Here is a 55599-nt window from a genome sequence, read left to right on the forward strand (position 1 = left end):
TAATAAATTCTTGTGATGTACACCAACAATGAAGGTAGGCTTGTCCCATGAAGTGTCTAAACATGGCATAAAAACCTTTTTTGTTACAAAGTTATGCCACAGCTTAAGTCTTATGGTTTCTAACATAGTCATTATGAAGCACAAGTTAGAATTTTTTTCTCTTTAGTCATCTTACAAATCATTTACTGTTTTCTGCTTTTATTTAAGAATGCTAAAATTTGCAAAATTAGATAACAAGCTGTTATATCTGCAATATCTTTATTTTTCTTCTTGTTTCTATGTATCGCACAGCTTAAAGTGGGGAGTTTGCACATCTTTGTCTTGTACCCCATCCTGTCATTTCCCAGTATGAATAGGTTCCGAAGGATCAGTTTGAGCTATATGATAAAGAGAACCCATTTTTGGCAAGACTTTTGCCTTATTGTAGGATAGAAAGGTTTGTATTTGTTAGGCTGAGGTATATAAGGAAAAAGATTATCTTACAGATGTTACACCGGTGTGCTTCCTTAGAAATGGAATAATTGCTAGGTACGTGACTTCTCTGCAGTGTAAAGTCACTTGAACTTCTCACAGAAGGGTCTTTACGTTCTATGTTTCTTGGATGGCTGAGATAGCACAGATTTATGTACTCTACTAGTTCAGTAGTTGTGCTGAGCAGACAGCAGTCTAGTTAATGGTGGAATTCACAGTTTATGCCCAACACCAAAGATAAGGAACTGGAGTCTACAAGTGGATGAATGGAAATGTTCTGCTTATTACTCAAGCTTGTTTGTTTGTACCTTCCTACTCTTCTAGGACCCGTGCTTTGCTCATTATTAGCGGCAGGGCAAATGGCAGTGACTGCCTTTGAATTGTCCTTGCTTAAATATCCAAGATTTGATTAAAAGCAGTGAACCTTACTTTGTGCAATGAACCTTACTTTATCCACCTTGACTTTAGGAAGACATTCGACACTGCTGCCCCCAGCATTCTCCTAGAGAAATTGACTGCTCTTGGCTTGGATGGGCTTATGCTTTGCTGGGTGAAAAACTGGTTAAATGGCCAAGTCCCAAGAGTCATGGTCAACGGAGTTAAATCCAGTTGGCGACCAGTCAGGAGTGATGTCCCCCAGGGCTTAGTACTGGGGCCACTGATGTTTAACGTTTTTATCAATGATTTGGACAAGGGGATAGAGTGCACCCTCAGTAAGTTTGCAGACAACACAAAGCTGGGTGGAAGCGTCAATCTGCCTGAGGGTAGGGAGGCTCTGCAGTGGGATCTGGATAGGCTGGATCACCGGGCCAAGGCCAATCACATGAGTTTCAGTGAGGCCAAATGCATTTATGGCAGCTTGATAGTTGTAACTGTTGTAATGCAGGTAGACAGTATCTCAAAAACCTGTTGTGGACCGAGGATTTGATCTAGCCTTTCACATAAAAACAGCAAAAAAGCTACTTCAGCTCCAAAAGTGTGATCATAAACCAAAAGGTGGATGCAGAGAAGCAGGTGTGGAAGTGCAGCAGGCTAGCAGGAAAAGTTGACCTGTTGCTGTCATGATATTTATTGTAATGTTACAGAAAAATTAATCTTTATTTGGAAGCTTCTGAATTAAGTAGATAATTAATCTTCTTTGAATGTGATAATCAGTTTTCAAAGATACACTCTGGATGGAGCTACTGCATTCACGTAACACTGAAAACATCTAAAAAAATCAATGAAGTTATATGAGTTTAACAAACCATGCAGATTTAGATTTCAATCTAACTTTGTTTGCTTTCCAGACTTAGTTCTGAGTCTCTTACTGCACTTGAGATACCCAATGATATGCTACAGATCATCCAGGATCTTATTTTGGACCTTCGTGTACGTTGCATCATAGTGACCTTACAACACACAGCTGAAGGTAACAGAAGGATGCACATCTCTTGGCTTACTCTCGTATTTTTTTTGCCTCTGATTAAAGCCAAACCATGTTCCGGAAGATAACCCTGCTTGTTCCAGGTATTGTAGTGACAGTGGATTCCTCCAAGTTCTAGAATATCTCACCGGAGTTACTCAAATATTTCACTTTTCTGACAGAAATGTGTGCTATGAGTCTTTTCATCCCGTATTCTAATGAAAACAGTAGTTTAGATCTGTTTCTGCAGGGTTTTACAATGCAAGTGATTTATCTTATGATGCAGCTTTTCCCTATTAGAAATATTGTTTATTTTCTGCATTCTTCAGTAAAGTGAAGAATTAAATAAGCAATGTCCTCCCTCAAAAAAAAAAAAAAAATTCACAGCACTTTATGAAGTATTTTAGTTGTGTGTTTTCCAAGGTCTTTTTCTAACATTAGAACCCTAGACCTCCTGCTGCACAACTTTTGCAATACATGTCCGGATCGTCGAGGCCATTAACACGCTCTCTGAATCTCGTGTGAATCTGTGTGTATCAGAGGCCATTCGTCTTACCGCCTTGTATTCAACTCTGAAACTTAAATGTGAATGAAGTCAACCTTCCAGGAATAAATGCCTCTCTTAAAATCAGGGCAGACTGATCTACTCATTCACTTAGTAGTTTGGTTTGGGTTTCTTTTCAAAAGAATAATTACCCTCAACTTAAAAAAAAAAAATATGTCTTTTGCATGATTTAATCCATTTTAATCTTTAACATATGATTCATTGTTTGTAGGCTGACATTAAGCTGTTTTACTAAAGCCTTAAGTGTGCTAAGCACAGGTGACTGTATTAAGCAAATTTTTAAACATTTGATGTCAACAAATCATCAGACCTCTATGGTTTACTTGATACAATGTTGATATGAATTGTATTCTTGGCTTTTAATTCTTTCATTAAATCCAATTTCTACATTAGCTTTTTTTTTTTGTTTGCTTTAATATCAAGCTAGTTGGCCATACCGAGTACATAATTTGTCACTTTAAAACTCTGTATGGAATGAATTACTACTGTTTCAGATTTCACTGAGTGTGAGGCAGTATCATTAGTTTTTCCTCCTGCTGCACAGTCTTCCTTGCAGCTTCCATCCCTTATCACTGAAGGGGTTCTACGTATTGACTGTAGCATCAAACAGGAAAAGTGAAAACGTGCCTGCTCGTATGATGCCTCTTGTTCCATGTTGTTGCACTGTTTGCCTTAACTATGAGGCCCTCTTTTTTGTTCCTTACCAGCTAAAGCAAAATTGCCTGTGAATGTGTTTAGATAGTTTTTATGGATAGGAGCAGGTTAATTGGGCCCTTGGAGAAACTGTTATTTCTAGGGAACCAGTGTAATAACTATAAATGTACCTCCAGTGTATTTATATTTGTAATATGCAGGTGAAGAAGGTTCCTTTTAGACTTGAACCTCACCTCTGTAATCTCTGAAATAGGAGCTGCATAAACTGCTGATGTAAAGTTCAGTCTCATCTCTTGCTCTGTCTTGTAAGTTGATAAAGGCATTCAGATCAGTTAAAATTTTTAATAGAGCACTCTACCATTAGCTATTTAAATAGGACAAATCTGCCCACACACAGGGTTTTCTTGTCTTACTATAAACATCATGTACTCATGCTGGCCGTGAGAAGCAATCTGTGTTCTTTCCCTGTCATACATGATCAGTGGTCATAAAGGTCATCAAAGCCAAATTATGTGAATGCCAGATGAGATGGGGTTTACATGAATGTGTGTGACTGGAATTTGGTGAGCAGCAAAATACGAGAAAGAAATTAGTGCCTTTTCTATTTATGTTATCTCGGAACAGAACACAAAAGCGAGCAGCCACAAAAACATGTAAAGGTTGATCAGTGCAATCTAAAGCCTTGCAAGAATACTGGTGGAATTAAGAAGTTTATTAAATAGTGAACAGAGTCATTACTGTGCACAATCCCTTAATACTTTTTATCCCTACTAAGCCTATACTTCCAGGACATACAGAATGACACCATAACCAAGCTTTTTAATTTAGCTAATTAAAGGACCCAGATAGCAAAGATACCTTTCAGCATGCGTTAGTTACCTTCTTTTCTTGGATTTTCAGGAGAGGTGGTAATCCACTGAAATTTATTCTCAGTTAGAAAGAAGTTTCTTAATGGCAGTCAGGTCTGATGAGCAATTTGTGTGTGAAAAACTGTATGTCAAAGCCCCCACAAACTGCATATGGATCATCTTTGTTCTGTTTTCAAGTCAATTAAGCCCCCCCCCAAAAAGGATGATGCAGAATGCGTGCATCTGTACAGGAATTTTCTTTACAGCTTTGGATTCACATCCTGACGTAGATCCTGTTAGCTTCAGTACGCCTGTGGAAGTTGGCACCTCCTGGGTAGCAGAAGAGAGTGCTTTTTGCATATGCCTGCATGTATTTTTGAATAAATCTAGCACCATAGATCCTTGACCCTGAGTGGGGACACTAGGCCCCTTTTATAGTTATTAAATATGAATTATATGCTGTCCTTTCTGTCTTTGCTATAAAGCTAGGCAGTTGTTCTTTCATTTTTAATTAACAGCTGGAATGTAGTAGACTAGAGACTTGGGCTCTTAAATGCAGTATTTTCTGTTGTGATTAAAAATTTACAAAATAAAAACAAACCCAAAAGGTTCCCAGTTTTCCTTTAAAATTAAACTTTCCAGAAAAAGATGTGCTTCATGCTACCCTTGCCATGGATCACAGATATGCTTCTCTGTGTGGTGTCCCCAGCATACCAAGTACGAGTTCCACTCTTAGTCATTTAAGAATGCTGAAAGCTTTGAAGCTTTTAGTGCTAGCTGCTTGTCTGCCTAGTCATTGCAGTCCCAATGTCTGTGGTTTATCTTTCAAGTTCAAGGAGTTTTTAATAATGAAAATCAATACCTTCTCCCTTCCCCCTAACCCCATCCCCCTTGCTTTCTTGCTCTGTCTTGCAGATATAAAGAGGTTGACTGAAAAGGAAGACTGGGTTGTTGACAATGAAGGTTTAACATCGTTGGTGGGTATATTTGTGCATCTTGTAGATGCACGCTTTCTTTGCTGGATTTGTGGTACTGGGTTTTGTTTGTTGATTTTTTTTTTGCAAGTGTAATGAAACTAGTTTTTATATGTTCCAAAAATTAAATTATTTGAGACTTTTTCTGTATGTGTACATACTGCTGTCTATGGTTTTATTACAATACAAAAGTATAGAAGGATTTAAAATACAATTTTTTTTGTTTGGATGGTTACTTATTTACAGAACTCTTAGCAGATCTCATCACCAAACACCAAGTTCTTTTTCTTCCTTTTCCAAAATTCTTATTTTACTTCTTAAACTGTTATGTCTGAAGTAATTTCAAGTAGCAATGGTACTGCTAAACAGCGACGTACTTTTGAAGGTGCTAAACAGGAAAAAAGAAGAAGCACAAATAAAAGCTTTGCAGATTTGTGCCATGTATTGAGAGAATAAATAAGAATTGGGCATCAGGAGAGCTGGCATGACTTTCTGCCTTAAGCGGCGTTATTTAAACACATCAGTGTAATTACAGCTGACCTCTTGCATGATTTTGCTGAGAAAAACAATAATAACTTTCATCATTTAGCATCTTATTCTAGGGGTGGTTTACTGAAATAAAAAATTACTTTTGAGGTCACAACAAGTTCAGTTCACACCAAAATGCTTCATAACTTAGTAGGCACACTACCATGGAATTGGTCTGTATCTAAATAAATAGGTCACTTACATGTTATAATGAGAAATTGAACTGAAAAGCGACTAATTTAGGAGATTGCCTACACACAGACAACAAGTGACTTGAAACCAAATTCAGATAAATTAGTGAGATGCTTTCTGGAAATAAACAGTAATGAGTAATGCCTAAAACACAGCAAGCACGTTGTAGGTGTCACTCAAAAACAATCTGCGAAAGCAGAAAGGGCCTGTGGGAGGGAGAGTTGCTTTATATATATTACCTAAGAGAATGCTCCACAGACTTTTTTAGTTTTTCTTATTTGCTTCTATCAATACGTGTTTGAAGTTGAGTAGGAGGGATTAAGCAATCGCAATATACACATTGCAGGAAGGAGTGTTATTGGGCAATTGTACTATTATAACCAGATTTACAGCTTCTGGTCCTGGTTTCAGTTGCTGCTGACTTGGGCAAGTCCCTTAACTTCTCTGGTTTCCACTCTGTTCATCTGTAAATTGGAGAGAGGAGGAAGGATCATCCACACAACTTTCGCTACTTTATGCTTTTGCTGTATCCTAACCCATGTTTGTTTTAAAAACTGCTGGAAACTTCTTTGTATTTAGAAATCATCCCTGAGTTCCCTGTATGCAGCACTTCCATAAATATCTTTTGAAGCTGTGGTTGAGATATGCCAAATTTTAATGGTAGCAGTTGCCTATGTTTTGTCATAGCAGGGTTATTTATCTACTAAGTTAGAGTTCATTGTGGTAGTATTATAGCAAAAAATAACCAATATAAGCAGGCCAAGCAGTCTCTTCAGAGATTTTTATGCTTAAGATAGAAACTGTATTTTAAGTTTGTGGGAAATACTGGTTGATAACCCCTTTAGCATTTATATTCCAGGCAAAAGATACAGTAAGACATAGAAGCAACTTTCCTTAGTTTCATAATATCAAACAAATAATATATCTGAACAGCTTTCTTCTCCTGAGGTGTGGTGATTTATTATGTGGAAACAAACGAACAAAAAAGAGCAGCACTTTACTGCTGCTCTTTTTCTTTTAAGTAGGTCCAAAAATAATAAACATAGATTGTCATAGTGGCTTTTTTCATGATTTTGAGATTGTCATGCAGGCATCACTTTCACTGAAAGGCTGCCCAGGGCATCGGTGGAGTCACCATCCCTGGAGATGCTCAGTGACATGGATTAATGGTGGACCTGTCATTGCTAGGTTAATTGTTGGACTCTTAAAAGGATCTTAAAGGTCTTTTCCAACCAAAATTATTCTATAATTCTATGATCCACCTCCTCCCCCAGCATTTACAGTAATAAAAGTTACTCCTAAGCATCAAGTTGGTGATGTGCCATAAACTGTGTGCTGGACGAAAAGCAGGTTTACATGGCTTAGAAGCACTTTTTTGTCCACCCCTTTGACACAAATCCAATAGAATGACATCCCTCTTTTCTAAAGCAGTGAGACTTCTCTGCTTCATGTTGCTTCCTGTCTAGTAAAAGCAGGCAGCCTCAACTTAAAAAAAAAAAAAAAAAAAAAAGAAAAAAATAGGTGTGACTTGGCAGGGAAGAGAGAAAGACGAGGAAAAACTGACTAATGACTGATGCTGTGAACTCGTTTGCACTTCAGGTGAAATTGATATATGCATCATGGCATTGGTACTGGAAACCTGAAGGAAAAAAAGCCTCCCAGACCAGTGTGGCTTTTTTTTTTCCTCCATGTGCAAGGAATTTCAATCTGTTTTTCTTAGAAACCCTTTGCTGAAATTAAATGCAGAAATGTCACATATCCCAGGTGAAATTCTGTCCCATCTTAGATCGAGGAGGGAGGTGTCACAGGCATCTTTAAGATAATTGTCAATTGGACCTGTTGGAACAGATCTAGAGGAGGCCCACAAAAATGATCAGAGGACTGGAGCCCCTCTCCTGCAAGGCCAGGCTGAGCGAGTTGGGGTTGTTCAGCCTGGAGAAGAGAAGGCCTTGGGGAGACCTTACAGCGGCCTCCCAGTACCTGAAGGGGATGCAGGAAAGCTGAGAAGGGACGTGTAGCAACAGGACAAGAGGCAATAGTTTTAAACTGGAGTGGGGTAGATTTAGGTGAGGTGTTAGGAAGTTCTTTACTATGAGGTTGGTGAGACCTTGGCACAGGTTGCCCAGAGAACTTGTGGATGTCCCCTCCCTGGAAGTGTCAAGGCCAGGCTGGACGGGACTTTGACCAACCTGGTCTAGTGGGAGGTGTCCTTGCCCATGGCAGGGGCTTGGAACTAACTGAACTTTAAGGTCCCTTCCAACTCAAACCGTTCTATGATTTTATGTGCCACGACAAGCAAGCTATAAAAATATTTCATTACCATTTTAGAGGAGGCTGTTTGGTGTAGAAGTCTTTCATTCAGATAGAAAAATGTGCATTGATCTATGGTAATAATTCTGTAGATAGCTTAAGTACAAAAGAATCCTCTGGTAATATAGGAATCATGGTTGTTTGAGTTTTTTTCTTTACTTAGGATATTTTGGACATAAAGAGCTTGTCATATGGCATGGAAGTTTTTATATATTTGTGTAGTAAACATTTGACAGCCTTATCTAAAGCTAATGAGTTATTTGTCTTTCAGCCATCCCAGTTTGAACAGTGCATTATTCATTCCTTGCAATCTCTTAAAACTGTGCTGGACTGCAAACCTGGAGAGGCCAGTGTAAGTTTTGATTTATTCTTTTATTTTTGCTGGTTTTATGTGAATTACTATTGGGTTTCAGGACAAGAACTTTCAGATAGTGATACAGGGGTATTACCTTTCTCTTTGTTTTTTTCCATATACACCCTTTTCACTGCTGCTAGCTTTTAGAGTTCTGTTTGTGCTTCCTTTATTAGGGATAATAGGCAGATTGGACCTATATTTAAATTTTTAAAGCTCTTCTTTTGAAAAAATGCTGCTAATGTTATTTCCAGATACAGTACATGTAAGTTCATGTGCGGGAAAGAAAGACGAAGACAGGAGACATTCCTAGGAATTACTCTTCACTCAGGGTTGCATCCAAACTACTAGCAGAACTTGAATTCAGCTTTTTACTCTCGTCAACTTTATTCTAAATCAGGAGTTCTGACTGTCTCCACCAACTTAGTACCTTAAGGCTCTAATAGATTGTGATCTTTTCTTTCGGATTTCACAGATCTAAGGAGGTTTAACGCTTTTCCAGATTCCCTCGGGCCCCTTTTATGGGTATTGTTTCTCTCTCCTCCCTTATTTTCATTTTGATGGCTAACTTGTCTAGTTTCTTAACAAACATTCAAAAGAATCTGCAGCGCGTGGTGAAGGTGCAAAGATCTTCGAATACAGTGGGAGCTTTTGCTGCAATTCCATTAGCCAGCAATGATACCTATCATGTACTAGGTACACATGATAGACTGGTTTCCTTTTAATGTGTAATCTCCTCATGCCTGTCAAACTGTTTCTTTGGGAGTTCTATTCTCTCTCACCATTTTTAGTGTGGGGAAAAATTGAAATTGATCCATGAGAGAACACTGTGTCCCAGCAGCCATTCCTGTAATTGTGTCATCTCTTTAGGGATCGGTTACTCAGGCCTTCCTTGAGAATAAGGCCACATGAAGTTATTCTGTTGAAACAATATGCTTGCATCTTCAGGTTTTCCAGCACCAGAAAACACAGGAGGATGTGTGCCAGCTAAGCATTGGGATCATGCAGGTAACTTGAGCACTTTTAAGCATGAAATTGTGAACACAAGCGATCCACAAAACCATGTGCTTTGTACCCTGCCCACCTCCCAAAAGGTACCCTAAATTGATGACTCTGTTATTCTTCTGATACACTCTGGGATACTGAGAAATGGTTGATTTTCAGGTAGTAAGCTCTACATCCTTTTAATCTGATTATATCAATTCCTCAGAGGGTAGCACATTTAAGTATTTTATTTATTGTGGCAGTTAAGGTTTTACTGATGATTGAGACACTTGCTGAGCTGATGTCGTCTCATGTCAATATACTGCAGTAAAAGGAGCAATGCTAATTTTCATGAGCTGAGGATCTAGCTTTTGATTTTTGTATCAGAAACTAATATTCTTAGTAACAAATGTCTGGTATTTTTTAAAAAATATATTATAAATTAGGTAATAGCACTCTTTAGGCTTTTGAACCATTTTGTGTTCTTCTCAAGTAAGAAATCATGAGCCAAAGCAAAAAATGGGTTTTAGTAATTCTGTAGTGTTCACTTGGGATCAGCTGTTCACACTGAACACTTACAAAATTGAAAATATGCACTCAAAAGGTGTAACTAGAATATTACTGTATTTATGTCAGGTTTAAAACAAAGGTGGTGATTGTTCTGCTTCTGTCGACTGTAGTGAAAGTGATCTTAAGATATTTTTCTTGTTGTTCTGACAGAAGATGTAAATCTTGCTTTATTGTTTCCTAGGTCTTTATAGACTGTTTGGAACAACTGAGCACCAAACCTGATGGTGACATAGATACAGCACAGTAAGTAAAATAAAAGTGGCTTAGCTGTAGTATTCTGAAATTGTGGGTGCAAGTGTCGAATTTCTGTGGTGGTGTGGTTTTATCCCCTCTGGTATTTCATGTTTCTTGTGAATACTTTTGCATTTGGTTAGTGGTGCTTTGAAATTACACTTTTCATGCCAAATAATTGAGTGGCATCATGTAATAAATATTGTACAAGATAATGAAGATGATATTACTTACCCCATTTTGTTCAGTGCCAGGAGCTGTGTGCCGTAGAAGCAGGTGTGTCGGTTTTGACATCACCTTCCATGGAATTGAGTTGTCCTTGTCACTAAGTAGCGCCCAGTCATGGAGAGACAGCCCCTGCCTTTCTTGTCTTCCCTTCTATTTTGGCTGGTTCTACTGGTATTTCTGTGAAATTCTTGAAAACTTGTTTCTTTGATAATTGCTGATGAGCCACCTGTATTAGAGACCAAAACAAGGCAGAATTAGCCTGAATTTCCAAGAGTACCTGTCATCTCTCTGTGAAAAGCCAGAGACTTGGCAAATATTGGTGCCTGCAGTATGCCTTAGAAAAAAGCAAATTAACTCTGTTTCTAATGCCACTCTTTTGCTATTTGGATTACTCTGTTGGCTGGATAGGTGTAAAAATTAAATGGAATCTGTGGCAAACCAGAGGAATTATAGGAAATTAAAATGCTTTAAGTAGGAAATATCTGTAGCTAGAATAGTATTGTCTGTCCACAAAGCTCCTAAAGGCTTTATAGACACCTTAGGAAAAACTGAGCAACGTGAACTGCTTTATTAGCTGGCCTGAGGGGGGCTTAAAACAAGTTTCCAATGTTCTGTTTCAACTATTCATTTAAATCCACAATGTATCAGATAATCAAAAGCATGATACTACTCACTTTTTAATCAATATTTATAGTCTTTCAGTTGATGTTTCATCTCCAGATTTGTTTGGAAGCATTCATGAAGAAGCAAGTCTGTCTTCGGTAAGTTTAGCCTCCGTTTCTAAAAGCCGATGTGAAACTTATTATTTCTCAAAGTTACAGGAATTTGGCCCTTTTTATTAAGCTGTTTGTTTATGATATCTTGGTATACCATTTTAAGGTAAGTAATGAAGACACGTCTTGAAACCAGGTCCTCTTGAGAAACCAAAAGTGGCATCACTGAAATTGGAAAAAAGGTTTTCAATATTCTTGACACTTTGACTTTAATGTACTTTCTTCCAGTCCAGTGACTGATGAAAAAATAAAATTATTCCCTGCAAGAAACCTAATGAGAACCTCTTGTTGAATTTAATATTCAGGTTTTTAATGTTGTCAGAAGCCCAGCTTTGCCGCATTTACAAGAGTATAAGCGTTTCTGCTACAATAAAGAATCGCAGATTGCTAAATCAGGCCAAGTTTCTGAATTGCAGGCTATAGTAGTTAGTTCTCTGTATCATTTTAGTCTTGAAAAACATAGATTTTGATATTAATTTGTCGACAAAGAAACTTTTTTTTGTCACTGTGACTTCCTCTTATATGTTATAGTTATGAACATTTAAATAAAACCCAAATCAACAATTGTAAGGCAATGTTTGGTTTCCATGGTACCATACAAATTTTTATCTCTGAATCACAGTCTCTTTCCTGATTGAATTATAAGAACAGTGAGTGGCCAGAATAAGATCTGACACTGCATTTTTAAAACTCTCTTTTTTTGAGTAGTCTGTACACAAATTGATTATAATTTAAAGTTGCAGGCAATGGCACATCTCAGTCGTATTTATGAAATACAAAACTGTCAGGAGTTCTTTTGGTCTGAAAACCAAGGCCATTTTTAATTAGGTCTGCACTATTATCATAACTTTATTGCCAAATAGTTTTCGTTTAAAAACATTGGAGGTATTGATTTTTTATCTTTAATCTGAGATTAAAAAAAAATTTACTTGCCATTGGGAGAAGGAGAGGGGAAGAGGGAAGACCAAATATATTCAAATAGTAGTTCTGTCTTGTTTACTTCTTAGTGGAAACTACATCTTGTTGCACCAACATCAGGGAAAGGCAATTTTGATGTCTCAACTCCGAATGTATTTGACCCTCTTGTAATTAAAACAGTCACTGAAGAATAAAGAGAAGTTATAACCACCTAGAATCTTTTCAAATAAACTGCTGAAATTACATTATGTACTTCTGAACCTTCTAGTAATTTAGAATGGGTGAGCACGTTCGTTCAGGACCTGTTTTGCTTCCCTTGTTTTGGCCGCCTTCATGTGGAAGTGAAGATGATCTTCAGTTACTTTTATGATGGTTATAATTGGTAGCATATTTCTTGAAACAAAGTAAAAGCCAGAAACAGCTTCCTGGAAAGCTGTCCAAACCTAGTTTTTGTAAAGAAGTCTTAACCACAGTTCTGTATTAGTCACAGCTATTCCACTGAATGCTGCAGATCCTATAAGAAAAAGCATACGTGTTCAAACATCATACCTGATACTCAGTTTTCGGTGGCTTATTGACAAAAATATTTGTAAACTCCACTTGATTTATCAGCTTGTTTAGCACACATATAAATACTATACAGTTACAGTATTGGTCATGCTGGCATTTCTTTTTTCTAACTATTATACTCTTTCTTTTATTAAAACAAATTTAGGAACAGAGGCTTTTAATTGCACTCAGTAACTGCCGTTATCTGGAACGACACACCTTCCTAAATATAGCTGAGCATTTTGAGAAACATGGCTTTCAAGGTGTTGAAAAAATAACTCAGGTAAGTGAGAGCACTGGAATGAAGTATCATTGCTTGAAGGCACCAGGTTTTATTTGTTTTACTTTGTGTGGAAATTCGGTGCAAATGTTCAAACGGCTGGAAGGACTGTTGGGTGAGCCTTCTGCAAATGAGTGGGACACCAGGCACCAGCTGGTCACAACCACGATGTGACAGTTGTGTGTGTTCCTCTAAGGCCTAAGTAGCTGGTTTAGAAAATGTGAGCTCTTCTTCAGGACTTGTGTGTTCAATGGCAAAGCTTATCAGATTTCTTAGTAAAGCTGTTTAATATCACTGTGTTTTCTTAATGCAGAGAATAAAAGATTGTTATCTTGGAAATATACTTGATAAATAATTTCATCTAGCAATCTGCAGTACTAATAGCTGTTTTTCATAAACTAGTTCATTTTTATTGTTGTTGTGTTTTGGTGTTTTGTTGTTTTGGGTTTTTTTTTTTCAAAGAATGAAAATGTCAAAGTGGGTGGCAGTGGCTGTCTCATTTTCCTGCCTTTTTGTGTAAAGATTAATCACTTCTTATGAGAAATGTTGTGACCTAATCCTTAGGACCACAAAGCTAGTTTATTTCCAGAAACATTTGTTGGTTGGAAGTAAAATGTTACCTTTTCCAGTACAGAGCACAGTGTTTCACACGCAGTGCTTCTGCAATATAGTACATCCTTAGTCCTAATCTGCCTGAATTCAGTTTCTGTGGCTGGATTAGTTTTGAGTAGCGTTTAAATGGGGTTGATATGAGTTGATTGCTTAGTAGAATATACAGAATTTCTCAGGATATTGCCATGCTTTGCTACTGAGACAACTGAGAGTTGAGCTGGCTGCAGCTAGTATTGTGTATATAAGCAAGTAAGTCATCAATTATGTGTGTATTCAACACTGTCTTGTACAGCCACATCAAAATACTGCCATTAAAAGCCCCCCAGGTTTATAAATGACAAAAATTGAATGTTGAAATTGGAGTTAATTTCACGTTTGTGTTAACCCTCTGAAAGCGTGACTGGTACAGTATGGGGCACATCAATAGGTAATGCTACCTGGGAGGACTTGGAAGATAAGGCGTCTTAAGGGGGCAATTTTTGAACCTTTCATTAGAGAGGCTAAAAATTTGCAGAGGTTTAGAAGGGCTGGTTGATTGTTTCAATTTTTGTTTGTCACCAAAACTTCTGTAAGTTTCTCAGTTTATTTAACTATTTATTAGATAAATTTACAATCATAGAATCATAGAATCATAGAATGGCCTAGGCTGGAAGGGACCTTAGAGATCATCTAGTCCAACCTCCCTGTTATGGGTGGGGATAATAAAGAGTTAAGAAAAATTCTGAAAAATAGTTTATTTTTATCTGGGAAGACTGAAACAAAACTATACTTTTAAATTCATTAGCTTTATAAATTGAATTTTAAAGTGGATTTTGTTGGCAAAAATGCTATTGTTCGGTTGAGTTGGGTTTTTTAAGTTGCCTTTGTTAGAAGGGAAATCATATTCTCTATTATTCTGAAAATACTGAAATAATGGTAATGAAGAAAATTTCCTTACACACTACATGGTTGTTACTTTTTTATTTCTTAGGCCAAATACAAAGTTACATGCCACCTTAGTGCATATTTATGGTACTCACCAGTAATTACATTTCATTTCTACATAACTCTTAAGTGCTTTTCTGTGGAGATTCTTTGGTTCAACTTTTTATCAGTGTAGTCAATTAGCAAGTGGAAAATATAATGATATATCCCATATCATTCATCCTGGCTTATTAATTAAGCTTTGGAATAAAATTTTGATGATTCTGATACTTGGATAAGGCAGTGGAATTACTAGGACAGCCCCTCAAAATGGCTTTAATACGAAAATTGAAAACTAGTTACAGGGCCGATCACAGCAGAAAAAGAATTTTCTGTATTTATGAACATTTATCTCACTTCAGTCAGGAATATGGGTATACGTGATGGACATTCTTCTACTCCATCCTGGGCTCAGAATAACAATCAGATGAATTATTCATTCTTTCTTGTCATCTTTGCACCACCTGAAAAACAGGGTTACCCACCGCTACCTTAATCCTGCTTTTAACTCTAAACAGGTTGAAGCGGACTCTCGTACTGAACTGTCAGTACTGAAAAATATGAGTTTTGTATTGAACACAAGTCCTTTGTTAAGGACTAGTGAAGCAAGGTTTTCAGATTATTTGAACTGCTGCGTGTTTGCGGGGACTTCCCACTGGAACTTGTACATTGATTTTTTTTTTTTTCGCCACTAGCTCAAACCTAAATAGGAGTGGTCTAAGCGTAGTTATTCTTCTTAATCATAAGAATTTGAAGTGAAAAATGTCTTGAAACCCATTCCAGGTTTATATTTCTGTGATGCTGTGTAAGGGGAAAAAGGGTAAGATTTCTGTCTTGAGTGTCAACAGGCTGTCAGGTAGAAGGGAAGGAAGCAGATAACCTTGATCTATTTCTGGGACCAAATTCTCTGTGCCTGATCAAAGTCTTATATGTAGGATCTAGATCCCCTTGTGACAAATTGAAGGAGGCTCATCAGATAAAGAAGCGGGAAGGTGTTGGTGTCTCTTGTTTCTGAGCACAAATTTCACCATCCCAACTTGAACGAATCTGGCAGCAACTTCGTCCTCAAGAGTTCCTCTATTTCCCCTTGCACCTGAAGGATTCCTGAAGGGTTTTCTGTCTGTCTGCCTGTTTTTGACCTGAAACATTGCAGTTCCCTTTTTTTCCTCCCTTAACAATACATAGACATGCCAGGGGCAAACATAGCTCAGAGACATCCCTGCAGCGATTAAGCTTCATCGCTTATTCTGCAGCTTTGCAGCATTAAATCTATACAAAGGAATAGTAAGGAATGGGTACTCTTTATTTCTTTAACTGTTCTTCTGAATTCACAGTTTTTCTAGAGACCTGCCTTCTTCCTCACTTTTAAATCTGTTTGCTTCTGGAAATTATCATATATATGATAATTTGATAATTATCAAATCATATCATATGATAATATGATAATTTCCCTAATGATTGAGGAAAATGAGTACTAGTTTAAAAGCTTTATTGTTACTTAAGCTGTTACTTACAAACATAAATAAATTTAGGTAGAAGTCATGTGATATTTTCAGCATATTTTATTTGCATTTAATATCCATTACCATTCTAGGATACTGACTTTCTACTTTAACATTTTATGATATGCATTGTGTTCCAGAATTATTTTAGAAGCTCTAGTTACAGGGGATACCTATGTTTGGTAAAAAGGCTTCTATAAAATTTAAAGTTGTTCCGATAGAATGAACAAACTGCACATATCCCTTTAGCTTTCAGTGTGGCTGAGCTGTGTGAGTTAATAAAAAATTGCACAGAGAGCTGCTAAAGAGAAAAATTCTGCAGATGCAAGTGAGCTGCAAGTTATGTATCTGTCGTACAGAGATGCCTTGAAGCAGAACAGGGTAATTCACGCAAACGGTTTCAGAAGGCAGAGACTCCTAAATAAATCTATGTATTTTTCAAATATAGAGCAGACAGTGAAAAATTTTCAAATTACAGTTGGTTGATTGCGACTATTATATGAAAATCTTCATGTTTCAGGATGGAAATTATTAAGGGCATATTTTAAAGCATTAACGAAATTCAGTTGTTTACTTGGGAAAAGATGAAGACCTGCTGGCATGAAGAAAAAAAAAAAATCACACCATTAGACTATTACAGAGTGATCTGCCTGCTTTGGCCTTCCTTGGGCTTTTTCCAAAAATGTTTACGGCTGAGCACAGTGAGAAAAAAATATACTGGGCAGGACGGACCTAGGAAGTTCTTGGGGTTTTATGTATGTAATTATGAACTGAAACGTATAAGTAATTGCTACTCTCTCCTGAAGATTAAAGAAGACATGAGGTAAATTTTTGGAGTATGTGATTTAATTCTTGGAGTTAATGACTGTTTATTAAGTTGGTTTTGTGAGTTTCTCTGGTTTTGTTTTTTAGGTTAGTATGGACTCCTTGAAAGAGCTCGATCAAAGACTGTTTGAAATGTACATCGAATTCAAAGCAGATCCAATAGTTGGGTCGTTAGAACCTGGCATTTATGCAGGATATTTTGATTGGAAGGATTGTCTTGTTCCAGCAGGTAAATATCTGCTTATTAAACTCTGAAATTATTTTAGCAGTGATTGATAGGAGCTAAAATATACTGTACAATTAAAAACTTTTTTCTAGTCTATGTTTTTAACTTTTGACAAGTTCTTATTATAAAGTCTTTCTCACAGACCTTATTTAATTCCTAAATCATTTTTCGAATACCCCCAAATGATTAAAGAAGCTTTTATCATTGATAATCTCTTTAATACTTGTTTTTTGTGATTATTTTGCTTCATTGCTTATATATAATAGAAAGAATTATGAAAGACATCTTTGCTATTTTCTTATGAAATTCATTGAGATTGTTTGGGATTTTTTCCAGAGAATCTGGCTACTTCTGTAATAGATGTAATTACAGTTCTGTAAAGATAAAATTATGAGAAAATGCATACTATAACAGTAGTTCAGCAAAGAATGTTAAACCATTGAAGAAGGGCACATATAAAGTATTTAGAATTATATTAGTCATTATTTAGGTGCACTAAGAGCCTGTTTTAAGGAAGTGTAGTATAAGTGAGTCTTTTTTTTTTTTTTTAAGCAGTGAATACTGCCTACATCTTAACATTTAGGTCCTTTGAATATCTGATTTGTCATATCTAATAGATCTAAATGACTTACTACACACAGGCCGGGTTAATACCAAGTAGAAATTAGTTGCAGTAACATAGTACATGACATTTTGAAAATGATGATGTATTAATTTTTGGTAAATCAACGATTGACACAACAATTTGTACTTTCTTGTTTTGATGGTTTCATAGAGTTGTACGTGGCAAGTTGGGCAGAAATGTTAGGGTGCTTCAAAATTTGATAGGGAGGTAACTACAAGAAGCACGCTTGTAATCGGTGAGTCACGAGCTACAGTGCCTGCTCACTGATCCTTAAAAAAAGAAAAGATCTTATGGTTTGTTATTCTGGAGAAAAGTGTTTCTTCTATCTGTTGTTGCTACTTTTAGGCTCAGAATGGGTTTTATTACAGTTTATAGTGGAAATAACTTAGATTTTAATTTTGCACCTTCAAATTTATATCTGAATAATACGTAACTTCTCATCATGTTTGAAGTGTGATTTTTGCTTAGCATTCCCAGCAGCTAACACAAAGTTGTGTCATCTTTTTATATGCTCACTTTTTGATCTAGTACATTGGGATCTACTTACTAGACTCATTCCCTTTAGAATTATTCTGTAGTATTTTTGTTTAAAGTGAATATTGTTTCTGCTAGAGGTGTACTTTAGTCTGTTGTCCAAATTGTTTGATTTATGTATTTTCTCCACAGCTTTTAGATAAAAATCAGAGTGAAGATGGAGAATATTAGAGACTCCTCTTCAGAGTTGCGTAACATAGTGTTGACCGAGAGGTGTCAATTTGAAGTAGAAAATAACTTGTTTGGGTTTTTTGTGTTAATCTCTAAGCTATACGTGTTAAGAAAGAACATATAGTCACTTCTTCCGTCCTTCTCCACTTTGATGTTTTATCTTTATAATGGTTAAATTCTGACAAGTGGACTCTGTTGACTATTGATATAAGAGTAACTTTGAGTATCTTCAGTTTATGTGCTTATAGCAATGACTGATTGACCCTGAAAATATTTGGTGCTCTGAAGATAAAATTAAGTGACTGGGAAAGCCTCCCTCTTCAGAAGAGGTAGATGAACTTCATTATTGAAAAGGACTGGGGGGGAAAAAAAAACAACTAAACCATCTAAAACTAAACCATGAGGCATGTGAGAATCTGACTTTTCCCAGTATTCAATAAATAAAATAATCATCCAGCAAGCATATACTGGGGATTTTTGTTTGGTTGTTGTTGGTTTTTTAACAATAAATAAGTATTTACAAACAATGTTAAATTGCACAAGATGATAGTTGGGAAAACATATCCTTACGTAATATAAAAGTTGCCGTTAATCCTGCAGTAGACATACTATTTTTTCATTTTCCTCTTAGAAAAACACAAAGCAAAGCTCTGCAGTTCGTCTCCAAGTACAGTGTAAGAAGTATTTACTTTATGAAACTAGACTAGCATACAGGTGGTTGGGAGTGGGTCACACTGGGAGTCAAACACACAGTTCCCTCAAGGATTTGCTGAAGATTGAATTGATTTGTTGAGGGGAAAAATGTCTATATAGTAGAAATTATTATCTTTTCCTCAGTAATCTTTATGACTGCAAAATTTAAGGATTTGATGCGAGTCGTTTGCCTCTTTTAAATCTTGATTTCTGTAACCTTGATTTTAAAAAAGAAAAAGCCTTGGAGGCATTGGCAAAGCAAAACATTTAGGCCTCGGTTGTGTTCTTGAGTGGTACCAGTACTATCAGCGAGAGTGGTACCATCAGGGATGTGTAGTGTTGCATAATTAAAGTTACTTGATCTTCTTTAGTGGATACAACTATGCCTGATCGCCAAGACATAATAGTTAGACTTTAAGGGTTTTTTATATAGTGTTTCTTCATTAGCTTTCGAACACTACTGGTGATAGTAAAAAGGAAAATTTTGACAAGAACGGTTATCTTTTATTCTTTTTTTTGAAAGGAAAGAAAAGGGCAAAGACATCAATTTACCCTTTTTTTAAAAGTTAAGGTAAAAGGCAAATAATTCTCCTGATTGAGTCCAAAACTTCCAAGCACTCCATCTGGCAATTGAAAATTTGACCAGAGTCGGGTCATGTTGATGCCACAGAAACATCTTTTGCAAAGGACATTTTAGAAAAATGGGAGTATGAAAATACTTGGAAATTGATTAGGAATAGCACTGAGAATTTCCTGATGATGAGTTTCCTGTGTTGGTAGTCCATGTAATTTCAGTGTCCAGAGCTTCAAGACCATGATTCTTGTGAACAGTTGTACCAGTCAAGCCTTGGCAAGTGTTCCTTTCTTGATGCGCTGCCTCTGCTGTCATCCAGAAGAATGGAGAAGGCTGGAAGCCTGAATAAAATGTGGAGAGCGCTGCATAGGGACTTCTGGACATATAATGCTTTTTGAATAGATGAAGTTGTTCACGGGGAGAATACCGATAAGGTAAAAAATAAGGTAACCGTGAGGGATGAAGTAGACTGGAACGAAAAGTTTGTGATGAAAACCAAGGATCAAACGTGGTCCAAAGTGGGAAACCAGGACTGGATGAGCAAAGTAGAAACATAAATTAGGGTAGAATTTAGAAATGGAATTAGCACAGAAGTATATTGAAAGGGATTATACAAACAAGAGACAGACTTGAAGTGCAGATAAAAGGACAGAGAGGTCTGATGTTCACTAGATCAGTGAGCTTACCAAAAGCTGCAGAGTGATGGAAAAAATCCTCTCAACCTTGCTCTTTTGTCTTCTAGGCATGACAGCCTGTTAATGTTACTGATCTCTTTCTTTGCGCAGCTGGCAGAAGCTATGTGTATATTACTATATACTTACAGTAACACTCCAGGCAATGCTACATGCTTGATATGGGCAGTACTGGTGAGAAGCATAATAATGGCCTAAATGTTTTGCCTTGCCAGTGCCATCAAGGCTTTTTCTTTTTTAGAAACAAGGCTGCATGAGTCAAGGTCTACAACATCAGCCAAAATACTCATATCTGTATAAATCTACTCTACAGAAGGTACATGTATGTGTTGCCAGTTCTTTGGAGCCATATAGACAGATGCAATAGAATTTTCTAGTTTTTGGTTGCTTTCTTTTCAATACCATTAAAATTATGTAGAGAAGAAATGATGTAAAGATAGTTAAGTATAATACAATCTTTAAATAGTATTTTTTTTCCCACGTGGGTGCACTTGGTGTGCTTCATGAAATGGAGGCAGGTTTGGAGATAAAACTGGGTTTTGTGTTAAGTGGAGCTGTGACAGGCAAAAATCTGTCCTCAGCTACGCATTTTGAAAAGTGAGTGAAACATAATCTCGAAGGAGGATTCTGTCCCTGCCTCCGCAGGGTTTTCTATATAATGTTAATAACTCACTTAAGCATTTTTGTCTTTAAAATGCATTCTTTGACTCGTGTCAGTTTGAACATTCATGTTTAATTTGACTACCTAAAGTCTTGTAGTGTATAGAGCATTCAAAAAAAATCTTATCTGCAAACGTTGACAATCTGTCACTGGTAACTGCAGTCACCTGTCTCTTCAGGACTGAGGACAGTACTTCTTTGCCTCATATAATTCATGGAGAAATAGAAGGGAAAATAGAAGAATGAGAAGAACTATAATAAATGAACAGTACTGAAGAAATTAGACTACAATTAAGAAGCCTGCCTTTTGAGCAAGCTTTGAAAAATATGCAATATTAAAGTTTTATACCATGTTTCTATCAGTGTGGAAAAAGCCTATGCCTTGCTCACTTAGACAGTTTTCCTGTAATTGTCAGATATTTACTTATACATATGTTTTTTGTTACAGTTTCAAATAAAAGGAAGGGCAAATTGTTTGCATGGGGCAAATTTTAATTTAGCCTATGTGTTAAAACTTTTATTGTTTAGTTTTTCAACATACAAGCTATTTTCAATATGAAAGTTCTGAATGTCAGCAAACTTATGCATAATATAATTATACATTTTCCCCTTTATTTTGATCTAAGGTGTGACTGCTCGTGTTAGAAGGCAGTATTATTAAGTTAATTAGATTTATTGTTAATAAATAACTTGACATTGAAATTAAAATGAAAATTTAAACTTCTGAGTCTTTACAACAAATACTTCAATTTTAACATGCAGCAACAATGAAATCTAGTTTGGTTCTTTTTTCCTGTTTGAAACGTTGATATAATTTAATCTGCAGTATTAACAGAATTGAAGAAGATGAAAGGAATAATAGAAAACATAATGTTAATCATTTGCCCAGTATGTTTTCAAAGATTATGTGTGTGTATGCTGGTCAGTTCGCTGGCTACAAGGTTTTTTGTTTGTGTTCATTCTTCTCTAAGTAGTAGATTATATTTTGTTGGGCTTTTAAATTTCTGGTTTGAATGAATATATTTTAGTTTAGTCATCATACAAAATCAGGCTGTGATCTCTTCTGGATACCAAGCCTATAGTCTTTTGGAAGGTCAATGAAGTGGTTGTGTTACTCTGGGTTTGGATAAAGAAGATTTTTGTGGATTGAAGTTTGTGCAGTACAAGCAAAAATAATTGTAGTATGTGGACAAGTCAATCTTTTAGATTATTAATGTGAGCTTTTGCATGCAACTGTCAAATGATTTTTCATAATGTTGCAAGTTTCATTTTATTTTATTTATTTACATATATAACAACTACATAAATTTGAGCCTATAGTAAGTGTGGAGTTGTTTACCATGTGAAAAATGGGTGTTCCTTTATTTTTCTGAGGAGTTCCCATATGGTGATCTCTCTTGATAAATTATTTCTTAATGCTGGCTGCTGTGCAGTCTAGCCAACGTTCACTCCAAGTTCACAGCATACAGAGTTGCAGAGACTAGTCTAACAATCGTTTAAAAATACGTATCTTCTCTGTTTCTCTGATGGTGTCAGATACTGGGTGGGTTTTTTTTTTTGAAGTAATTAAAATTTCACATTGCATTGAAAGTTTCAGGTGATTTCGCACTTTCATCTGAAAGTTGACTGTGTTTTTTAGATATTCATTCTGTACTTGGCATAAATTGAATATAGTAGATTTAAATCTGAATTTCTTCTTATCTGGCATGTTAAGGGAGCATTGTTTGAAACATTTCAAATATCAAATGGCACTTACAGCAAAAGATTAAGTGCGTCAGATCTGCTAAATCAGATTTGATATACTTGTCACATCTCATCTGTTATTTGTCTAATATAAAAATCTAAAAAAAACTTATAATGGCAATAGCCTGATGAAAAGGTACTCAACAGTTAAAAATGAAATATCAAAAGGCATATTTAATTTGTAGTTACACAACAACAAACTTGTCAACCCTAACTTTTCTTCTTTTATTTAATTTGGGACACTAGCACCCTGCTTACATGAAAGATGACAAGTGCATTTACATCTTAAAAACATTTGGATATAGTGAATTATTTTTTTTTGTACTAATAGGCAATTATTTTTTGACTGCAGTGTGCAAAATAGTTTGATTGGAAGTCTCTGTAACCCTTTAGATTTCTTCTAACACCTCTAATGGATAACTTCAGAATTATCGTACTAAATGTAGCTTCTTTTGCACTTCCAGCAGATCTCAAGCTGTTGATGTCCTGTGTTTAGGAATTCTCTGTTGTCTTATGCTTTAGTAAGGCCAAATTCTGCTATTTCGATGCAGGGACGTAATGTGCCAGTTAGTCTTTATAGGCGAGCAGGAAGAAAACAACAGTGCTTTTGCCGTTCGATTGCATATAATAAACTTCATAATGATAAGAGGAGGGAAATTGTTCTGCATTGGCAAATAAAAGGACTAGTCAATTGTGCTTTTTCTTTTACAAAATGCCTGTTTGTGACACAGTCACAGATATATTCCACTGATTAGTTATTTTCATCTTGCTACTGGAGGAGAAAAGGGTCCAGGCTGAAGCCTGGCCTTACAGCCTGCCTATTCTTGCTTTGTGTGTGCCACGGGATTCCAGCTTCTCTTGGTGTTTCTCAGGTTGCAGTTTAGAGTGCACAGGGTGTTTTGTTGTTACTGAGAAAAAGGAACTTACCTTTAACTGCCAGCAATTGCAACAGCAAAGCAATTTTTATTTTCTTCTATTTTTTTCATTCTGGCAGGTAAGTATAAAATATAGCCAGGTTTCTTCTATATCCTGGGAGAACTGAGCTGCAGCAAGCTCATCTGGGGTGTGTGAGAAGGCAAAGGGAAAAAAAAGGGAATCAGCACTTGGAGAAACAGCTGTGTCTGCTGGTGTGTTGTGCTTTTGTGAAGAAATTTTTGGAACACCGAAGTGTTCTCATAGAGTGCTCTTTAAGTGCTCCAGTTAAAACAGGCTATTTTTCATCCTGACTAATTATATTTGCAACATACATTAGTAAATTGATGTTTCATCACTCTAGTAAGGAAATATTAACCATATTCTGCATCAGCAATCAAATTTTTATTAGGATGAATTGAATTCAACATTCTTAAATGATCTGTTCTACCAGCAAGTGTAACAATCCGCGTGGTGCATGACTGCCATGTCTAGTCTTTGGCTTGTGACACATAAGTCACAGAATCACCTAAATTGCAAAAGACCTTTAAGATCATAGAGTCCAGCCATTCTTCGCAGAGTAGAATTATGTACTTAACTTTTGAAGGCTGTTGTTATCATATTACAGCCTTTCAGTTAACTGTGTAAAGAAAAATAATTTGATGCTTGAAATGCAACCACAAATTTCCCTGCATGTTTAAAAACACCTTCATTTGTGTAACTTCATTTTAACCTCAGATTTTTCTTAAATTTCACTTTCAGACATTCAGGTTTCATTACATTTCTCACTCAGTGAGACTTCTTTAACATCACATGAGTGTCTGAATTATAAATATTAAGGATCATTCTAGCTGGTGAAAAGGAATCGACATTGTACCCCCTTTGTCCTTCAGAACAGTTGCAAAAAATGAGAACTGTTATGTAGTTTCTGCTGGCAGGTTATTTTTAATTTCTGACTATTATAGAAATCGCTGTGGAAACTGTCCTGGGAGAGACATTGCATATTCCTCAACGTTTAGAGTTGTACTTGCCTGTAGACTTTATTAGATATCTTGTGCTTGTGCACGTTTCTTGAACACAAAATTTTCTGCTGCTAATTTTGAATGGAGTTACTTGTTGGCTGATCTCAGCAGTCTCTTGCTTTGCAGATACCTGCCTTCACTCACAGTTCTGTTTTACAGCATTTTCTGCTATTAAGCCTACCAATAGTTGTTCACTAGACTGTCATCCGGATTTCTCCCAGCTTCTCTTTTGGCTTTGCCTTTCAAACCCGTTCCGGTGATACCTTGTGGCATTTCTGTCTGTGCTTTGCTGAAGTCTGTTAAGCTCCAGGAATTAAGCTCCAAAAACTTATTATCTTCAGCATGTTTTAGTAAAAGCTTGAAAACTTGAGTTCTTCTCACACCACAAAATGAAGTGGTCAGCAAATTTGTAAATTTAAAGCAGAATGTATTTTAAAAGGAGAAATAGTATGATAAGGAGTAAGATTTTTCTCAACTGAAAATTTTGAAGATGAGCTTCATTTAGTTTGAGGAACGGGAAGAGCATGAGCACGAAAGCCTTGTATCTCTAAAAGCAAGCTTTACTGTGGTTCTTTGGTCAGACTGTGTTCTAGTCTTGTTAGCTTGAGAATTGTGTTGGCTCACTTACCATTTCTGACTGATGGTACTAGGTGTTGCTCTAGGTAATAATAACCACAACTCCAGAGGATTTACTGACCAGCAATGTCTGACAACTCAGAAGTCTCATTTATCCAGTTTTAAAAGTTGTACTGTACCTGTCTCCAGTTTGGCATTTCAAAGGCCAGTTTGATTTTGAGCTGGGAGAACTTGCCATCTGAACTGATTTTTTGAACAGTGTTTTCTAGTTTATACAGTGTTGGTGCTCAGTCTGTCTCTAGGTGGACACATATTAATGTCAAGAACCTTTTCCTTGTTACAAGGAAGCCTAAATATTTTTAGGCCCTCAAGCACACTCTTGGAGAAACACTTAATGTGTTTTATTTAGTATTTTTACGGCTATCTTCTATAAAAGCATCTGATTTCTATGTTGCTCAAAGTAGTTAGTTGGAATCAGTGGTAACGCATAGAGGAGAAAGGGCAAGTGTAATTTTTTCCTCTTCCAACATCCCTTATTACATGCATGAATGAAGGAGTATCCACACAAGTTTTGTACTGCCTCAACCCCTTCAATAAAGCATAAGTAGTAATAAATCATGACATCAACATAACAATATGTAGTGGTCTAACTTGTTAGCATAGTGAATGCTTTCATGTTTACTTTGCACTTGATAGGCACAAATGCCATCTTAAGGTTTACTGTCTGGTTTACTGATTATTTTGGGTGCCCTGGTGTTACTGGGATTAGGCAGGAAACAGCTCTGGAGCACTGGCAGTTTGAGTTTGTAGGTTGGACGAGTAGGAATGGATGGATGGGAGGGTGGAAGAGGAAGAACTCGGTGATACTTCAGATGACTTTGGGAGCCAGAACTGAAGACTGGGGAGGTGAGGGAGGTAGGATATTGTCATAGTATAAAATGCCAAACACCTAGAACTCCAAGTCAGTAGTCACTATTATTTGTTTTTATTCGATTACTGATTTGAATATAAGATAAAGAACATTAGAAACTTTATTATGAATGAGGTGTTCGAATGGGCGCAGTATTAGACTGCTTCTTCAATCATTACCCTGGTGCTGTCTTGATAATGCTCAAGGTAGTTTCTCTGGCAATCTTTGATATACTGAAGTGTAGTGAAAAAATGGAGTGAGGAAAGTAAGTCACATGAAAAGTAAAATTACCTGTAGTCCCAAACTGTGGTAATGAGTGTGTCCCAGGCCTCCTTAGTCAGGCTTTTTAGCTTGGACTTACTCTCTTCCTACAGAGAATTATTTCCACAGATGTGCTTACTGTAAATGCTTTGCTATTTCTTACATAATACCCAGCTGAGTAGCATTTGCTGCTAGGAGATCTTGGGACTGCTCTCTTCTTGTACCCAGAACTGTTTTAAAAGTTCCTTTGACAGTCTCTAGCCAGATTCCAAAGGCGTTCCTGCTTGCACCGCTATTGCGTAGCTGTCCGTTAGGGTACGAGTCTTGTCTAATGTGTTGATGGAACTAATTGTTTACTACCCAGAATTTATATGCCAACAGATTAAATGTGTTCTCAGGGTTATCTCTTTATTTTATATTTAAATGGACTTACTCTCTTGGAACAGTGGCTTTTTCATATTGCATTGGCTAACGTGCATACACTTCCTATTTTGAGATTGTCAGTACTGCAGACAAGATCCCATGGAAATCAAGGAATCTATTTTAAAAGTTAAGTTCAAGGCAAACCAATTTGCTGTCCCAAGTTTGCTCTTGCTCGAAGTTAACTCAGCTGTGTCAAAATTGCCAGACAGATAACAGTTGGACTCGATGATCCCAAGGGTCTTTTCCAACCTGAATGAGTCTATGATTCTGTGTCTCTGCAGGGAGTTGCCTATATTGTTCCTGTAATTCACACTGTTGTGCTTAAAGAAGGATTTTGTCTTGTTAACCTTTAGCACGTAGCTATGCGTTAGAAACAGTCTGCAACAGTGTGTATTCTCTGTGGATTAAGGTGCTTAATGTGTTGTGGTGGGGGTTCTTCAAGGGCCATGCAAAATAGAGCATTAGAGTGCCTCCTGTGCAGCTGCAGAGAATCATCTTAAAATACCTGGGGCTTGTCCCAGACAACTCAGCAAGGGAGATCTGAAAGCCTTGATACCCTTAGTAAACCCACTGGTCACTTGACATTCTTGATGGTGGTTTGAAATGTTCCCCAAGGGGGTTACGGTCAAACATGAAACAATGCTGAACTCAGGACGAAAGATAAAAATGATTCTTTTCTAATCCCTGAATGTGTGCAATAGTTAGGGAAGCTGTAGTCGTTAAGATTTTAACGATGCTGATGAAGATACAGTCTCTGAGATGTACCTTGCCACTAAACTAGCAGAGTGGGAAAATAGCTGTCTCCTCCGTGCTTCAGGAACATTTTCTACCTGGAGGTGTATGCATGTTTTTAAGTTGAAAATTTTAGTGTAACAAAAAATCACAGCTTTCTATGTGAGATTTCTATGCAAAATTCAGCCTGGAGCATATTTTCTCTGTAGCCAAGTGATCAAGCTCCTTGAACTCTTACTTTTTAAGTGGGAAAATATGATAGACTTCTAACAGTACAGCAGATCTATTGTAATAAAAAACATTTTGTTAGCTTAAAATTTCTTTACACGGTGAATAGCAATTTAAATTTAATGAAACACTTAAACTTTATTGATGTGTGGATGAAATAATAGTGTTGGACTTGTTCAGTTGTTGAAGTAATTCAAAAATTATTAAAAGCCTTTACTTTGAACTGTGAAAAAACTTAAGCTTTCCAGTTGTTGTGGGTCACTCCTGAGTCCAGACAGCTTCCAAATGTTACTTTTGGACTTGAACAATTTTTAAGGATCTATTGTTCAGGTCATGCAAAAACATTCTTCATTTCAAATTCATGCCCTTTTCAAAATGCTGTAGGGATTCAGTGAATTTTGGAAATGGAAAGCTATGAAACAGTAACACTGGAAGCCAGTGCAAGTTCTCACCTTCAGTCTAATAAATAGAATAGTGTATGTGCCTCGCAACATTTTTATCTCCTTTTTTTTTTTCTTTTTCCTAGCAGAGTAGAGGACAGGAAGGCTTTTGTTTGTTTTAGTTTGATTGTCAGGCTTTTGTTGTTATTTGGGTTTAGGGTTGTTTTTTTTACTGCAGTAACGCTTCTAAAAGCTGCTATGGTACCTATTCACTGCTTATTTAGACAGATAAATAAAACTGTACATGAAAGTCAGTTTATGGCATTTTGGGCCATAAATTGAAGGTATACTCTTGTGAGTAACTATTATTGATTTGCTATTCTACATGCATTTGACTGCAGTACCTTGTGCAGTTTTAAATACATACAGTAAGGGCTGTCTGAAAGTCAGAATGTTGACTACCTCTTCAGGGTCATCCCAAGTTACCAAGTCTGTGGAAAAAAACAAAACTAGGTTTTATCATAGAACTCATATTTGAGAATTTAGTGCAATGAAGCAGAGCGTAACCTCCTACTATGTCTTCCAAAGAATCCACCCTTTTGTAACCAGATGTGGTCCCTTTCTTCAGTCTGATCTTTCCTGTGACTCAATACTTCCACTGTGCCTACAAAATACTGCTACCTATTAGTGTTTGCTTGTAAGCTAATACCCTGGCTTTGATTTGGTTGCCAGTTGCTGATTTTAGTTACTAAGGACAAATAAAAATTCCTTGTATCCACAAATGGTACACAAAGCAATTTGGAAGAAAGTATGTAAAAATATTACCAAGCCAGTCCTGTGGTTTCTTTCAGCCTGTTGACTGCTTGCTTGCGTTTGGGTTTTTTTAAGAACATTCACAGACCTTTGCAGAATCAGATTCGAAAAGTATTGGGGGTTTTGTGCCACCTGTTTGTCACCATTGTGCTTCTGATGTAATTCAAGAGAAGCAGCAACTTGGAAAAAAATATAAATCATTAGTTGTGCTGACAAAACTATTCTGTAAAAGACAGGAAAATTGTGTATGTTATTGCTGCTAGAAATCTTCCTTCTCTAAAGTTTCTTACTTTGGAAAAAAAAATCTCTTTAAAAGTCTATATTCTACTTCACTTTGCTATGTTTGCCTTTTCTTTTACTTATCAAAGTATATCTGTCTGAAATTTCTGTAATAGATGTAGGGTGCGTTTTACTAGTGACTTAAGATTTTTTCCCTCTAGCTTGTAGGTTAGACAGATGCAGGCCATAACTGGACACTAAGATTATTAGTGTCTGTATTGTTTCATGTACTTCTTTGTGACATTGGTCTCTTTTGGATCTGTTGGCTTCAGTTTTCTCGTTTCTTACAATAATAATATTTGAGTGACAACTGAAGTAAATTCATAAACATAGTATATCTCTAAGCCCATTCTTCATTTATGAAATTGCTGTCATTTTGCATATGACAGGCTATTATTACAGTACCAGTGACTTCAGGAATTATGAGAACAACATGCAGTTTCCTGAGTGTGAGTCTGTGTTTTGAAAGGTTTTAATAATTTTGGGTTTTATAAAATCATGAAAGGACACCTTCAGGGTGCCTTAAAAATGATGTGTTTGAAAGAAATAAATGAATATTCTTCAAGGCTATGCTTGGTTTGTGTTAATGAAAGGCAGTATTACTTGAGATTTTGGGATTCGACTGTTCTCAGTTTTGATAGAGATGTTGATTTTTAGTATACCTTACAATTAAAGGAGTGACTTACTTTTCCCATTGAATTGGTCATCCTGTGTTTTTATGGTGCATGTAACTACCCTCTTTTATCTGCGAAACACATCTTTTTAATTGGCGCTTCTTACTGTTACACACACATCCTCCTGTATGGAGATACGTGGAAGCAGTGTGAAGGGATTAGCCCGTGTGGCTGAATTTGACCCCCCTGACACTGCTGGGCCTGCGACTGGGCATTAACCTGCACATCTGGTACGGGACAGATGTGTCAGCGATTGGCCAGGCCCACCAAGTATGACGAGGTATCACACTCAGGCTTTAAGAAGCCCGTGTCAAAACCATAAAGTGAAGAGGTACAATTGGTTTCTCTTTTCCTGAGTACCTTCACTTGTGAAGAATTTGGAAAATGCTTTAAGTAAATGACAGACAGGATACAGTACTAGAAACTATGAGTACCAGCCTTCAGAACAACATAGGTACTAGTTTTACAAGATGATGATACTTTTAGTATAGCTACCACCCACCAGATGCTCTGTTCTACAGTTTCTCTTTTTTTTTCTGAATTTGAAACAAACAACAACAACAAAAAACTACCAACACATTGCTTTTAAGCAGCAGAACAATTCCTTGGTCAGTGTGCTCTAACTTAATTTTGTTAGAAAACTGTTGATGCAAGTGGCTTTATAGAAAATATGTCCAATAAATATCAAATATATATATATATATATATATTAAGCAGTCTGTCCCCTCTTGCATGCGATATTGTGCCTTGCCTCAATGTTTTTCTTACTCGCAGATGTTGGAAACTTAAGAATATTTTGCAGCCAATAAACAGCCGTTAACTTCCCAGTCTGCTGAATTTTCTGGATATACACAGACCTGCCTTACAAACTGCAAAAATCAGTGGGAACCAAGTCATACCAGAGATAGGTGCCCTGTTGATTTTTCAGCACCTTACTTGTTGGTTATTAACACTCTCTGCTTCTCAAAAGAAAATCCTTCAGCATTAAGATTGTCCTTATAAGTGGAAATCTAATGATAATAGAACTTATAAACATAATGCTATGACTAAAAGTTATGAGAGGGCAGAGGGAGGGAATTTGTTAAAATCTTCCCGGGGGAGAATGAAGCAGTATTTGTTTAGGAAGCCGTCCGACAGTTGGCAGATTGCTGTTAGAAAAAATTCAGGTAATACTGAGGCATCCCTAGATGTATTCATGTCAAGAAGGAGGGTTTGTCATATCTTAAGAATCTCACACATAAATTTCATTCTTCAGAACCTATTTTTCCCGCTCAGGAAGAACAGTGGTTTTATTTTGGATAGCATATCTTATGTTGTAGTTGGGTGAAATATCTTTTCTTGTGCAATTTTTTTCATCTACCTCAAACCAGCTACTTTAAATATCTGATAGTTGTGATTACTTGATACTGTTGGGTTTCCCCTTAAGTCAAACATATATAGCCATTGGCATTCAGCCAAAAATAGACTCAACAGCCCCAACACTTAATGCCCATGTAGCAACAGCAAGATATTAAATGCTGCTAAATCCTTAGGGCGGCACACTGTTGACTCTGAAGTACTTTTATTCTTATTCTGTCTCCAGGTCGCATTTATGGGTTACAGCCACACGTTGATGGGGCAACTGTGCACGTAGAGCACCCTTTAATAGCCGCAACTGTGCCAGACAACGTTGTTAATACTGAAATGAAAACAACAAAAAGACAAGTTTCCGTGTTCATGCCTCTCAAGTAGAGGGCTCACCTAAGGGTCATTGATGCATTTCTTTACAAGTAGTGATTTGGGTGAGCTGATAGCTGTGTATTCTTAGATTAAGAGGTGTGGATGGTTATAAGCTCCAAAGTAGGTAGTTTTTAAAAATTTGTGCGTAGGCTTTTTGTTTAGTTTAGAGGTTCTTGGATTTTTTTTCTTTTGCCATTTACATGCCTTGTTGCCAGATTTAACAGGTTGAAATTTGGCTTGTTCTGCAGTAATTTAAGTAATTTGAGAGTTTTTGTGGTTCAGTTTTCAGTATGGTATACAGCATCTCCTGCTCATGACCTTCAGGTCTGTTTGGTGAAAGACTCTTTACACTTTATTACTGTGTTTCATGGAAGAAATGGCACTAAATCCTGCTCTTAACAAAACTCTCCTGAGAAAATGCATGTATATCAAACTGGCCTTCAGCTACCTGCACATCTTTTAAGTATCAGGTGCTAGAAAACATCTTTTCCCACATGAAGCTCTTTTGGGCTTCGTATTTCCTGTTGTAGTCTTTGGTCTTTGTGGGTTTTGCTCCTTATCTTCTTAATGATAAAGTGTATTATATTCTGTCCCAAGAAGCAGTGGATTTTAGTGTGTGTGGTAAGGATCAGAACGCAGCGAGTGCTCTGGGTTGCAGACTTCTTCAGCTGTCCTTCAGATCCTGCTGCCACTTTGGATGGAGTAGTAGAAAGTTCAGAATGGCCTCAGTAGCTTCTTTATTTAAAGACATCTCAGTCTGAGCTATGCACAAGTGTGCAAAATCAGTGTTATTCTCTTGGTGTTCTCCTCTTAGACTGAAGTTCATGCATAGCCAAAGTTACTAATCACATTGTTAGTCTTTAGAGCTCCTGCTACTTCAAGCTAGCTGAAACACAGAAACTTTTAGGATCTTTGAATATCGTGTCATGATTTCTATTGCTTGAATTAAAATAGTTCAAAAACTACAAGTCATATAAATCTTGACATTCTTCACGTTTAATGTTTTTGGAAAGTAGTTTTGTGGCTCCTTGTGTCAGGTCCTTCAGGTGACATTAGCTGTGTTAGAGCAACATAGAGTCATGGCTGAAAATAAGAGCAAGACAACTATTTCAAAGATACAGGGCTCTGGCCTTCAGATCTCAAGATGTTTAGCTAGGTTCTGGCTTTCAGCAATCAAGCTCTGTCCTCCCTTGCTTCAGAACTGTGCTTCATAAAAACACTTTCCCAGAGATTACCAGTAATTTCTTCATTAGATTTCAGTTGTTGATAGCTGCCTTTTTTTTTTTTTTATTCTTTTAGGTCACTATTAGTTCTTAGGACTTTTTCTCTGATTGCTAAGAGGTTATATATTTGTAATTACCATGAGCTATGCAGAGAAGAATTTCAAGGAAACATTAATCTGATTCACAGTTTAATTAGTATGGAGCTAGTAAGAACAATAGATTTATCAAAACATTTTCAGTTTTACCAAGACAGACCTGCTAATGAGCTATTTATAGCACACGTGTATCTATTTTTGTCAGTAGTCTAAGGACTGACTTAGGACAAACGGGTTAAAAAACAGGAAATGTGGTTAAATAAGTGGGTAAACTCTCCAGAGAGTTTCCAGTTTGCCTACACGTTCACATTTTCTTCTGAATGTACTCTCAAAACAACACGCAGTACAGTACCTTGAAATCCATCTCCGTTTAAAGGAGGGAATATTTCCAGCAATAGCAGGAAGTGGCCTCGTGAAAAATTTTATGTTCTTGGTGATATTCAAATGAGGTTCTAGAGTCTCTGTTTGTAAGTGGAGTCTTTTAATAACATGGGAGCAGTTGTTTGATATTTCAGTTGGTTTGGTGTACCATATGAATCCCGTAAAATCTGTGAAAGCAATAATTGTGTCTTCAGTTCTAGACTGGTTTTAAATTACTTTTCTTCAACTTTACCCTTTCTTTTATTTGGGACTGTATTTATATGTTAGTATATATACACATATATTAAAAAAATATATATAATCATGTTTTAAGGTAGTAAAAATAGTGTTATTAATCATATTGCATGAATCTTACTGTGAAATAAGGAATTTACTGAACATAATGATGTCTATTTAATTCTCCAAGTGGTGTGTGTCCATATTTCTTTCTTTGGGCAAAGCAAAAGCAATAACTAAATGAAAGTCATTCTTTGCACTTCTTGTTATTTGTTTTTTGACAGCTACTAATTTTTAAAATCAAGTTGAAAATTATTTGTGAGTCAAGAGGAGGAAGGAATATAACAAACAAATAAAGCAACTTAAATGATGACAAAGGTTGTGACCTGGCAGAGTTGTTCTATTTTTACAGCTACGGCCAGATATAACCGTTCTGCTCTTAGCATCCTACAGTTTTCTGAAAATGTTTTTTATCCAGGACAAATAACAAAGCATGATAGGAAATACATTTTCAGTAATTAGAAGCAAACAGGCTTGTCTAGCTACCTTAATTTAGAAAACAAGCCATTAGTAGTGCCGGTATTTGAAGCTAATTTCCTATCAGCCGCCTTTGAAGGGTGTGCTTTTGTAAAGAGGAGAGGTGAGCTGCTTTGTTATGTCCATGGGGAAATTCCAAGTCACATTTCTACTTTTTTTTTTTTTTTACTTTTTCATTTTTTTTTTAACATCTGCACGGTGTCAGGTTAGATGATATCACTGTGTGGGTGGGGGCGCTTCAGTAAAATAGCACGACAGACTCGTGTACCGGTGCTGGAGTTCATGAAAGGCTCGTGTCTACAAACAAGGCAGGTTTCTGTCTATTCCACCGTTAGGAGACTGTCTTGAAAGGTATAGGCTTCTTGGAAATTCAAACACTGCTTTTCTAAGAGAGATATGGCATCCACTGTGGTAATTGCAAATAATAGCTAGCTTTTAAATTTTTTTTTTTCAGAAACATTAAATAATTTAGGGTGTTTTCTAATGAGGCAAATTGTTTGTTCCAGAAATATACTAAGTTGTGATTCCTAATGGAACTTCAGTTATTTCAGTTAATTCCTACGTTTGAATTAAACAGACTGTCAGTCACATTAAATTTTCCCTATTTATAAATGTTCAATTTCTAAATAGTTTTGAGGGACAGCATCTTTATCCAAATGCATTTCATGTGTCTTCAGGCATGCTCTTAGTCCTCATGAGTAGCAGATGCCATCCTGTTCTTTCTTGTCATCCAGGGTGCTAAATTCTAAATCCAAATTGCTTGGGTTTGGCAAGGGGTGGGGAGGAGGCGTATTTGGGGTTTTATTTGGTTGGATTTTTTGGGTTGTGGTTTTTTGGTTTTTGTTTTTTTTTTTTCAAAATTCAAGTGCTCTGTAAGAGTCAATAAATAAATTTATTCCAAATAGTTTCACAATGTCAACATAATGTAAAACATTTTTTGCACTTCAGAGTTCTGCAGCCTGAGCCTCTGAAATATTTTACGTGTGAGGTGTATTATAAGTCATGTTTATTTGGAATGCTGCATACTAAAACCAAAAATATTTCGGGGTTCATTTTGATTTTCATTTTTACTATGTGCTGCGTCTTGTTGATTTCTTGGGATAGAGTAATTGGGAGGTGTCAGGCAGTCATCCATAAGTATGGGAAGTCTAGAGCTATTCTGTAGATCTCTTAATTTAAAATTTGTGTGCAAAGGCATGTCTGCACAGATATATTTAAAAAAAAATAGAAAATTCTTCTAGCAACTTCTGCCTGCAGGCAGTGCTGATTACCCTGTTGACCTGCTGTGACCTCAGGCAGTGTTTCACTTTTTAATGCCTCTTCCCCCTCCCACCCATTCCGTCTTACCTGTTTATATTTTTAGTTTTCAAAAAGAGATTACTTGATTTTAATCGGAAGTTTTGGGTTAGACTGAAAAGTGAAATTCTGTGGGGTGTGTCGGGCAGCTTGGTTTGTCGGAAGGCACATCCAGCGAACCTTGAAATCCTTGAGTAGGCTGCACAGGGCAGGACGGTCCTCACTCACTCTACTGCGTAGCACGGTCTGCCTTTCCGAAAGCTGCAGAAATACAAATAATAGCTGCCATCCCAGAGGGTGTCCTGCTAGCCCATAGCTCTGCTCTTGTAGCATGAGTTTCAGGGAGGAAAAAATGTCTTGACCACACTGGAAATCACGCTAGAATAATAGTAGTTAAAGCAGTTGGCAAATACTGCCCTTGCTTCAGCTGAGATGCAGCCAGAACCTAGAGGAAATTTAACAGTTAAAATCAGACTGCTTAAAGAAGTTACATGGCTTTGTGGATACCATTCATTAGTTTCTTTTTTAATGTGCACTACACAGCACTGATTAACGACTTACAGTAGGTGCGTGCAGTTTTTTTCCAGCAGTTTCACATCGCAGATTAAAAACTTAGAAAAGAGCTGCAGGAGCTTAACTGACATACAGTTCAAAGCACTTTGTGTGTGACTTGTTGTAGAGTTTGGTACTATATATCTGAAGGTTGAGGATGAACATTTTCAATATAGATTCAGTTAAATCTGGCAATAGTGTGTAATGTAACTGAAAAGAATATATATCAAGTAATTCACAAAGCAGGCACCTTCCTTAGAATAGAGTGGACAAAATCTTTTTTTTTTTTTTCCATTTGTCCTAAATTTACTGTCAGCATAGCAAGCGAAACGTCCAGGAACAGTCAAGTATTAGTGCTGTGCAGCCAGGTATGTAAAATATTAATCTCTTTGGATCACCAAATTCTGTTTGTTCTTATTTTTGAGGGAAGTTTTTGTTAAAGTAATCAGGCAAAAAAGATTTTAGACTGCTTGACTGTTATTGGCGTAACTCACCAAACAGAACAATAAATTGTAAAAATATGGCATACAATTGGATGGATTTGAAATTTGAAATTTCAGACTCCTAGGCATCAGTTTTCTTAGCTCTACCAAGTCATGTTCAAGGCCTAAGGCCAACAAATTTAGTGCTCTCTTTTCAGAGGCACTAAGAAGCGTTGCTACCACCAGCAGCAGTTGCTTACCCATGCAAGTACTGGCCTCCTACAGAGGCCAGAATGCTCTCTGTTGTTTCCTAAATTGGTGGCTCTGTGCCTACCCAAGGCTCATTTCTGTTTCAGTCTCTCACAGTTTCGTTTTCTAATAAGCCAGTAAACTGCGTCTTGAAACAGGACTGGTAGCTTGGTCAATGTACAAAGAACCATTCATTCGTCTTTGGTGAATCGTTCTTTTTCTTTGCTTTTCAAAAAAACCCAAAAGCTGCAATGAGTGACTGCTGTCAAACTGTAGAGTTTCCTGTAACTTGTAACTCTTCCACAGAAGAGCAGCAGCTTTTAATATTCCTGCCTGATTTCTATTTGACTGTGAATTTGCCTCAGAAGTTGTGGGTTTTTTTTCTTTTGACCCTTAATAGCCTCTCATCCCCATGTCTGGTGTAGTTTACTGCCAATGAGCAGAGGTACCTGCTGATGCCATCTACTTTAGAAAAAGTTATGTGCTTTTATCCTCCCCTCCTCCTTTTTCCGTAACAGATGGGCTGGAAGGCTTGTTCAGCAAGAGACAGCAGCAAGGCAAGCTTCCCAGTTGTCCATCTCGAGTGAGATTCTGATTCCACAAGAGTTAAAATATGTCAGTCCCAAGCTGCCTGGCTTAAAATTTACTGTGTGTTTCCGTTGGCCTAGCTGAACTTCAGTTCGTTCTTTGAACTCTTGAGTCTGCAGAAGACATAAAAATGTTTGATGCTCAGAACCTCTCTATCAAGTTAGTCTGGAAAGACTGGGAACATTTGGAGATCTATGTTGGGTTCCAGCTCAGAAAAAGCATCCTCATGAGTTGGGTTTTACCATGTGTGCAACTTTTGCTCTATTTGGGCATGCAAGGCTTTGTAGCCTGTGTCTTAAAATTACGCGTGTGGTATTGCAGTCCCAGCTTTTGCATGCTTATTCAGTCACTTTGGAGGTTTCGTAGTAGAATGCTGTCATCTGAGTACTTGGGGGAAATGTAGCTCTGAGAACTGCATGTGGGACAACGGGTAGCCCTACACCGCCTGAAGATCTCCTGAATGACTCCTGCAGTGGCAAGCTAGATGTTTAGTTTCTGTTACTCCTCAGAACCACAAATCTTCTTCCCTTCTGCTTTTCCCATAGTTCACACAGTCATCCTTGCTGTAGCCTTACAGTATTGTTAAAATTGCTTGCAAGTGTGGTTTCTGACAGACTGAATGTGTAAAAAATAAATAATAAAATTAATAGGTGATGTAAACTGGAGGATAAATTTAATGGATAATCTTGTTAGATGTTTCACCAGTAAAAAGTACAGTGGAGGGCCCAAATTGGAAGGTGCTGTCAGCCATTGTGAGAGTTGATGACCGAAACTGTCCTTCATTTTTATGTCTTAAGTCTTCCCATCCATTTTTCTTTAAAGCAGTACTGGGCCTTTGTTAGTGGCAGCTAGAATTCCAGCGAGTCAGATTCTTCGATGTTAAGAATAGAGTAGGAGTGGAATGCATTTATGCTGTAACAGAATAATAACATTTTCATGAGAGAAATTGCAAGGGTTTGTTGAGACTTTCTTTAACACATTTCTGTCAGAAGCTATGGAAAGGCATTGTATTTGTGCTTCAATATGCTAAATAAGAGGTATTTTAAACTTAAGAATGTTATGTTTCACTTGATTAGCCTAATAGTTGGAACCTACAGTTATATGGTGCATTAGCTTTCAGTGCAGTATAATAGGACTGGCAGCACGGTGTCCCAAAAACTGTAATTGTGTGGGCAGCTGAATGCTCATAGAGAAAGCTACACAAAAATTCTATTCTAGACAGATTTTTTTTCATTTTGAAATGACTTTCACAACAAATTCACAGTTGGATGCCACTGCTTGTATTTCTAGTGAATCATACTCCAGAAAAGTAATACTTTGCTTCACCAAAGGCTGCCACAAACAGTGCAGTGATATAAATCAGAAATTGGATCTTTTTTAACTGTAATTTTTCAAAATATAGTGCAGTCATTAACTATGCCTGCGGGTTCTGACATTCAGATATGTTTGGCTTTGTCTCCACATGCAAAAAAAATGAAAATCCTTTGCAAATAAGACAAAAAGAAGGGCTAGGGAGAATTACCTTTTTATTTATGCTCTACTCATGATGGGGAACTAACTCTCTGACAGCAATGGTTGTCACAACACCGCATATTTAATAGCACAGTCAGAACAAACCTATTACATGATTACCTTTTAACTTCTAGCCTAAGTTTACTGATGGTCAATTCATTTATACGTTTTTTTCTCTTGTGCCACTATTGTTCTTGAGCTTAGCTAGTTCTCCCTTCTCCCCCTGTGTGATTCCACTTGCTGGCTTTTTTGGAGTGCAGTTGCATGTTCTTTCTTTCTTTCGTTTGTTTAGCTTACCAGGACAAGGTCTTTTAGACTTAGATGCTGCAATTAAGGTACCTACGGTTTCGTATATGGGGGCTGTCTCCAAACTGCATAGCTTTGCACAGTTTGTGCTGAATTATCTGCTCTCCAATGGCAGAATCTTTCCTCAGCTTGTGCTAAACCCCCTGATCCTGCAGCCATAGCAGAACTGTACCTGCTGTGGTCAGGAACACCTGGTTAGTGCTACTGTGATTGCAAGAAATAATCTCCTTTAAGCTCTCAATTCACCCATTCAACCTTCTATCTGGTACAAGGATGCGGGACAAAATCTGTCTGCTTATGTCCTTTCTCCAAGGTTGAAGCTAACAGTTTCATGGTACGGCTGGGGTGGGCTGGCAATATGCAATACTAAGCTACTGTCGCTTCATTTTTACTGTGGCTTCTGTCTCAGTTCCATTTAGTCAATTCATTCTGAGTTCTTCAGTTAGAGGAGCATAAATGACCGTTTCATATCTTAACTGTGCAGCACCAAACAATGGTATGTAACAGCTGGTGCCAGTGTTGCTGACATCAGTATTTCATGCTTGTAGAAATTAACGGTACCTGGTTACAGTAATTCAGTGACTGACTCTTTAAGAAATATGTTATGAGAGGTTTCCACAGACATGGTTGATAGGCAACTTCTTCTAACACAGTCAAAACTTGTTTAATTTGGGTGCTCTTGGCAGCAGTGGACAAAATTAGCAGCTCCTACCCTGAGCCGAGTTACATGAATGCAGAAGAGGCACACACTACCTCAGGAGCTTTAGGTGGGGTGGGTGGGAAACGAGGATTCTTCCTTGGAACGACGTCACCCTCTTACACAACCCACTGTCTTCAGTCTCTATACGTCTCAGCTTTTCACTCGCTTCCTTAATAACTCTTCTCCCCAGCTCAGCCAGCTGGCCGCCTTCTCTCCGCAGGGAACGCAGCTGCCCTCTCTGTTGGATGTAGCAGCCCCCTCTCTGTACTTCCATTACAGCTCCCCAGCTCTGCCGGGGTCTGAGGGAGAGGCTTCACTCAAGAACAATCAGCTGGGACAAAGAAATGCTGCTTAGTTGGCAAGGGAAATTTTGATGGACTGATGAACGTGCTCTGACAGAGGAGGGAGACCATCAAAGTCTTAATCCTGTGCAGCATTTATGCAAAAGTAAAAACACACGGTTTCCACATGAAAGATCCTACTGTCACAAGATGAGGCCGCTCGACAGCAAAAAGCTGAATACCTTGCAGGCCAGCATTGACACTTCGCACTCTGAAGTTAACTGCAGACCAGCTCCCAAATTCGCTCTGTACCTCTCGATGTGATTTGTGTACAGCTGTTCAATGCCTGATCAAGTTCTCTTTGCTTGTGGAACCTGATACAAGTTTTGTCCTCTGATATGAAGCCTGCAGAGGATTTAAACTGGGGCAGAGTGAAGTAGGAGGAGGAAAACAGTAAAAGAGGAAAAAGGAAGGGGGTGTTGCATTTCCACATACACCTGTGATCTTTTGGTGTGGTTCAAGTGCCAATGCGTAGCATTCTGACTTTGTTTTGCAGGTTACAGAGGAGGAGAAATAAAGTCAGTTGCATAAAATTTCTAGTATTGCTCTATTCCTCCCTGCCTTCCTTCTTTGATGCAAAAAATCACTAAGATAAGAAATTGTAAGCTTTCAACCTGGTATACTATGCCGTCTGACTTGTAATTGGTTTAATTTAAATAGAGATTTTTCAAGAAAGATAATAAAGATAGCAAGAAAGGCATTAGAGGTGTTTTGGAATGTGTGAGGGGAAAGGCTTGTATTTTTCTTTACATTTTTCATTTATGTGCATGTCTTCCAGAGTGCAAATACAATGTTCCTTCTAAAAAGATCTTTGTATGTTCAGAAACCAAACTGCTTTGAGGCATGTTGTGGGACCAGTGGTTAAAAAATGAGCACAACTGAGATGGCAGTTAAGAGACATGACTCTTCTCCCATAGAATAATTCAATTTGATGATCGTGTGTAACTCTTTTTAAAGCTGTTTTTATAGCAGGGTTAAGTTGCTAAGTCAGTGTTGTCTGAGGAACGGTGGAGCAAGCAAAATGAACTGATTAAAGGTTCACTTTTTAATTTTTATAAGAGCAGCCTTAATCACACTGTGATCTCTGAACTGTGTGGTCTCACCAGTCTTGGTTCACGATTCTGATTTTTTCCTGTTGATGGAGTATACCAAAGGGAGCGGTGGGGTCATTGTGTCTTCTCTGATTCATGCTGGAGTAACTGAAATTAGAAGTTGCTGTCGTGTGGATCGGTAACCCTCTCTTGCTACTTTGTGTTGTGCTTCTGACATTTATGCATACTTGAGTGAGTTAAATGCTTTCTCATTTGCCCTCACGTATCAAGTGCCCAGAAAAGCAGATGGGACAATGTTAGAGTTTTGCCGATTTTAGGTCTTGCACAACTGCAGTCCAGGTCTGAAAAGTTACTTCAGAATTACAGCAGCACAGAGGACTAAGAGCCTGTCCTAACTGAAGCATACCCTGCTGGATGTCCTTCTGTTTGGAATTTCCTTTTTTGCATAAATTAACAAACATTTCATATGTTCAGTAAATAAAATGCTTATTTGATTTCTTCACCTTCCCCAAGAGGAAATTTTTACTAAGGCATGACATCTCCTGTAAATTGCAATGAGTAATATCTTCTGAACTGCTTTCAGAGAAGCAGGAGTCCTTGCTATTTCTATATATAATAATAATTTACAGTCAGAGAAGCTGATGAACTAGTAAGATCTTCTTGGGCTGTTGTACAAACAAAAAATACTGTCTTCTCTGTTTCTTTAGAACTTAACGAGCGGTAATGCATGTTCCGTGCCACAATACGTGTATTTTAGCAAGACATCCGGAATTATTTTTAGTGATGCTAGGTTTTTATTGAATTGCTAAGTTGCTGAAATTTGGTTGCCAGAGAAGAATATTACTGAAACAGGAACCTGCTGGCTTTTTTAACCTTTTGCTGTAAGGAAATGTGCCTTTCTCCATTTGATTTGAAAAAGGAAATAGACCAATGGTGTGGCTATGGAACTTTCTCTTTCTGCCTAGTGAAAAAGTGCTAGTGAAAGAATGAAAAGAAAAAGTACAGTATCAAATGGTAGAATGTTATGGCTTTGTTGAGGCAACAGAATGAAAGTAATTAATTATCCTATTTGTTTTGTTTCAGGTGTCAGAAACTATCTGAAAGAAGCACTGGTGAATATCATTGCTGTGCATGCAGAGGTGAGGAAAACTGAAGTTTTTTTAATGCTTACATTCATATGAATAATTTCAGTGTACTTTGCATGGTAAATCCTGGCTTTCTTCACCCCTAAAAACTATACCTCAGTTAAAGTGTCTTCGTTATAGATGTAGGTGCTTTGCGTTAGGTTTAGCCAACCAAGTATGCAGCTGCTAACTTTTTCAGGGGCAGGAGGAGATGAGCAGTTCCTGTTTATCCTCCGTAACACTCCGTTACACCTTTTTGTTTCCACTATCTGATAAAGAGGAAAGCCAAAGTCTAAAGTTCGGTTCTTCCCTTTTCATGCAGATTAGAGAGAGATGATGCTCACTTTCTCTGTTTAACGTTACTTTCCACAACATAGGAAAATGAGCTTTTTCGTTGCTTTGGAAGAAACGTTCAACACGTGCCCCTTGGAGGGAAAAGGCAGGATATGTCACTCTTGTACGTAGGATGAAAAGTGGAAACCTAAACCCAGAAAGTTTTATAATCTCTGTAAGGCACAAATTGTGTTTGAAATGCTTAGGTAGGTAATAGCTTATGATAGGAATTGCGTATTAAAATGTTGTTATTAAAATAATATGGTTGCAGAGCTGCAGCTGTTTGGCTTTTTGTGGCCAGTATGCAGGAATTTTTTGTAGTCCTTTAAATTACAGCCTGGGCTTTACATACTCCTTCCTCCTAAGTATCGAGAGTGTTATCAGATGAATATTACTCCCCATACAAGCACTGGTATTAATACCTGTCTTACCTTTCAGAATACCACAAAGTATTGCTGCTCTACCTTTTCCATCTACTTAAAATCTGATGAGATTTACTTGAGTTTGTTATTTTTTTTCTTTCTTAAATTTCAAGGATTCCTATGGGCGAAAATATTTTCAGAACCTTTAAATATCACTTGCAATATTCAATTTCATTATTTCCTTACAGCACTTTTTGCAGAAGCATTGCCTATTTTGCCAAATACTTCAGAATGAGGGAATAAGCATCACCAAAAATATATAATAACATAAATATATACTAACATGATATTTTTAATGTTGTTCTTTTTAATTTCCACGACACTGAAAAATGAAAGTGAGAGTTTTTGCTTTTAAAAAACTCAAAGTGTGACTTATTGAACTAATCCTGTAAACATGCACACTCGTTAAATTGCTGCAGCAGAAAGGTGCACTGCCTGGCTGACTTCATTGAGACCGATACTGATTTTTGTCCCAAATAGTGTTGCCTCCTAATTTCTAAATGTGACATATTACAGAAATATGAAAACATGTGTCAAGATGAAACTCCCATTTCCACCGCTTTCTGGTGAAATTCTGTAAGGTGGGTCAGATTTAAGTTTAGCTAGCAGGGCTGAAAGTTTCTGAAACAGCAAAAATTAACCATCAGCTGCACAGCAAACATGGACTGAAGTGGAAAGAAAATTGTTTCTCTAGCTTTGAATTCAAATTTAACTGAATAAGGGCTTTTGTCGCAAAATTGTGATGATTCACCATTACTGAGAATTTTTTTTCCTGGATTCTGTGTACTAACTTCAAGAGTGCTCATTGTGGGCATAAATATTCTCTTCTCAGTAGAAGATTTTGGGGTGTGTTCCTGGTACATTTGTGTTTAATTGCTCAGCAATATTTGCTGCTGAATGAAATGACCCATTCCCAAATCGTTACTGGTTTGGTTTTTTTACCATATAGCTAAGTGTGTCACGTAACTGTTTTGACCCACAAAATCTAAGTAAAACAGGTCACGTGTTTGAATTCACAATGGTAACAGCTGATAAATGTGTTCAGTGTACTTCGGTGCAGACCTGCCTTTTGGAACGGTCAACTTTATGGTATCCCTCATAAATAATTCGTTACCCAAATCACTGAAAACTGTGTAGAAATATTGTATTCTTTTTTTCTCCCACCTTAATTTACTCTTGCACAGTATGGGTTTCTCATGTCAATTATTACATTTCCACATAAGATCTAAACTTCACATGAAGCAAAGGTGTTTCAGCAAAAACTCATTCCACTAAGGGTTTTAGATCATTTTAAAGCAGAAATTGGGTTGGGGGGGATGTTTAGAAACTCTGGTTCATTTTCCTTCTTGCACCACTCCAGTCACATTATCTTCAGTCCCTTGGGTTTTCTTCTCCCCCAACCCTGTGCAGTTTAGTGCAGCTTCATCATCACCTTCAACTCTTGACACATTTGGGCTGTCTAACCTATAATCTCACTTCCTCCTATATTCCAACCTCTTGCCTGCATTTTCCCCAGTTCTATATAGAAAAATCATAGTTTGTTTTTTTGTTTAATTCACCAACAATTTCTCGCTTCCTTAAAGCTCCCTGTAAAGAAGATTGCTTTCCTTCAAGCATAGTTCTAATGTTTAATTTTGTGGTGCTGTTGTGCTACAGTTGCTATTCTGAACATCAAATGGAGAATCCAAGTACCACTTTAAAAAGTTATCCAAATAAGCAGTTAAACTAATGGTCTTGATACATGGGGAAAACAGTAAGGTGTAGTGATTTTGCCAGGGAACTAATAAATAGCAACAGCGGAAGAATCTAAATGAAAATTCATTACACCACCATAATCTCAAACCCTTTCAAAGGCTTGTCTCTGCCACAGAGCGTAAAGACATGAGGCATTTGAAGGTGGTCAGATATAAAGGATGCCAGAAAAAATGGCAAAATACGTGGGTAAAAAGTGGCTGAATGTGTAATTGAGTCAGTCAGACAACCCTGAATTAAAGGTGCTGTCTATAAACCAGCAGTTTTATAGACCATCTGCATCCATCAGCTGAGAGCACATATTTTGAAGTCTAGCTGCTTGTAGGCAATCCAAGAAAGTTGTAATTGTCACACATCCTATAGCTAACATTGCTATTAACAGAGGTGATTGGTCAAAGAGCAGCATAAAATCAAAAGAAATCCTTCAAATTCCAGTTGGTTTTGAATTTTTTTTGTCCATTGATAAAAAGTGTCCTTTTAATCAAGGTGTTTAATGCTTTTTACTGAAATACTACTGTAGGAAATAATTCTGTTAATGTAAATATCGTGCTCATGATCCTTCTTTCATAAAAATCAGGTGTTTACCATTTCCAAAGACTTGGTTCCTCGGGTAATGTCAAGGGTGGTAGAAGCAGTCTCTGAAGAACTGAGTCGACTGATGCAGTGTGTTTCATCCTTCAGCAAAAACGGAGCTTTACAGGTACCTGAATACTTTGTACTGTCAAACATCTGGATCTAGAAAACTGAGAATAACAGAGAGAAGTATAATCTGTGTATTTGTTTAATTTATTGTAGCAGTGAAAGCAAGAAGATAAAAAGGATAGTATACAGCCTATTTCAGATTTATGGATGAGCACTCTTTGGGATACTGATTCTTGAGTTTGATTATATTTTAGTGATATATTTGTGCCTGAGTGCATAAAAGGTTATCCTGTGAGATTAAAAGCATCATAAAGGTATCTGTTTGAAATGTTGTTAAATACTGTCTTTGGCCTGTCATCAAAAAACAATTTTGTGATATTTTGAGATTTAAAAATCTTGAGAATATGATTTGCACGTCTTTTTAAAACTAGTCACGTGTCTGTTATGCTATTTCTACATTAGCACTTTGTTGCAGCATGGCTGGAGCAGATGCTCTTACACTGCCTTCTTCATTCATGGCTGGATTAGTAGTTGTTCTTGCTGTTGGATCTGCTTCAAAGAACTCTTAAGAAAAAGTCTTTTTTTTAAAAAACTGCTTTAAGTCATGATTAATATGGCCGTAACAGGCAAGAAGAACAAACTCCCAGTTTTCATTGTACATGACATCATTCTTGCATTGTGATGGAAAAATAATTATCCAATTACAAACTTTATTTTCCAGTTGTTGGTAATAATTGCATTGAGCAGAAAATTAAGGTAGGAAGACCACAGCCAAATAAGATTGGCTGCCTGTTAAAAACCAAATCAATGATTAGCAACAAAGTTGCCCATATATCATTTTTATTTGACTAGACAACCCACTGTATGAGTTTCCTCCCTAAACCCCTAATTGAAAGGATTTTCTCTCTATACTGCAAATTTGTTACTTGAGTTCATTTCATTTTCCTCTGAGGACTGAGAATCCAGTCTGGCAGACAGCAGAGTGATCTGAGCCTGGTCAGACTGACCAAAAATTATACCCATTCCCGAAGAGAAGGCTGAAACTCTATTCCCGCATCCCGTGACCCACAGCTTTGCAGGCTTTTGCCCTTCCACCACATCTATTTAGGCTGTGGTACTTGAGAATGTGACATTTCTCCATGGTGCTCCTGCCTCTTAAAGTGTAGGAAAGACTCCAGAATCTTGTGTAGGACTTCAAAAAGTCCAAGGCTGTTCAGCTTGGAGCACCATACAAAAAGAGATGAATCATTCTGTGGTGAGAAAAGCATTTCTTAAGAGTAGAAAATTGGTGCGTGGCTGTGTCATGTTTTGTGCCAGAAAGTTCTGGCCCTAAAAATGCATAAATTTCATCTTGTTTCCTACCTAGGGGTGAGATGAGGGGAATACCTTAAAAGCCAGAGCCTTTCATTAGAACTGGAATTAGATGTCTATGTTGCATTATAAAAAGTTTTGGAAGATCAATATCATATTGGTTGGGTCAAAATGTAAATCAGTTTCTGGAGTGACTAACTGGATTGAATTTTATCTTTAAGTTGAACATGAAGTATGAATTTGGATGAAGTTCACTTTATATTTTTAAATGAAATGACTCAAAGTGTTGGTCACACACAGAATGTTTCTATTTCATATAAAATCTGTGCTGGTAATGATTGCTTTCAAAGACTAAAGGACGATCTATGAAATTTATTTAATCTTTGAGTTCATTCTCCACCATAGTTTGCCTAGGTAAAAATTAATAGGAAGACACACAGTACAGTGCAGGAGTTAAATCTCCAAGCCTGTGTGCCCAGCAGGTGACAGGCGAGAAGCAGAGCACAACTATTCCACTTCCTCATCTGATGGAAAAAAATAAATTCAACAGGAAAACCAAGAATAAAGTGTGTATTGACAGATTTTTTCACTCATGTTTCCTTCCTCCCTGGCAAAGCTGTGTTGTGAGAAGTTAAATTCACTATATTTGATTCGGAAAAAGAAAAAAAAATAAAGACAAATTAAAGTTGAATCCTTCTATCTTTTTTTTACAGTACAGGAAAGATGGAACAGAACTGAAGATTTATTGTTGTTACTGGGTGACAAAACAATGTTTTTAGACTGCTACATAGTGACCGTACAAACAGTTTGACTTGAATTTAAAGTATGAATTTGTTCCTTTTAGCAGTCTTCTGACATAGCAACATGGCAACAAAAAATACAGGAAAAAAACTATTAAAAGTCAAGGCTGCTTACAGCTGCACCGTGCAGTAATATTTGTCTTTATAAAAGACGAAGCTTTGGGATACTGGTATTCACTTGATGAAAGGATATTGTGTGATAGTTTCAATATTTGTGTTTCTGTCTTTAGGCAAGACTTGAAATCTGTGCGTTGAGAGATACTGTGGCCATATACTTGACACCTGAAAGCAAGTAAGATGTGCTGTAATATCTGTTTTTTCAATGTTATGGAATCCTTGGTAAACCTGCAAAAGCACATAACACAAATGAAGGATTAAGAAATTTTGCTTCAAATAGAATATGTTATATAGTAGGTAAATATAACAAAAAGCAGATTGTAAGGATTTATCAGTGGGAAGAAAACAATTACTTTTAATTTGTTTTTTACTTGCATTTTTAGACACAAACTAGTATTTGCCACGGAGGGGGGTGGCAGGGGAGTGGAGGGGAAGGGAAAACTTCCTAACAGCAGTACAGCTGCTGAGGAAAATGATACTAAAAGAAGAAAAAAGTTACATCCAGTTTTTGACAGCAATCTCATAAAACATGCCAAAGAACCGGGCAGACACATCAAAGACATTACAGAACTGGATACTGGCAGGATCCCCTCCCTTATAGGGATATATGGGGAATTAGGGCTCTCTGCAAGCTCGTACAACATCTTCCTCCTTCTCCACGCGTCTAATCAGGGAAAGCAAATTCAGCTTCCCACTGTCTCTTAGAATGAAAGCCTCCAAAAAGCTGTCAGCAGTTTATCGTTTCTCAGTGAGGTGCAAGACCAAAGATAAACAGTGTGGGACACACTCGCACATTAATATAAAGGGAGAAAAAAACAGCTTTGGCAGCATCAGTGGTTGAAGCAGTCAGGACTTGTAAAAAGAAACTGTGATAACTGTCAACAGTTTTGAGTAAAATTGATTGCTTGAAATCTCTAGGTGATTATGTTGAGGATTGCATATAGGCAGGTTCTTTGATGATTTTAATTACCTGCACTGCTATTAGTGTTGGCATTACTTGTTCCCACAGATAGCAGTTTGGTCGTCTTACGTGATCAACATTTTGTAGGAGAGATTGCCAGGCTTGAGGACCTGAGGTGTCTTCATAGTGTCACAGATAGTGTCCTATGGTGTGACTGTATTCCATTTCTAAAGACTTACTTCCCTATTCTGAGTGTCCGATAGTGATGAAGAACTTGAAATGGAAACTATTTGCCACTGACTCAAACTGGATAAATTGGAGGCAGTGTTGTCTCTGATCAGCATAGGAGCAAAGCATAGTGAACCCTGGAAGTCACCATATTGATCATTTGCTGACAAGACTGTACCCATCTGTGCAGGTCCTGCACTTTTATTCCACATCTGTTGCCCAGAAAGGGGTAGAAACCCAATCTTTGGAGTTATTTGGAGCTTGACTGGATAGTGCCCGAACAAACCTCCTCTAACCTTGAAATTGGCACTCCTTTGGAAAGGGAGGTTGGACCTGAAGACTTCCAGAAGTTCCTTCCAACCTAAATTATTCTAATCTATATTACCTCCATGCAAACCTACTGTAATTCTCTGTAGGCCGCCTTCTGTAGAAGAGAATGCAGTGACCTGTCTACTGAGCACAGAAGGTCAAAACCAGTGTTTTACCTGTGCTTCCTACTCTGATGATCACTTAGTTTGAAGCAGAAGGCAGACTGGCAAGTGTCTGTAAAAAGAGTCAAGCACAGCCTTAAATCCGCTGCTGACTTAACATTTCCTATTGGTGCATGATATACATCACATTAGGAGTGTCGGGAGGCTTGCTTGAACCCGTGACCACTTTATGTTCAATTTTAATGTCGGGTCTCAACATTTTGTTATTTTATTGAAATAAGAATGGATAAAATATGGCATATCTCCATAGAGTTTACAGAGAGAAACTAAATGCTGAGGCTTGTACCAGTGAAATATGAGTATTTTTGGTCTTCTTGCAGCTCAAGCTTTAAGCAAGCTTTGGAAGCCTTGCCTCAGCTTTCAAGTGGAACTGACAAAAAGTGAGTATAACACACCTTCTTGTCTCTGGAGCCATTGCTTTTTACTGTTGTATCAGAACGTTGTTATAAGAGGGTTAACATGTGCTGTATTTGACCCTTCTAAACTACGGAGCAGAAACCGCTTTGGACAGAGTTAAGAATAAACTGAGTCCTTGGTCATCATGGCCTACTGAATTGCACAGAACCAATGGCTTTGTGGCGTATCCCTCTTGTCCATCCCAGTCTTATCAATTCAATGTAGCTTTGTATTTATTGCATGTATTTAAATCTATTTTTAGCCTTCTTTCGTAATTTTAAATTTCCTGTGAGGTCTATTGTCTCATTTTGCTGAATTTAGCAGTAATACAAAAAAAGTGGCCAAGGAGCAAAGTCCAAGCTTTTGCCAGCTGATATATGGGGAACTCTCAGAACTGTCCTGTTTGATTTTAAAAACAAATAGGAAGGGTCTGTGGTTTGTTCTTCACATCAGGAGGAGGAGTTTTGGGCTCCTCGTTCCCCACCGTAGCAACCTTTGACAACCACGCTGCTTTGGGACATCCAGCCTAGTATTTGATCGTCTGTTTTACGAGCATAGCTTAATAAAGTATGATAAAACTAGGATGGGTTTGTAATGAGTATATTAGCATGAGCATAGATGTTTTTAACATGAGATTGGTATTGTGGTGCTTTCAGGAACTGAACTGCATCAAATCAGTTTGCACTTAAGAGTCAGAATTTAGAATATTTTGCAGACACAAGAGACTGTTTGTGCAGCCAGTGGTCTGCGACTGTGCCTTCTTCCAGGTGTCCTTTGTCTACTTATTCAAACCTATTTTTCACTAGCCACAAGTCTCAAGATGCCTCCTTGCCTTACTTAGCTCTTATGCTTTATTAACGATAGGAATCAGTTTTGAGTAAGGAGAGTTCTTTCAACTCAGACTTTCCGAAACACCTGTAAATTTTTTTTTTCTTTCACTTAGTCACAAGCATTTGAGCAGCACGAGACAGATGAGAATCAAGAACTGCATCATTTTTTACACCTGTCTCGGAGTTTTGAGCCCTAGACGGTGCAAAATTTGTTCTGTTTCCCAGGCCGTTACACCATAATTGTCATTGTTTCAGGCAGCTCATTGTAAACTACACGTACCTGTGTAAAATAACACACATTTGTGCACTGATTTAGAGCTGTTCATTTCTGTTCATTCACAGTCATAACTGTGATACTAAATGATGAATGTGGCCATAGTCACCTTCCAGAGGACCTGCTGAGGAAGCAGAAACTGGTTTTGTGGTTCAAGCTGTTCCTGGGTTTGTTTGGGTTTTTTAACATATAGTACAATTTCTTCTGTTACTGACTGTTCAATAATCACAGCTTGGTGGAAAGTTGCCCTATCTAGCTTGGTTTTGAAATAAAGCAAGAAGTTGGGAGAACACATTCTTCCCCAGAATATGGGGAAAATAAAACACGGGCAAGACTGTAAAACTTTAGAATGTATCTCCGCTGTTACGATAAATTTATCCTACAACAGTGCCATCAACACTCTCGGTCCTGCACCTCTAGTTGGTGGATTATAATAATTATTATCCACTGTGCCAAATGCGTAGATGTTACGCTCCAAAATGAACTCGTGATGAGTTCAAAATGAACTTACTTTTCTTCTAAATATCTGTAATATCCAGGTATTTAGATAGATTCAATTTCAGGACCTTTTTTTAAGCAGACAATGTACTTGAAGTCACAGATAGAATAGCCAAAACTTAGGGTAATTGTTCCCTTTTCAGAATCTGCCAAAAATGTATCTATTTTCCTTTTGCAGGTTACTAGAAGAGTTACTAAACAAATTTAAAAGCAGCATGCACTTGCAGCTGACCTGTTTTCAAGCTTCTTCATCAGCAATGATGAAAACATAGACAATGAGACAATGCAGGCAACTCGAAACACGAATATGCTTAAACGTCACCCATTTTTTCTGTACTTCTTGAATTCCTTTGTAGACTGAAGAAAACAAAAGGAGTTTCACTGGAAGAGTATTTATGAGATACAGCTCTTTGAGTAATGGTGTGGGTTATCCTGCTGAGTGAGACTTCTGGTCGTAAATACTTTGATTAAATGGTTTTCTGTCTACTGTATTTCATTCTGTGGAGTGGATTAAGCCAGTTTTACTTGCATACATTCTTCTTGGCTGTATGTTCATGAAGAAGTATTCATTGGTGTGCTTCAATCTCAGTTTCATTTGTTAAAAATACATTGAAATGTATTTCTAGCAAATGTCGCCCTGAATTTGAGTGTTATTCACGTTCATTTTATCAACCTGTTACTTTCTGGATGTAGAGCGACTGGAAGGCTCAGTTTCTGTAAACTTTGAGAAGTATGTAATAAACATTGCTCATACAGCTGTGTAATAAGTGTTTGAATACAATATGAGGACACTATTTCTTTTGCATTTAAAAATTACTTTTTTCTACTACATACAGTTTTGGTGGTCATAAGTCTTGATTTCCTGTGAGGCGTTTATTTTCTTGTTTGTTTTTTAAGCAAATGTGCTCCTGCGTCTTCTGTTGGAATATTGGTGATAGTTTTCAGACTTGAAGGCAATTAACAGAAAAATGCTCTGAGTTTATAAGATTAGTAGAAATTGTTTTCTAAAAGGTTCAATTACAATATTCTTTGATGCTAAGGAGTAAGATAGTTAATAGCCTCTCGCATACTCAGAAGTAAGGAGGAGCACAATATGTCATTGGTTTTGCTGCTTCCTCCTTACTCCTCTTTTCTTGTTCTTACAGCCTTAGTACCACTGTCTTCCTGTTCCCTCTTGTTAGCCAGCCCTCTTTTCATGACCAGCTAATGAATTTGTGCAGAGGGTAGTTAGGGGTTCAAAATTGCTGCCATTGAGACATAATTACACAAAGATCAAGAACCCCAAAAGGGAAGATTTAACCCTGACTTGATGTAAGATGTAGGAAGCCATAGCAAGAGAGGAACTAATAGAAAGTACTCGTGTTTTGGGGAGTGAGGAGTGGGTTTGGTTTTATACCTGAAATCATGACTCCTAAGTAAATCCTGGAGTAATAATGTTTTCTTTCTGTATTCACAGTGAGTGAGACTTTTCAGAAACAGTGCACTGAGTTGTCAAACAATTTTTTTTGTTTCCTTTTCTCAGTTCAGTTACGTGCTTTAAAAATACAGTGTACCATTCCTGTAACGTGAAATACTGAAAAAGCAGCTTGATGTACATATATTTACGCGTAAAAAATGTGTAAGTGGTAATAGCATGTTGAATGGATGTTTGAAAATTCAATTATATGTCATTACTGGCTTTCAGGGAGAATTGTTAAACACCTGGAGCAGTGTTGTTTTGTTCAGTGTTGTCCATTCTAAGCTGGTCATAGTCTCAGCTGCTGATACTAACAGAATAGTCATCCAGTTAGCTCAATCTGTAAAGGATTTTGCTTCAGAATAATAAAAGATTAAGAAAGATAGTCATAAGCTCATCTGGAATTCCTTACTTTCAAGAAATGTGATTTCTTTCTGAATTTTGCCAGTCTATGTTTCCCTATGTTTGTATCAGACGCGCTCTGAAGTATTGAAAACCTGGTTTATCATCTGTACTGAATTAATATATATTCAGGCATCTCTGTATTTGTAACATCTTGTGCATCTTCTGTTGCCACAGCCTGTTGCTTGTCAATAAAACCTGAAGTCAGGTGTTTGGGTTTCTGAAGTCACACTTGACAACGTATCCTTGAGAGCAAATGAGAATAATTTGTAAGGGATCAAAATATCACTTGAATTCAATGTGATATAAAATAAATGCTCACAGACAAGTCATAGCAGTGGATTTCAGTAAATCCACTTGATGGAATTAAGGAAGTCGGTGAGCATCGTGCCACGACAGGATGGATTGGAATTTCTTTGCGTGGAAGAAGAGCTGGGACTGCCGAGAATTCGCAGCAAACATACAGCAGGCTCCAGTTCCTCTGAAAAGAAGATTACAAGAACAAGAAGTGGTCAGTGTGGTTTTTGCAAAAAAAACCAAAAAAAACCAAAAAAAAAATCAAACCAACTCAACTGTTCAAAGAGGCAGTGAGGTTTTAAAAAATATTATTGAAAATGGAAAAAGATGAGGAGATGACACCAAAATACGCCATCAGTTAGGGCTTGCAGAGAAGAGAGAGGCAGCAAGGAAATCAAAGGAAGAGAAGTGAAAGGCTCTTGACATTTAAAGCAAAGGTAAATGCTGAAAATGGTACAAGATAAGATTAAGTGAATTATTACGTGAACTTTAAACCTCTAGAAAAATCTAAAACCAATACAGAGGGGAGAGAAAAATTGAAATAATAGCCTAGAGAGCTTTATTTCTTGTTTAAGAGAAAAATTTAGGAAGTTAGTAAAGCTGTAAAATATATCTTGCCAAAAGTAGTTTAAGACTTATAAGAAAATTAAACCGTAATATGTTGTGTTGAGATATTCCCCCTCTGTAGATGGTGAGAGATTCTCTTATTATTGTGTTTTGAACATTTATTTTGAGTAGTCGTGAGTGATTTGGGAGGTGGGCAAAGAAGTAGTAAAAAGCAAATGCTATATAATAGTGACAGACACAGAAAAAATATTTAAATCCCCCAGTAAAATGATGGAAGAAAGAAGAATTTATTACATACCTTCTCACCCACAAAATGTTTCACTTTTAAATTGCTGTTCTTCAAAATGTATGTTTATGAAATGTGCTCATGGTGCATCATCCACATTAAACACCTTCCTATAGCTTTTAAAAAGCCACTTAGAGAGCTTAAAAATATGAAAAGTCCTGCCGAGTTTCATGCACGTGCTGGATTTCAAGCGTATGAATAGACACAAGACTACTTGCTCAGATGATTCCCTTCAAATGCCACGCACGTGTGCCTGCCTTCTGAGGGTCAGGGAAGTTGTGTTCCATGGGCTAAACCTCTGGCGTCTTCCTCGAGTTGCACGAGAAGTCCCAGGACTCCAACCGGCTGAATTTCACCATTTGGTGACAGAGAAGCAAGCGGGACATCGGTGCTGCAAGGGCCAAGTTGGGCTTTGTAGGGGCACTTCTGGCCACAGCGATAACGTGGGGCTGGTGGCTTGTAAAAGTAGGTCCAGTCTCCCAACCTTTGCCAAAGCATCTCCCGGAAGAGACGATGCATTATGTCGAAGGCGAGATTTCTATTTTTTTTTCTTTTTGCTTTCTACCCAGACAGCCTTTTGACATTCAAGGAACACTTCTGAAGTAATGGCACGTTTCTGTGGCTGTGTCGGTAAGTAGAGAGGTGCAGAGAGAACAGAGCCATAGAAGCTGGTGTAATACCGTACAGAGTGTGCTGCTTAAAAGCACTCTTAGGTTGAGGAAAAAAAAAAGAGTAAGAATTTACTGTTGATGTAAAGGAAGGTGTAACGTTGGTTAACGTTTAAAAAAAATACTGTGATGAAAGAATTTCATGGAGCTCTTTGACTGCTGAGCCTACTAAATGACCTGCAGAAAGTCCCTCTCCTGCAAACATCCAACACTTAGCTAGGCAAAGCCCTAGAAATACATCATAAATATTACAGATTTAACTCCGTTTTAACTTTGAATGTAGTGACAGGCATCTTCTGTGTAAAATCCAAGAGAAGGTAGAAGATTGCAATTTCCTGGATACAGTTTTGGACTTGTGAAAAAGGAAAGATCAGGACAAGAATCTTTTGCCATGGTTACGCGCAGTCATCAGACACAACGCTACGCAGGGGATTTATACTTCCAAACCAGCTGCCAGACCACATTTAAGTCAGCTCCAGCCAACTTCTTCGGACCTGTCCTGCTAAAATACTCTTGAAGGAGATATTTTTAATTGCTACAACATCGATTGTATCAACGGATGCAAATACCTATCTCTGTGTCCAAATAGGTGTCTGGATTCACTAGCAGTGAGGGCATTTAGATGTTTGATGTGCTATAATCATACTGCTATTTTGTTTTTTTTCAGTCAATGATATCTTGACAAATCAGAATTAAAAGATCCTTAACCTCATCAGAGTACATTGGAACTGAAAAATGAACACGATGCTCCTG

General features: G+C 37.4%; 1 protein-coding gene across 1 annotated transcript; it reads left to right on the forward strand.

The window, feature by feature from the left end:
• Positions 1–1760: 1760 nt before the first annotated feature.
• Positions 1761–51442, forward strand: LOC104278170 (exocyst complex component 2-like; the record flags this gene model as incomplete). Its single annotated transcript, XM_009875070.1, has 13 exons — positions 1761–1882; positions 4859–4920; positions 8219–8299; positions 9248–9307; positions 10035–10096; positions 11007–11073; positions 12719–12835; positions 16822–16963; positions 42135–42190; positions 45260–45382; positions 47666–47727; positions 49493–49552; positions 51349–51442. Coding segments are annotated over 13 exons (1108 nt in total), but the record flags the coding sequence as incomplete, so codon positions are not given.
• Positions 51443–55599: the final 4157 nt, after the last annotated feature.

The sequence above is a fragment of the Apaloderma vittatum genome, unplaced genomic scaffold (genome assembly GCF_000703405.1).
Source record: "Apaloderma vittatum isolate BGI_N311 unplaced genomic scaffold, ASM70340v1 scaffold4968, whole genome shotgun sequence".
Classification (NCBI taxonomy): domain Eukaryota; kingdom Metazoa; phylum Chordata; class Aves; order Trogoniformes; family Trogonidae; genus Apaloderma; species Apaloderma vittatum.